Source organism: Pseudonaja textilis, chromosome 5 (genome assembly GCF_049901715.1).
Source record: "Pseudonaja textilis isolate UNSWEBS1 chromosome 5, rPseTex1.2, whole genome shotgun sequence".
NCBI classification, from domain to species: domain Eukaryota; kingdom Metazoa; phylum Chordata; class Lepidosauria; order Squamata; family Elapidae; genus Pseudonaja; species Pseudonaja textilis.
In genome coordinates, this window is record NC_141994.1 from 25,846,269 (window position 1) to 25,918,357 (window position 72,089).

At 42.3% G+C, this 72,089-nt stretch overlaps 1 long non-coding RNA gene across 1 annotated transcript; it reads left to right on the forward strand.

Moving 5' to 3' along the window:
• The first annotated feature begins 32,701 nt into the window (after nt 1-32,701).
• On the forward strand, nt 32,702-45,829 carry LOC148125566 (uncharacterized). Its single transcript, XR_015743999.1, has 3 exons — nt 32,702-32,843; nt 38,407-38,456; nt 45,510-45,829. It is a non-coding gene; the product is annotated as an uncharacterized LOC148125566 (long non-coding RNA).
• The last annotated feature ends 26,260 nt before the right edge of the window (nt 45,830-72,089 follow it).

The following is a 72,089-nucleotide window of genomic DNA, read 5'->3' on the forward strand; positions in this document are numbered from 1 at the left end:
GTATTTATTTACTTCATTTGTGTTTTTGTTCGTTTTGGTCTTTTAAATTTTGCTGGTCATTGACCAAATACTGACTGATTGATTAGTCAGTTTGAAAATAGAAGCTAAATCTATTTTTTAAATAAAATAAATAATAATAAAGCACAAAATATAAAAATCTGCAAATAGAAGTAGGAGAACTATGGCAGAAGAAAGCAAAGGTAGGACCAATACGGTAGTCATAAGCACCTTCGATGCATCTGGAGACAACTTGAATCCTGCCAGAATTGACACATTCACCATCAGTCAATTGCAAAAGGCAACTTGACTCAGAACAGTGTGCACCTGTGATGAAATCTTTAAACACCATCAATTAACCACATCTACCTATCCCAAAAATTAGATGAAAGTTCACTTGCAATTAAAAAAAAAATCCCTATTTTCCCCAGCAGATGTCAGCACAGGATACTATAATATAATATTGTGTTATATTGTAGTGAAGTGCATATGAATTGAATCAGGGGAGGGAATAGGTGGGGAAAAAATGAACCTGGGGTTGCTTTTGAGATCAAAAGTGAAATAAATGGCGGTATTTTATTTTTTCCTTTAGTCATCCAGGTTAGATGAGTGGATTTATGTGGAATATGGACTATATGAGAAAGAAAAACTGATTAGTAGATATTTTGATGTAAATAATCGATGTCATTATGGAAGATAGTATACTTTCTAATAACGATTGATATTATTTTATATATGTTTGTATATACATGATTTTAATGAGTTGTCCAAGTGACAACTCTTTGTTTATAGTTTAACACTTTGGACACCTAGAAAACACACTATTCAATATGGAAATGGAATTTGTGATACAAAACAATATAAAAATATTTAAAAATATGTTTTTCTTTTAGATTCTTGGCCAGTTAAACATTGTTAGAAACAGGGGGAGAAAACGTGGTTGAGACTCCCAGCTAGCAAGAAAATAAGAGATAACATGATTGCACAGGTTTTAAGAGCTGAACACCAACTTAACTTGAAAATAAATCATGTTACAAGGGATTTTTGTAGGCGATAGCAACGATGCCAAAAATAGTGCCTCTCAACAATTCTTTTCCTTTTTCCTTTTCTTTTTCCTTTCCTTTCCCCTTTCCTTTCCTTTCCTTTCCTTTCCTTTTTCCTTTCCTTTCCTTTCCTTCCTCCTTTCTTTTTTCCTTTCCTTTTCCCTTTCCTTTTCCCTTTCCCTTCCCTTCTTCTTTCCTTCCCTCCTTCTTGCCCATTGTTCAATCTTTCCTTTTTCCTTTCCTTTTTCCTTTCCTTTCCCTTTTCCTTTCCTTTTTCCTTTCCTTTCCCTTCCTTCCTTCCCTCCTTCTTGCCCATTGTTCAATCTTTCCTTTTTCCTTTTTCCTTTCCTTTTTCCTTTCCTTTTTCCTTTCCTTTTTCCTTTCTCCTTTCCTTTCCCCTTTCCTTCCCTTTCCTTCCCCAACTTTCTCCTTCCCTAAATTAGACAACTTACTCTGTTGAATAATTTTCTATATGTCCCACTAAAATCTTTTTAAAAAGCAAGTTGTCATCATCCTAGACTTCTGGTCTAGAGGACCGACTGCTCTATTCACCCAGGACCTGAACACACGTTATTGTGTGCCTGATTCTTATCTCGCCATTATGTCACCAGATGATGAAGCTAAAGCATTTAAGCAGCTAACATCTGGTGGGTCTGTTTTATTAGTGGACTCGGATGCAGAGTTCCTTATGAACGTGGCTGGTTAATTTGATTTCCTGGCTTAGTGTCTTAATGATTCAGCTGGCTATCTTATTTTAGGTTTATATAATTTGTATACAGGATACGTAAATCCAGGATATGAGAAGCTATAAATTTGCCCCAGGGAAACTCTTGAAAGAAAAGATTCTAAGGAAGAATAATGTGCAATAAAAGAGTTGAGGGAATAAAAGCTAAAGCTACCAAAATCAAAAGCAACCTTCTTGAGATGTTCTACAGAATCTTTTCTAAATTGGTGTCCCTCCGATTTAATCGACCTTGTTCTCCGGGGATTACAGAAATGAAAGTCTAATGTGTAGGAGGGAAGTTGGACAACAGGATGGCTACTGAAGAATGGTAAACAAAGAACTTGGAATTCTTAAATTACTACATACATGGGTACATGGATTAGACTGGATTTGCCAGGGTGCTAGAAGCATAGAATTTGGACAGCTTAAAGGTGGCAAATTTATAGCACAGAAGGTAGTCATTTGGAAAGGAATGGGGGAGGGAGGGAGGGGAGGGAGGGAAGGGGAGGAGGGAAGGTAGTCATCTGGAAAGGAAGTGAGGGAGAGAGGGAGGGAAAGAAGGAAGGAAGACAAAGAGAAGGTGGAAGGATGGATGGAAGGAAGGAAAGAAGGAAGGAACGGAAGAAAGAAAGAAGGAAGGGTGGAAAGAAGGGAGGAAAGAAGGAAGCCAATGGAAGGAGGAAGGAAGGAAAGAAGGAAGGAAAGAAAGAAGGGAGGAAAGAAGGAAGTCAAGGAGAAGGAGGAAGGAAGGATAAAATACTGCTCAAATATTTTATTTCCATTTTTAAGACCGTTTCACCCTCCTCTTAGAGATGTAGAATTCAGGGAAGCAAGAGCTACATATATCCTACCTGGGGAGCTTCCAGTTTACCTAACCTGCCAGTAAAAATGACCCTTTTTTCCTTTTCTATTTATCTATGTCTGTGCAAAGCTGAGAAAGGGGTACTTTGCAAAAATGTATTAGCATGACCCAAGTGCACCATTTTGAAGTGTGAAAGCATCCGTGTCCTCTAAAGCTCTGTCACAGCTGCTTTAATGCCACACTAAAGCCATCTATGGCTGTGTGTGTGTGTGTGCGTGTGTGCACGTGCACGCAACTTCAGCAATCATCCTGAGAAAAGCATTATCCAGGCACACATGTGCACACTGAAAGGGGTGAAAGCAGGGGTGGGATTCAAAAATCCCAGCAGCCAGTTCGCTGCCCGGTTGTTGGGTGGGCATGGCCTACCAGAATTTCTGAGAGGGCCGTTTTTCACCTTCCCAATGGTCCGGAGGCTTCCCTTGGGCCTCTGGGAGAACAAAAATGGCCTCCTCTGGGCTCTGGAGGCCCTCTGGAAGCCGGAAACAAGCCAGTTTCCAGACTTCCGGAAGGCCTGTTTTTCCCCCTCCCAGAGCCTCCGTGCAGACCCTGCTCTTACCTGCATCATGTGGAGACTCCTGAGAAGGGAGGAGTGGGGTGGGCAGGGCCAGCTGGTCAGTTGAAATACCGGTTCGGCGAACCAGAGGAAAACTTAACATCCGGTTCTCTCAAACCAGTCCAAACCAGTAGAATCACACCCTTGGGTGAAAGCCTTCAACACATTGGAGATTGTGATTATTTTCATGGTTTGGAGATGGCTGCTTCATTCATGTGACTAAACAGTAAAGCAGTCATTATACGGACTTAATATTTTATTCCTTCATCTGCAGTCTCTGTTTGGCATCTCTTATTTGAAACTACCTAATTCGAAAAACACCCAACAGCTGCTAAATTAATACAGAACACGATTCCTACATTGTTCCCAGACAGCAGCCGCAATGCAAGCCCGCATCTGTTAGCATACTGAATTCCATCTTCTGCCAAATATACACAACTCCAGTCTACAACAGTGAGGGAGAGAAAAAAAATCTACACCGTAGTTATATATATTCTAAAAACCATCAGCCCGAAAGCTGTGATAGCGGAGGAATGAATCGCTACCCCGTTTCCCCAAAACTCTGTGTTTTTTTCCCCAAGCTATTTGCATAATTGGTATAAAAATGAATATTTAAATTAAATTGGGAGCCAGCTTGGTCTAGTCATTAAGGCACCAGATTAGAAAGCAGGAGGCCATGAGTTCTAATCCTGCCTTAGCCATGAAAGCTGACTGGGTGACTTTGGGTCAATCACCAGGAGATGGTGAGTTCTAGTCCTACCTTAGGTATGAAAGCCGCCTGGATGACTTTGAGCCAAACACCAGGAGATGGTGAGTTCTGCTCGTGCCTTAGACATGAAAGCTGAGTGACTTTGGGCTGGTCATCCTCTCTCAGCTCAACGCACCTCAAAACCTATATCACACCAATATCTTCATAACAGATATTTTCTCTTTGCATCCTAGGACAGAAATAACTGCCACTAACTAGGATTGAACTTTCAACCTTACGTGTAGGAGGTGAGCATCTTTCACCACTAGGCCACCACGCTGCTCATTAAGCAATTTGTTTTAAAGGGATTACAGTGGATACTTTTTATTATCAAGGTAACCACCTGTTTTTCTTTGAATGGCACCATAAAGAAAGTAGTATCCAACCAGAGAGGGAAATCTTTATCTTGTCTCAAATAGAAATGGGGGAAAAAGAGATGCTAATTGGAGGATTTTGTTTTGTTTTGATTTGATTGGGAAAGTTATTAGTGGACAATTTGCTGCTGGCCTGATCTTTTCCAGATCCTGTGGATGTCGGTAGGAGTTCATCCTTGTGCAACTTTGGGATACGCATGAAAGAAAAATTTTCATTGACAACATGGGGAAAAAAATACATTCCTTGAAGGTTGCCTTAGCAACACAGATTTGAAAACACCGAGTTCTTAATCATCTTTCCAAAAGGTTTTTATGGGTGGGTTTCTTTTATCTGTTTGGACTTGGATAGAGACTTCCAGAAATTCCAAGGCTGGGCTACTGTCTGGGGGATGAATTTGGCAAGCCAACAACCAGGAGATTCCCAGACAGAAAGAACCATTACCGAAACATGTTTAGCTAATCCACCATCCAGATTGCCAGGTTCATGGATGAATAAAGATAGCAGGATTTGAAACTTCTCCAGCACAGATGCGGACTTCTTCTCACAATGAATGGCAAATTGTCTGTGTCATGCCCCTGTCAGAATCTGATTCAGAGGGGGAGGCTGAGCAGCTGACATGGAGTGGGAGTGTGGCTCCATTGGCTATGGAAGAAACTGGGAAAGGGCAAAGGGTAGAGCAGGAGAGAGGTAGAGCAAGGGAGAGGAAATTCAGAGGAAGATCCAGGTCCACCCTCTCTTCATCCTGGAGCACACAGGGAGGAACGGAGAAGGGAGCAACATGAGTTGAGTGGCTTACAGGGGAGGACAGGGCCCTGATTCCCTTCATTAGCTGCAGCTGAAAACACAGTGTTCAAAAGGGGAAGCTGCGCACAGCAAAGTTTTGGGGAGCAAATCATGAATTATGCACTATCATGGAGGCTTATCTGGGTTCCTGGCATCTTCCCAACTATGTGTGTTTTGCTGGCCTTTCAAGTCTGCAATTCCTTCTCCTGGCCTGTCAAGTTAATTACTGCAGTGTGGTTTGTATGAATTTTTATTTACAATTTGCATGTTATCTTGTTTTCGGACTGAATTTCCTCCACTTAAAGGCTGTTCCTGGGAGAGTTTTTTCTCCAGATGAAGGTAACCTGGACACTGGGGGCAAAGTTGGTGGTATTAAAAGGACTCTTCTTGCTTATTTGACTGTGTTGCCTTTGTGCCACCCCCCTTTGGATCTGGGTTTTTATGGCATAATGCTTGTCTGAGGGGTGCATCTACGAGCCTTCTGCCAAATGACCTTATTCCTGAATAAAAGAGTTATATGTCTAGGGAGCTGAGGGTTCTTGGTATGAAACATTCAGAGCAGAAGAGAAAGGGGAAAACAAATTATTGGACGAAGCCAGTGGAAAACTCTTCTTTTCTTTCTGCCAAAAAAACCCAACAACATGGGTGATTCCATGTGGTCACCTGGAGGTGAGCTCAGATCTAGGGAGATTTCATTTTAGGATTTGAAGACAACACTTCAACCAGTCAAGTGCCAAGTTCCAGCTGATACCAAAAGATCCAGGATGCAGAACTATCTGGATAACGACAAAACAAAATAGTTTGGGAGAAGGAAAAAGTGTCTTTCAACAAGAGGATAACCATTAACTTCAATGGAGAGTTATGTGGAGGGCACCTCCCTGTCCTTTGGCAAATGATACTAAAGGTTTAAAACACATCAGACTTTCCCAAAGGTGCTTTTTCAACTGGACTTTCAGTTTTTTTCTTTGAAGGAGTATAAATCCTTCCATTTCTCCACCATCCAGTCAGAGCAGAAGAAGCTTCTTGGATGAGAAATGAAATGTCTTCAAATAAAAACCAGATAAGTCCAGTTGCCTCTTGAAAAAAGCACTTTTTGGGGTAACTATGACCTGGATGACTGACAATCTCCATAGCTTTCCAATTGAAATCACATCTTGCTGAATGTCTATGGCAGAGATCTAGAAACTTGGCAATTTTAAGACCTGTGAACTTCAACTCCCAGATTTCTCCAGCCAGCATAGCTGGGAGTTGAAATCCACAAATCTTAAAGTTGCCAAGTTTGGAGAACCCTGATCTATGGAGATTCTCAGTCATCCAGGTCATGGTTGACCCAAATGTGCTTTTTCAATAGACAACAGGGATTTTCTGGTTTTTATTTGAAGGCGTTTTGCTTCTCATCCAAGAACCTTCTTCAGTTCTGACTCAGTGGTGGAGAATGGAAGGATTGATATGCCTTGAAGTCATCTGGTCATTAGCACTCTCTCTGAGTGTCGTTGACACCATTTGCCCTCAGGGTCACCTGAATAGTGCAAATGGGTATGGAACCTTCTTGGAACTGCTGAAAGGAGCTTGTTACAGGATAAAGGTTCAGAGCTCATTCCTGGTTGTTGTTTTTTAAACCTTGGCTGAATAAAGGAAGTGCGGAATGTGCACCTATCAACAAAGCTTTTCTCATTTGTGAAAGTGGAGCCTTCTTGGAACTGCTGGAAGGACTGTTGTAAATAGGAGATAGGAAGTGTCATATCCCTGCTTGCAGAAGACTGCAAGGAATATAAATCCTTCCACCCTTCACCATTCAATCAGAACTGAAGAACTTTTAGGATGAGAAGTGAAATGCCTTCAAGGAAAAACAAAGTCCAATTGCCTGTTGAAGAAGCACCTTTGGAGCTCATCTTGCTGAGTCTTCAATTGAAGGAAAGGACTATCTCCAGCAAGTTCACCACACTTCAATATGAGTCTCAGATAGTATACAATTCCATCACCGAATGTACTTTGACTTATTCCTGAAAATAAATCAGGTTGCAGGGAAAAACACATCTGTAGATGTAAGTCATTTGAATGGAAACTTTGGAGTTGATTTCATTCACCTTTGGTACTGTGATTCCTGCTTTCCCTCATTTCCACAATGAGGGGTCTTGGCAACAGCAGTGGAGACTTGCAGCTGGGACAAATTTTAGTTTTTGTTTTAAAGCACATATCCCAACTGATGTCATTGCTGAGCTGATGGCACTGGGCTTGAAGAAGAGGAGATAATGGAAATAAGGGTGGTGCCAACTGTCTTTTTTTAAATCAAAGCAACAGAGGTAGCACGATGGTGTGAAAATACAGGTATACATATACACCAATGAAAGAGAATATTTCTAGCTCAGGATTGAACTGTGGGGACCTTGGTGCTGTCTGAGCTTGGTTGTTTTCTTGCAGACATTTCATGACCCAACTAGGGAACATCCTCAGTGCTAGAAGATAGTGTGGTTTGCAGAGTGGAGGAGGAGAAGGGAGGAGGGGGGAAGGAAGAGGAGAAATGTGTAGCTTTTGGTGCTCTCTGAGCTTGGTTGTTGTCCTGCAGATGTTTCATTACCCAGCTAGGTAACATCATCAGTGCTAGAAGAGAATGGGGTGTGCAGGGAGGAGGAAGAGGAGGATGATCCTTGGGTTGGTGTCGTTTCTGGGATGGGGGTCCTTGATGTTCTCTAACCTTGGTTATTTTCTTGCAAATGTTATATTACCCAATTGGGTAACATCATCAATACTAGAATGGAGTAGGGTTTTAATTTATCAGTTCTTCAGATGATTCTGTGCTTTGTTTTCCAAACTACCAGAAGCCACTCAATGTGGAATCTAATTCTTCAGACCCAAATACGGAATACAGTCTGGCTAATTTGCGCCCAATCTCTGGGAAGGAAAAATGATCTCTTATATTGTCAGAAGTGAATTTAAAAAAAACATAAATTAGTCTGAAAAAAATCAGATAGGTTTTGCACAGAATTACTTTAAAGAGGAGAAAAGGCTTAGAAAGTTTAGGTTTCTAAATATCCAATTAAGTTACGTGGTGGTAAGGTAGGTAGTGATCCTGTACATTTCCCTGGAGAATTTTTGTATTAAGTTCAAAGTAAAATACCACTAAATGGATTGATACAGCTCAGAGGAAAGCACCTGAACTATGAAATCCTGTTAGTTGTGGTAGACACAATTTTCCACTAATATAGGAGAATAAAAGACACAAGAAAAAGAAGACATTTTCACATCACTTTTCCCTAAGGCAAAAGTATTCAAACTTGACAGCTTTAAAGACTTGTGGACTTCAACTCCCAGAATTCCTGAGCTAACATGACTGGAGGAAGAATTCTGGGAGTTGAAGTCCACAAGTCTTAAAGTTGTCAAGTTTGAAGGGCCCTGCCCTAAGGAGTCATATCTAAATCCGGAGAAAAAAAATAGTGACTTTGCTCTAAGTACTTAATTTCTATTTGAATCTTGGTGTCAAGGTCATGTTTTGCTGTCGCAATCATTGTCACTTCTCAGCTTGCCAACAAACCAGGGAGGAGGGAAGGATGAGGTGGAATGTGTTCTCCATATGTCAAGAAGCCGAGCTGTGAGAGCCAAGGACACTTCAACAGGTGTTTGCCAGAGTCCAACAATACAAAGACACTCAATTGGACCGTATGACCTGTTCTTATAGGGGGAGGAAAAATCCTATATTTTAATTATGTGGGATTTTAAAAAAATATTTATTTATTTTTATTGGTCAAGCATATATTAGATAACAGATATAAGCATAAACATGATTATGAATACATGAAATGGATATGACTAAAAGGAGACATTAGGACAGGGACGTAGGCATGTTGATGTGCTTATGCGTGCCCCCTTACAGACCTCTTAGGAATGGGGTGAGGTCAGCAGGTGACAGTCTGAGGTTAAAGTTTGGGGTTGGGGAAGAAACTATAGAGCCAGGTAGTGTATTCCAGACATTGACCACTCTGTTGCTGAAGTCATATTTCCTGCAATTGAGTTTGGTGCAGTTTACCTTGAGTTTGTATCTATTGTGTGCTTGTGTATTGTTGTGTTGAAGCTGAAGTAGTCATTGATGGGTAGGACATTGCAATGGATAATTTTATGTACCACGCTTAGATAGGACTGAAGGCGACATAGTTCTAAGTTGTGTAGGCCTAAAATTTCAAGTCTGGTGGCATAAGTGGAGGATATTTCTCGTGAAATATCTCTGACTCTCTCGATTGTATTAATGTCTGATACGTAATGCAGGTTCCAGACAGAAGAGCTGTATTCAAGAATTGGTCTGCCAAATGCTTTGCATGCTCTAGTTAGCAGTACAATATTACCGGAGAAAAAGCTACGCAGGATTTGCGCAGGAAATAGCTAGATCTCGTTTTGTCCTCATGGGTGCTGAAATGATGTACTCAATAAAGTCATGCATTTAGAGATTGGAACATCTCAACTGTGCTTGCTTCGGTTGGGTTCATCAGTTGGAATGTTGACACTTGGATTCACTCAAAGTTCCTGAAGTCTAAATCAGAACCTGGAGAGTCCCAAATTATTCAAGGCCCCGTTGAATCCTGGGCTGAGTTGATGAAGCATGGATGGATGTCAAAAGCAAGACTTGGCCTTCAAACTTTGCTAGGATAATTTAATTCCTAGGAAATCTACCCAAGAAATGCTCATGGTGACCAGTTGCAAGGAATCATAGTTCTACATGTTTCTTTCTTGGTCTAAAGCCAGAACTTCTTTTTTTTTTTTGAAAACAATGTTATTGTTTTTTTAAAAAACAAACAAAACAGATGAAACATAAAAACATCAGCTCTCTTCCATACATATATACAAGCAGCGTGTCGGTTGGTTCATCAGTTTTGTGCATTCATTTCGTAGTCTCAATTACAGTTACATTACATAATAACTCGTATTATCAATCCAAACTTATATATCCTCGTATCACTATTAGAAAATCATTTGACTATGATTTTATTCATTCATACTTTATGAGATAACTTTAATTTAGGTAGTTTATTCCATAACAAATCATATAATCTTACCAAATCTATCCTAAAAACACTTTATAGATATGATGTCAAATAACAAAAGAAAAAGAAAAAACAAAGATATTCCTTATTATCTAACATTCTGAATATTCTATTATTGTATTTTATCACCCAACCATTGATAGAAAAGCCAGAACTTCTGATCAACCTTTTTTTCCCATGCTCCTACAAATGTAGATATTAGATTTTCCTACCAAGTGTCCATCAGTTGAATCAGTAGTATCCAATCTGTGGTGCACAATATTCTTTTAGCAATGATACATTGCAATGAAGCATATATTCATCTTTGCTGTCCACAATCTTAGTTTGAATTCATAAGATTCAGAGTCAAGATCCAATTGCTCATCTTTTCCTGAAATTTTTGGCTTCTAAATCCCAGAGGCTAAATGTTCCAACGCCTACAAGACACACTGAGAACATTTTCAAAAGTAATTTACAAAGCCTTTTTTCCCTCCCAAAGTTAAAATAAGGACAGAGTATGGATGATTCATCCATATCATAATAATGATGCACAAAGCTTCAGGAGGCATATTGAAAAGAAAATTGCTCTTTCCGATGCTCTTATTCCAGAGCGTTGGAATAATGTTCCATTATTCTTTGATGCTCAGAATGTTCCTAGGTGTTCATCAATTGGGGGATTCAAAAATTTTTTTACTACCAGTTCTATGGGTGTGGCTTGGTGGGCATGGCAGGGGAAGGATACTGTAAAATCACCATTCCCAACCCACTCCTGGGGGGAGGTTACTGCAAAATCCCATTCCCTCCCCACCTCCCTAACCTGCTTTCCAGCTCTGTTCTCCTGTGCAGGGCACAGAGAAGAAGACCCAGCCAATCAGCTGGGACTCAATGGGAGGCGGAGAATAGATGGGGGCGGAGCCAGTCAGAGGTAGGATTTGCCGGTTCTCCAAACTACTCAAAAGTTCCTCTACTGGATCTCCAGAACTGGTCAGAACCTGCTGAAGACCACCTCTGGTGTTCATTCTCTATAATGAAGAGATATATGGCCATGCTACATGTCCTCCTATCTCATGTTTGTGATATAATTTATGTTCCTTACCATCAACATTTAATAACAGAATAACAGCATTGGAAGTGAACTTGGAGGTGTTCTACTCCAACCTCCTGCTTGGGAAGGAAATCCTATACCCCTGATGGAGAACCTATGGCACGTGTGCCACAGGTGGCACGCAGAACCATTTGTGCTGGCACCTGAGCGACAGGCACACTTACCTCACTGCGCATGCGCACGTCTCACAGCTGATTTTCGGCCAGTTTGAGGCCCTTTTCGGCCTCCCAAAGGCTTGAGGAAGGCTTCTGCAGGCTCAGCAGACCGAAAACTAGCCCCGTTTCGTCACTTCTGGTATTTTCGGAAAAACAGGAAGTGATGAAACTGGGCTAGATTTCAACCTACAAAGCTTGTAGAAGCCTGCAGAAACCTTCCTCAAGCCTTTGGGGGCCGAAAATCGGCTGTGAGGCACAGGGCAGTTAAGGGCCCAGGCTGGGGGATTGCGCACGCATGCGTAGAAGATGTGGGAGGGGCACATTGCCTTCTGGGTGCTGGCATGCGAGGGCGAGCATGGAAGCACGCACACAATTTTTGGCACAGGACCCCAAAAAGGTTAGCCACCATTGCGCTATACCATTTCAGAGAAATGGTTGTCTACTCTTCTCTTAAAAACCTCCAGTGTTGGAGCAACCACAACTTTTGAAGGCAATCTGTTCCACTGGTTGATTGATTAACAGAACAGAATATTTAATTAATTAACAGAATTTACTATTTAATGAACCTTAAAGATCTTCTAATCTAGCTCTCTGCTCAAGCAGGAAACCCTCTACCCTTCCAGACAAATGGATGCCCAGGCTCTTCTTAAAAGCCTCCAGTGATGAAGCACCCACAACTTCTGATGGCAAGTCATTCCACTGGTTTTATTGCTCTCACTGTCAGGAAATTTCTCCTTACTAATAAATGGGAATATTTGTAGCCAAGGGTTGACCTGAGGGGTCCCTGGTGCTCTCTGAGCTTGCTTGCTTTTTTAACAGATGTTTCATTACCCAAACTGGGCAAGATCATGGTGATGTTATCTAGTTTGGATAATGAAACATCTGCAAGAAAACAAGCAAGCTCAGGGAGCACCAAGGATCCCTCAATTTCTCCTTAGTTTTAGGTTGGTTCTCTCCTTGATAAGTTTCCATCCATTGCTTTTTGTCCAGTCTTCTGCTGCTTTAGAAAATAGGTTGACCTCCTCTTCTTTGTGGCATCCCCTCAAATATTGGAACACTGCTATTCATATCTTTTGACTTTCCTATTTATGGAGAGTGAGAGAGAGAGAGAGAGAGGGGGTGACTGAGAGAGACAGAGAGAGACAGGCAGAGAAACAGAGAGACAAAGACAGACAGAGAGAGACAGTGACACACAGAGAGAGAGAGAGAGAGAGAGGACAGAGAGAGACAAGAGAGAGAGAGAGAGAGAGAGAGACAGGCAGAGAAACAGAGAGACAAAGACAGACAGAGAGAGACAGAGAGAGGGATGGGGAGGGAGGGAGACACACACAGAGAGAGAGAGAGAGACAGAGAGAGACAGAGAGAGAGAGAGAGAGAAGAGAGAGACAGGCAGAGAAACAGAGAGACAAAGACAGACAGAGAGAGAGGGAGAGGGAGGGAGGGAGAGAGAGAGAGACAGAGAGGGAAGAGAGAGGAAGAGCAGGAGAGTGGGGAAGGAAGCTATAAGATGCAAAGGTTCATAAAGTGGAAAATTGGCAAAAGGTTCTAGTGAGCTGATTATGGGAGGAGAGAGATGTGGTATGAGACCCACGGCCACACTGTGGAACCCTCTGTTCTCCAGGTGTTCATAACTCTGTTTTCTGCTAGGATGGGAAATAATTTTCAGTGGTTAAGAGCCGTCACAAAGCAGCAAGAAGCACAGTAGGTACATATGGAGTTGATTTGAGACCTCTGGATTCCACATGGTGGCCCACAAGTTTAAGGAAATCATTATCACTCTGCTGTCCAAAACCATGAACTATGTCCAATCTATATTATTCCGTTCCTCAGAATAAACTCCTGGATCTGGGAGGTCATTCTTTACATGGAGCATGAAACAATAGAAATGTGACACCACCGTTCTACAAGTTGTGGCTGATCCAAATTATTATTTTTAACTTCGAAGCAGACCAATCACCAATGTATGAGTAAGTCATGGTTATTAACAAAATATAATTTTTTGCTGAAGGTGGGTTCTCATTGAATAAGACTGCAAAGACTTCTTTGGCCATTTGCAAACAAGAAGGAATTTTTCTGCCCTATATTTTGGCATCCTTGAAAAAAATGAAATATTTCCATTAATGAATTATTTAGGGATATTATGCCCAGTAGCCAAAGCAGCTCTGCTATTTTCCTATTATCACCCACACTTTAGAAAATCTAGACCTCCAAAATAACCAGCGATAGTTAGAAAGCTCACTTCCATTCTCTAGAAATTAGACAACTTGTGTTTTTATAGTATATAATTTGGAACACGTTTTGAATTAAATTAATTAATTAAATTAACAAGAATAAGATTTTCAAACTCGGGAGATGTCTTGCTTGAAGAGGCACAGGGTGGAATGAAGTTTCTTTTCCACTATTATAGTTGCTTTTTTGTCAGTATATAAAAATTATGAGCTGGAACAGACATAACAACAAGTCAATCAGTGGGAACTGTTTGGTAATTAAGAAACAGCACCTGTTGTGAGCCATGCCAGATGGCTTGGAGACTGGACATGGGCTTAGGGTAACTGGTCTGTATAAATATAGAGCTTCTGTGGTTCTAGTGGTTTTGATTGCTTCTGCTTCTTGTTCTTGTATTTGCTACCATGTTTCTAGAGTTGCATGGGTATTGTATACATGCATCATGTTTTATATTATTGTATATAAACAAGTGTCTTCTATAAATGAATCCTGCTGAATTATTTACTTGTGTGCCCATTGGATAGCTGAAAACTCTGACATTTTTCTGCTTGACAGAATGACTAAAAAGAGAGATAAAAATCAGGAATGTTCTAAAAAAATACGTGATAAATGAAAGTTCAACTCTAGATCTTATAAATGTATTCATGAAGCTACTGTAGGCATTTAACTGATTTAAAGGGCACCTCAATTGCCAAGGCAACTCTTGGTGATATTCAATAAATTAATTAAAAACAAAACAAGACAACCAATAAATCTACCATAAATAGAACATCATCGAAGACAAAGTCAGGAGGAAACAACATAACTATGAAAGTGTTATAATGCCAAGTATCAAAAGCACACTTATTCATTCTAACACTGTTGGAATCAATACAACTTTATTTGTAGGCACAGTTAGGCACAATTTTTGCCTTACAATCCCAACTGTTCTACAGCTCTAATCTGTGGTAAGTTTTGCGCAGATCTTCTGCACCATAAAACTAATCTATAAAGGGAGATCAGGTCTATTTCTACAAAATTAGGAAAAATAATAATAATTATGCCTAGGTTGAGTTTATTCAAGACAAAATCATGTAATAAGTAAAAAGACTGTAGAGATTCTCAGTCCTCCGGTTCATGGTTGCCCCAAAGGTGGTTTTTCAAGAGGCAACTGGATTTTCTTGTTTTTTCTTTGGAAGATGTTTTGTTTCTCATCTAAGAAGCTTCTTCAGTTCTGATTGGATAATGGGAAGGGAAGGATTGATACTCATTGCAGACAGCTGGTCATTTGCATCCTTTTAGAGAGTCATTGAGGCCACTTGGAGGTTTATCTGTGTCCTCAGGATCACCTGAGTGGTGCAAATGAGTATGGATTGAGGACACAGCTAAACCACCAAGTGGCCTCAACGACTCTCTTAAAGGATGCAAATTACCAGCTGTCTGCAAGGAATATAAATCCTCCAATCCCCCACTATCCTGTCAGAGCTGAAGAAGCTTCTTGAATGAGCAGCTTCAAAAGAAAAAACAAGTCCAGCTGTCTCCTGAAAAAAAAGCACCTTTGGGACATGTAATAAGTACCATTCTTCCCCCACCCCAAGTGAAATCAGCCTCCCATTTAGATGTATTTATGTTTTAGTGTTTATTGTTGTTGTTTTAAAAGCCACATTTGAGGAACTGACAGCAGTGAGACATCGTTTCCAATGAGCACATCACGCTAAGCCAAAATGGAAACCTTTTTAGAAGAAGCCACATTAGCCATTCCATTAAGGATCTCATTGAGTGTGTGTGTGTGTGTGTGTGTGTGTGTTGTGCTTAATAGCTCATCTTCCTTGCCTCAGATTCCCCCTGTGCACTATTTTCCCTGACACAAGCACACACCCGTACAAATATGCTGGAAAGCGCTAAGAACACCAACTCTACTGAGACTCTGACTCAGCCTGAGGGCCGACAATGAGTCAGTCGAAGTCTAGCTAGGTACCACACCAGACAATAAGCAGGACTTTGTGGGTAGAAGCCTTTGGGTGACCCTTTCTCCTTCATCGTGGGGGGCGGAGGGGGCATTCCTCTGGTGCTGTGCAGGGGGAGGAGAACATGAAAATAACGCACAACCTGGCATCCAAGAGATGTAATTGACGCTGACGTCTCAGAGGTCGGCAAGAATTATCTAGCCATCCCTTGGAGACTACGTTGTCCTAATGCTAAGCAGACCTCATGAAGGGGTCTCTCCTTTTCTCCTGGGGGGTGTCAGGCCTGGGACCTTGAAATGTTGCTGAACTTTTCCCCATAGAGTGGCCCAGTAGAGTTGGAACATGCCTAGCCAGATGGCCTGGACTGGGCCTTAGAGCATTTCTTTCTTTCTTTGGAGAAGACTCAACTGCCTGCTCAGCAACAAAATTTCTAATCCCAATTCGTGGTCGTAATTTGAGGATTACCTGTGATTGTTTAAATTAGAAAAGGGAAAATCACAGAGAGTATGCATGAACCCTGCCTGTAATCTGTAATTTGAAGAAATCAAGCTTTCTTTCTTTCTTTCTTTCCTTCCTTCCTGTCTGTCTGTCTGTCTGTCTGTCTATTATTTTCTTTCTGTCCTCCCTCCCTCCTGCCATCTGTCTGTCTCTCTGTCTATCTGTCTATTATCTTTCTTTCTTTCTCCTTCCTTCTTTTCTTTCTTTCTTTCTTTCTTTCTTTCTTTCTTTCTTTCTTTCTTTCTTTCTTTCTTTCTTTCTTTCTTTCTCTTTCCTTCCTGTCTTTCTTTCTTTTCTTTCTTTCTGTTTATCTCTCTTTCTTTCTTTTTCTTTCTATTCTTTCTTTCCTCCCTCCCTCCTGCCATCTATCTGTCTATCTTTCTTCCTTCCTTCCTTCCTTCCTTCCTTCCTTCCTTCCTTCCTTCCTTCCTTCCTTCCTTCCTCCCTCCCTCCCTCCCTCCCTCCCTCCCTCTTTCTTTCTTTCTTTCTTTCTTTCTTTCTTTCTTTCTTTCTTTCTTTCTTTCTTTCTTTCTTTTTCCTTCCTTCCTGTCTTTCTTCCTCTTTCTTTCTCGCTCTTTCTTTTTCTTCCTTCCTTCCTTCTTTCCTCTTTCCCTCTCCTTTTCTCTACCTCCTCCTCCATTATACCAAAGGCATTTTTCTTTTCTTTTCATGGTTTTATCCTTTCTATTAACAGTGTCTCTTTCTCTTCCTTCTCTCCACGCCTACAATGATAGCCCAGCATTTTCCCTTAAAATTATACAATCATTTTATCTAGGGTTACTGACAGCTGGGCTGCCAAAATCTTGAAGGTCACTAGCGGGCAGCAGAGAGAGAAAGAAAATAATAACCTTTGGCTGCCCTCTAGTGATCTTTTGAGGTTTTGCAGCTCAACTCTTCCATGAAAAACCCACTTCATATTTCTTCTTACCTAGTGTTGGAAGTTAAAATCCACCCCCTCCTAGAAAAATGACATTTTTTAGGAATATTTGTCCTAAAAGAGAAGTAGAGAGAGGCAGAAACTCAGCCATCCCTCCCACCTTTGTCAATGGGCCATTAAGGCCTGGGCCAGTCTATTCTACATAACAAAGATCTACCTCCTTCAGGCAGAACCATAATAGGAATCCCAAAGCCCTTTCATTACATCATCATCCAGCAAGGCTCAACCAAGCCTGGGTCTCAGGATAGCCAACAGAGTTGCCCTGCCTAGCCCCAAGGGAGTCTAACCAATCAGAATACAAGTTCAAAATTCAAAGCCCAACAGAGGACATAAAACCCAGAGATTCTCAGCATCTCTTCCCTTTTCTTCACCCAAGAGCTCCAAGTCATGTGATTCTGTCCACCATTAAACCATCTTTCCAATCAGTCACCATGTTTCCAGTGTCTTTCTTCCCCAGTTGGAACAGAACCCAGAAGGATATTTTCATCCAACACGAGTATAGCATCCAGATCAGAAAAATAGACAAAACAACAAATAAAACATGCTGGAAACATTGAACATTTTGCACCAAAAGGCTGCTTAATTTGTTTGGTTCTTTTTGTGCCTTGTGACATCCTACTTACCTTCTGAGGCTAAACCAGAGGTGCATTTTATAGTGGACTCCCTACCGTGAATTAACAGAAACCGATAGTATGCAATTAACGCTTCTAAGATCAATGATATTTCGAGTGTGACTGTTACAGCTCGAAATCAAACCTTTAAGAGAAGTAATTTCCTTCTGCAAACCTCCTCGCTGCTTTTTGTCAGGGAAGAAGACACCCACGTGCAGTCCCGGGAGGGGAAGGAAATCCACAAGGTTGTTCAGCATGAAAAATGTCAGGTCTCTAAGTCCTGAGCTATAAATAAAAGAGGAGACATGGTTATTGTCTTAGTAAAGAATCTCGAATGAAAATGCTATTGTTCACTTCTGTTAGGAAGCCATCCCACCGTCTGATCAGATGCAAGGAAAGGATCACACTGCTAAACCTCCCAACTTGCCTTGAGGCCAGATCAGATATTAAGGAAGCAGTCCAGCCTTAATGAATGTTTATGAATAATGAATTGCCTTCCTATTATCTAACTTGGGGAAAGTCATAAATAAAGGACATCACGGAGCTTGAATGGGGTGCAATTTATCCGAAAGTTGGACCGCTATGAAGTCATAAAACACGCTAAACATCAGAGCAATCGGTTGAGGGACTTTTTCCCTTATATTCTTTTGAAATCTGGAATCACGAGGTAGGTTCTTGAGGGACAGTTAGAGGTAGTCTTGGACTTATGACCTTGATGGAACCTGCCTATCCTGGTCATAAGTCACGATGGTCATAACTTGGATCAGATACATGAACAAAGTGTGTAGAGAAGAGCAACAAAGATGATTAGGGGATTGGAAGATAAAGCATGTGAAGAACAGTTGCAGGAACTGGGTATGTCTAGTTTAGTGAAAAGAAGGACTGGGGGGAGCATGGTAGCAACGTTGCAGTATTTGAGGGGCTGCCACAAAGAAGAGGAAGTCCAGCTCTTCTCCAAAGCACCAGAAGGCAGGGCAAGAAGCAATGGGTGAAAACTAATCAAGGAGAAAAGCAACCTGGAATTAAGGAGAATTTTTTCAATGAGAAAAACAGAGTTGGAAGGGATCTTGGAGATCTTCTAGTCTAACCTCCTTGCTCAGGAAGGAGACCCTATACCATTTCAGACAAATGGCTGTCCAATCTCTTTTTAAAATCCTCCAGTGATGGAGCACCCACAACTTCTGCAGAAAAGCCGTTCCACTGATTCATGGTTCTCCCTGTCCGGAAATTTCTCCTTAGTTCTAGGTTGGTTCTCTCCTTGATTAATTTCCATCCATTGTTTCTTATCTTGGCTCCAGGTGCTTTGGGAAATAAGTTGATCCCCTCTTCTTTGTGTCAGCTTCTTTATGTTACCCCTAGTTCTTCTTCTCTTGATAGTGAAAAGATAGTGAGAAGAATCAGATTGTCTCCAGAAACTGTGGGTGCTCCAACTCAACTGGAGGTTTTTCAAGAAGGGATTGGACATCCATTTATCTGCAATGGTATATAGATTCTCCTGCTTGAGCACAGAGGTGGACTAGAAGACTTCCAAGATCCATTCCAACTCTGTTATTTGGTTAACTTTATTTTATGAGCTTTTTTTTTTTTTTTTTGCAGCAGCAGCAGCAGCAGACATTAAATGAATCAATGGGCCAGGCTTTCTGAAAACAAGAAGTAATTGCCGGTTTTCAGCAAGACCATTGTGTCAACCCGTAAAACATTCCTGGCCTGCTCTCGAGTTGCCATAGGCAGGAGGGGGGTGGAAATTAATGGAGCAGAATGGCAGCCACAATATTCATCGGACAGACTGTTAGGATATTCAGAACCAAATATGCCCCGGGACAGTCATTCTAATTTTGACTGATCACTAAGCACCGGTCATAAGTCAAAGATTTCTTCCTTCTTTAGAAGAGGATTGTCTGATGACCCAGGGCATGGCACAAAAGCAACAAAGTCACAAAAGTAGGTAAAGTCCCTTTAATACCTCCAGCTTGGCCCCCAATGACCAGTTATCATCGGCTGGAGAAAAAATCCTCCCAAAAACAGTTTTTAAAGGAAGAAATTCAATCCGAACCCAAGGTACATATAAATTATAAATAAAAACCAACCCAAACCATGCTGCAGCACTTAATGAGACAGGACAGGATAAAGAATTGCAAACTTCATAAGATAATGAAACACACACAGATGGGAGGACACCAAAACCCAGATAAGTCTTGACAAACAAAGATAATGCACACTTTGCTTCCAGCAACTTTCTGTATGCAAACACCTTCTTTATCCTGTTTTCCCAGTTGCAGCTAATGAAGGGAATCAGGGCCTTTTTCTCCCCCATAACCCATGTTGCTCCCTTATCCGTTCCTCCCTGCGTGCCCTAGGATGAAAAGGGGGTGGGCCTAGGTCTTCCTCTGAATGCCCAGCCAGACTGTGCCCTTCCCCAGTTTCCTCCACAGCCACTGGAGCCACACTCCCACTCTCTGTCAGCTGTTCGACCTCCCCCTTGGAATCAGATTCCAACAGGGGCATGACATACTGCATCTCAACCACTTGAGATGTTCATATCTTGCAAAAAATCTGTACTTGGGTTTACCTGTTTCCATCTTTAGACCTATAATTCTAAATCCTTTCACTTCCAAATTCTGAAAGACTTCTTGGTGTTTTTTTTTACTCTGAATTATTTTTAGAGTGACTCATGAGACTTGTAATCATTGTCTCATTCATTGGAAAAGAAACAAAGAGTTACTTATTGTCAGCCAATCTTATTAAACAGGGATGAAGCCAACATTCTAATAGCTGTTTTGGCAAGCGGGTTACACCAAACCATTATGTGATTCATGCAGATAAACTGGGCTTTCTCAGAAAGCAACAGGCAGAGAGAAATCTAATTATCTGATCATTAAAACCGAACCTGACCTGGGATAGTGGTTCCCTCTTGATTATTTTTTTAATTATTGTCACAATTGGAGATAATAGAAGGTCTTCTTGTATTCACGGGCCAAAATAGTTGATGGGACCCAGCTGAGGTCTTAGGGCAAACGAGACCAAGCAAGATTTTTCACAAGGATGGAATAAGTCAAGTGTTGTAGATCAAGTAAATAGAGGCTAGACCAGAGCATAACAAGAACGGCTTTATTCAACTGAATAAAGGGCTGTCGCGTCTGCCAATTAACTAGCAGACATGCCCAGCGAACAGCGGCTGGCTCAACCCCGCAGCTGGCTTTTATAGCCGGCTGTCGAAGGGAGCCAACCAATGGGAGCTGCAAACGCCCCCGCAACAGGAACGGACTTGGTTGGGGACTTCAGCCAGTCCCAAGGACATAACACCCCTTCCCCCCAGATGCGAACATGTATAGTCTTTTAGATACGCCGGTGGTTTGTGCTGGCGCCTGGAGCGACGTAACTCAGGCGAGTCACTGTGAGGCACAGAGTTCGGGGAGCCTGGACTGGTGGGTGTCGGAGAGCGGGTTTGCTCAGGAACCTGATCAGGCACCTGCGAACAGTCTCTGCCTTCGGGTTGGATCGTTACATAGTCTCTGTCCAACAACCCGGTGGCTTCGCTGGTCAGCAACGTTGGAGACTCTGGCGGGCAGTCCCGGTCTACTGCCCGTTCCCTCAGTTCGGATGGTGGTGACAGGTCTCTCTGACGGTCCCCGATTGGGCTCTGGTGGGGCAATTGGAGATTGACCGGAGTCCATGGTTCTGCATTGGCGTGACCGCTCCGTCGCTTCCTTATCTGGTCCAGGTGCCTCCACCAAACGCGACCGTCTCCCAACTGGACCCGAAAAGACCTCGGACCGGTGATGGCCACGATCTTCCCCGGCACCCACAGTGGATCCCCGGCGTAGTTTCTGACAAACACTGGGTCCTGCAAAACAAAATCTCTGACCAAACTGTCAGAACCTAGAGGGGTGTCAGGGCAATAGTGGGGGTGTAGCCTGTCCAACACAGTTCTTAGGCGTCTACCCATTAGGAGTTCGGCCGGGGACTTGTTTGTGACCGTACAGGGAGTCGTGTGTTGGCTCAAGAGAAAACGGGAGAGTCTAGAATGCCAGTCTTCTTGGTTGAACCTGGCCAACGCCTCTTTCGTTGTCCTAACAGCTCTCTCTGCCAACCCATTGCTGGCAGGGTGAAAAGGGGTCGTGAGGATGTGTCGGATGCCCAGGTTGGTGACATACCGGCTGAACTCCGCTGATGTAAATTGGGGGCCATTGTCTGAAACCAGGGTGTCCGGTAGACTGTGTGTCACAAATAAACGGGTCAGGGCTTTGGCAACCACTTGAGTGGTGGTCGTGGGAAGTAGGGCCACATTGATCCACTTGGAATATGAATCCACGATCACCAAGAAAGTCTTGCCGTGCATTGGTCCGGCCAAGTCAATGTGAAGCCGTGACCAAGGTGCGTTGGTACTCTCCCATTTAGTTGGTGTGGTGATTGGCGGTGATGGCCTAGATTCCTGACAGGGTCGGCAAGAGCTTACCCACTTGACGATCTCGTCATCCATGCCAGGCCACCAGACGTAACTTCGAGCCAACGCTTTCATCCGGATGATACCCGGGTGGCCCTCGTGCAGCGTTTTTAGGACGGATGTGCGAAGCAAGGTTGGAATGACGACTCTGGTACCCCACAACAGGCAACCCTGTAAACTAGAAAGCTCCTGCTGGCGAGTTTTAAATGGTGTGAATTCGGTTGCAAAGTTAGTGACCGGCCACCCCCTCCTTACCCAGTCCAGAACCTGGGCGATTGTTTTGTCTTTCTTCGAGTGAGTGGCGATGTCGTCAGCGGTGACAGGTAGGTTGAGCTCGCTGACATCGAAGATGGCATGGACAGGGGCCGGGTCCTCAACAGGGGCTGGCAGAGGGCAGCGGCTGAGGGCATCGGCGTGGCTTAGGGTTTTTCCTGGGTGGTGGACGAGTTTGTACGAATAAGCCACCAGGAACAAAGTCCATCTCGTCATCCTGGGTGACAATACTTGGGGGGTTTGTTTGTCCCCGGACAGAAGTCCCAAAAGTGGCTTATGGTCTGTGATGAGCTCAAATTTGTGACCAAAAAGGAATTCGTGAAATTTTTTTACCGCAGCAACTGCGGCTAGGGCCTCCTTATCAATTTGGCTGTAATTACGCTCGGTTGTTGAAAAGGTTCTGGAAAAGAAGGCGATTGGTGCCTCGGAGCCGTTGGGTAGTCTGTGGCTTAAGACAGCTCCAATCCCGAAGGGGGATGCATCTGCGGCTAAGACTAAAGGAAGGCGTTGGTCGAATTGTATTAGGACAGCGTCTGAGGTGAGCAGAGATTTGACTGCTTTAAAAGCATAATCTTCTTTGGGTCCCCAGTGCCACGGTGTATTTTTGTCTAGAAGTCTGTGCAAGGGTTCAGCTACTGACGCTTTGTGGGGTAGGAACGATGCGTAGAAATTTAATAAGCCCAGGAAAGCTTGTAATTCAGATTTTGTAGATGGAGTGGGTGCCCTCGTGGATTGCTTTGACTTTGGTTTGTTCTATCAAAAATGAACATCATCCTTATCCACTATTGTCTTTGCCTGAAAAACAAACTGAATTCCTGATTACTCAACAGAACAAGCTCAGTTTTTTAAAAAATACTTTATCTCCGCGGCTGAAAGCAATAGTTACAATTAATAAACAGAACATCTTTCAGACACTTAAAAATAAAAATACACATCAAACAAATGGCACAATTTCAGATAGACATGGGAATTCCCTTTGCTGGCTAGGGAATTCTGGGAGTTGACGTCCACCCATATCTTAAAAGTTGAGAAATGTTGTTGATGTTGGAAAAGAGAAGGCACAGTTGGGGAGGTGGAGTTAAGCAGGTCATCAGCTTAGAGTCATTACGCTGCGACAAACAGTTTAAGTCCAACAGCCTTTGAATTGCTTTGATTCTTATCTGGCACCAATTTAGTAGTGAACTTTAGTTGACTAGATTCTTGTGTTGAGCAATAAATTCTGAGCAATGAGGCTTGATCAATAAATCTTCTGAATTGAAACAACCTATGATCCTGATTCTTCGGGCCTAATGGTCTTTCAGTCAATTCCTACTGAATCCATATAATATGTTTTCACTAGCAAGAACAATAAAGCCATGTGAAAACTATTGCTAATCAGAGTCAAGGATACTTGTTTTGATGTGCAAATTGACTTCACATAAAGTAGCCATCCTTCCTTCCTTCCTTCCTTCTTTCTCTCTCTCTTTTCTTTCTTTCTCTCTTTCTTCCTCCATCCCTCCTTTCTCTTTCTTTCTTATTTTCTTTCTCTCCCCCTCCCCCTTCCTTCCTTCCTTCCTTCCTTCCTTCCTTCCTTCCTTTTTTTCTTTCTCTCCCCCTCCCTTCCTGCTTTCCTGCCTTCCTCCTCCTCCTCCTCTTCCTCCTTCTCCCTTCTGAATGTTGAAATCTTTTTATGGCACTGAAAACTGGCCTTCCAACCTGAATAAAGCTCAGATATGATTTTGTAAATCCCTGGAAAAGCTCGATACAATTCTTGGTTTCCTTAACCAATCTCAAAATGCCAGGAAAAGGTCCATCTCCTGATGTCATTTATTGGGGGAAGGGATCTATGTTTCTCTTCCTACCTAGCAAATTTGGCAGGTTGCTCTATTCAGTCATCAGTATCAAACACATTTAAAGTAATTCCCCCACTTCCTGCTTTAAATGTCAAATGTTAATGGATTAATGGAACTGGGTATGTCTGTTTTAATGAAAAGAAGGACCAGGGTTGACATGATAGCAGTGTTCCAATATCTCAGGGGTTGCCACAAAGAAGAGGCAGTCAAGCTATTTTCCAAAGCGCCTGAAGGCAGGACAAGAAGCAACCGATGGAAACTAACCAAGGAGAGAAGCAACCTAGAACTAAGGAGAAATTTCCTGACAGTTAGAACAATTAACCAGTGGAACAACTTGCCTTCAGAAGTTGTGGGTGCTCCAAAACTGGAAGTTTTTAAAAAGCTATTGTATTAATGGGTGTATGAAGTAAAACTTTTGTACTTGTCCACAAAGTCACAACAATGTGTTCTGTCGCTTACGTCTTTTCCACCATGGAAGTTTACACCACAGATGTCCCCAAAGGAAAAAAAAAAATTCCCAAAACATCCACATGTGTTTTTGATGTATCTCTTGAGGAAAAGTAGAAGCAATTACTGGTTTCCTGTTGTGGAATTAATACACAATGACTCCCAAAAATAGGCTGTTCTTTACAAGGGGAGCTGCTGCACTGCAGATTTTGAACTGTCACTGCAGAGCTCTGAACTGCAGAGCTCTGAACTGTCAAAGGAAAGATCATTGGTGACTTGTGAAAACATCCAGAACTTGAATGATCTGGAAGGCCTTCACATATTCATTTCTGGGACATTTCTACAGGTTTACAGGATGATGAGAAGAAGAAGAAGAAGAAGAAGAAGAAGAAGAAGAAGAAGAAGAAGAAGAAGAAGAAGAAGAAGAAGAAGAAGAAGAAGAAGAAGAAGAAGAAGAAGAAGAAGAAGAAGAAGAAGAAGAAGAAGAAGAAGAAGAAGAAGAAGAAGAAGAAGAAGAAGAAGAAGAAGAAGAAGAAGAAGAAGAAGAAGAAGAAGAAGAAGAAGAAGAATTACTGAAGGCATGCAGGACTTACTTGTATCGGGACTTACAAATTGAAGTTGAGCGACTTTGGAAAAAGAAATCGTGTGTTAGCCCAATTGTAATTGGAGCCCTTGGAGCAATACCTAAAGGGCTGCCTCTCTATTTGGAAATTCTGAATTTATCAGACTTGAATACCCTGATTCTACAAAAAAAAACACCCTACTTGGAACAGCTTATATCCTCCGACGCTACCTGAGCAATTCCTAGGTCTTAGGTTAGTACTCAAGCTGTTGAGCTACCAACCAGTCCCAAAGACTGTGAATCTCACTAAATATAAATATAAATAATATAAATATAATAATAATAATAATAATAATAATAATAATAATAATAATAATAATAATAATACTTAGTTGATACTTGGTTGTTACCTAGGTTGCTGGCAGCAACCTGTATCAACCATCAGAGCCAGTCAATGATAGTTGTGATACATTTTTAAAAGTTCAGTTGACTGAGTTTCATGTTTAATGAATGAAAGTTTTATAATACTAATAATAAAAACAACAACAACAACAATAATTCAGCAATATGAAGAAATCACTGAGGAAGAGGAATGTTTCGTTCTTTCATATCTCATGTGAAAATTTTCCAATGCAGGAACAGAATGTATCTATATATATGCAAGACTACCAATTTGTCTGTTTGTCCGTCTGTCCCTCTGCCTCTGCCTCTCTCCCTCTCTCTCACTCTCTCTCACTCTCTCTCTCACTCTCTCTCTCACTCTCTCCCTTTCTCTCTTTCTCTGTCTCTCTCAGAGATTTCTTTCTTCACACAACATCTAAAAACGCCATCCATGTTTCCACACCTTGAACTTAACTGGAACATTTCAAAAAGAATACTTGAGTGATAGATTAAAAACAATCTTGGTCTGATCATGGAACTAGTATCTTGTCTTTGATTGGTTATTGTATTGTATTGCATTCTGTTCTATTCTATTATTGGATTTCATTGCATTGCATTGCATTTTGTTGTATTGCGTTATATTGTATTGTATTCTGTTCTATTCTGTTATTGCATTGCACTGTGTCACACTGTGTTGCATTGCATTGCATTGTACTGTACTGTATTATATTGTGTTCTGTTCTGTTATTGCATTGTGTTGCATTGCGTTGTATTGCATTGCATTGTGTTGTGTTGTATTGTATTGTACAAATTTATACATTGGCCCATTCACTGTGATGACCCAGGGCATGGCACAAAGGCAACACAGTCAAATAAGCAAGTCAAATAAGCAAGAAGTCCCTTTATTATCTCCAACTTTGCCTCCAGTGTCCAGGTTTCCTTTGGCTGGAGAAAAACTGTCCCAGGAACAGCCTTTAACTGAAGAAAATTCAGTCAAAAACAAGGTACATACAGACTGTAACTAAAAATCCAAATAAACCAAGCTGCAGTAATTAACTTAACAAAGCAGGAGAGGGACTTGCAGACTTGAAAGCATGGCAAAACTCACACAGTTGGGAAGATGCTAGGAATACCAATAAGCCTCAACAATATCAGATAAATTTATGATTTGCTTCCAACAGCTTGCTGTGCGCAGCTTCCCTTTTTAATGTTGTGTTCCCAGCTGCAGCTAATGAAGGGAATCAGGGCCCTTTCCTCCCCTGTAAGCCATGCAACCCACCTTGCTCTCTCCTCCATTCCTTCCTGCGTGCCCTCAGATGAAGAGGGGGTGGGCCTGGGTCTTCCTCTGAACTCCCTCTCCCTTGTTCTACCTCTTCCCTGCTCTGCCCAGCCAGACTTTGCCCTCCCCCAGTTTCCTCCACAGCCAACGGAGCCACACTCCCTTGCTCCCTGACCTCCCTGACGGCTGTTCACCTTCCTCCTCTACTCCTATGAGTCAGATTCTGACAGGGGCATGACATTCACTATCTAAATGAGTCTGGCCAAAATTGCCAAAAGCCAAGGGCAACTGGTAACATTGAAAACAAATATTTCAAAAGTGTTCACAATCACACTGTACCCTATCTTATTCAGTGAATGCTGCATGTTGTTCATCTGCCATCTAACGAGAGAATGATCCCACAAAATCAATGGCATTTTCCAAATTTTTACTTTAGGATTGTTACAAAGAGCCAGCACAACATAATGGCTGAGATGGAGTTTCGAGAAAAATATCTCCACTCTCTGTTTTAGCAAGAAACTGATGGATAACCTGATTTACTGTGATGTAATTTGAGCTAAGAAAACTCAGGATATCTGAACCTAATTAAATTAAGTTTTGGAAGAGGAAGGGGAAGAAGGGGAGGGGAGAGGGGAAGGAAGGAAGGAAGGAAGGAAGGAAGGAAGGAAGGAAGGAAGGAAGGAAGGAAGGAAGGAAGGAAGGAAGGAAGGAAGGAAGGAAGGACATGAACAAAGAAGAAATGGAAGGACTTGAACGAGTGAGGGAGAGAGAGGGAGGGAGGGTGTGAGAAGGAGGAAGGATGAATGGAAGGAAGGAAAGAAATACAGAAATAAAGAAGGACAGGAAGGAAGGACATGAATGAGGGAGAGAGGGAGGGAGGGTGGGAGGAAGGAAGGAAGGAAAAAAGAAAGATAGGAACAAAGAAGGGCAGGCAGGAAGGACATGAATGAGGGAAGGAGGGAGGGTGGGGGGAAAGTATATTCTTTATACAAAGAAGAGAATATGTAGATTTTCCTCCCCTAATTTATGTATCTGTATTGCTTCTTGGGCATGAAAAAGCATCTTGCACAAGAGAGAGAAAACAAAATAAGCATGAAATCTTCACAAAGTAACATATTCATTCTCTCCAATAAAATCTGAATGTCTTGGGTGACACGTCTGCTTTAAAAATAAAAATAAAAACAGGATACGGAGACTACTAAGGTACAGAGGTCTAAACATACTTACCTGGGTTTTATTAATTTGAATAGACTGGGACACGGACTATTTTCTTATTTCAGCAGGAGAGCCATATTTCCCCAATAAGAACATGGCATCAAAGAGAACGTGGGGAAGAGAGTCGGCTGAAGGATATTGCTCCTGAGTGTTCCCCAGGTATCTGCTTGAGATGGCATGAAATCTACCCCGAAAATCTCTGGCTGGCTGCAAGGAAAATAAATCATTTCTGCTTCGATTTCATCTGCAGAAGGAGAAGGGTTTGATCCCCCAACCCGTCAGTCTTAATTCTCTCTTGCTTTGCTTTGCATTTTATTAATAAAGCTCGCCCTCTTTTCTTTCGTTTGGGATCTCTGAACAAGAACCGTAGATCAATATTGAAATAAGGGACATTTCGGGGGACAACATCTGCATTTAATTCAACCACACTTGGGAGGGAGAATCAGGATCAGCAGGTTCAAAAGTGCTCCGAAGTGTAATTTCTCACAGGGCCAGAAGTGCATAGAATAATAGAGCTGGAAGGGACTTTGGAGGTTTTCTAGTCCATCCCCCTCTGCTCAAGCAGGAGACCCTGAACCATTTGAGATAAACAGTGGTCTGAAATGGTACAGGGAAGCATGAAAATAATGGCTTAAACATTCCCAGAGAGCTCCACTTGATTATGATCCAGACAGTGCCTGCTTTCTCAATGGGATCACCAAATAAAAAATAGTCGAATCTGTAAAGGGAAGAGAAAGATTACATTAACCCATTAATACAATGTAAAGTGGGGAGGAGGAGAAGGAGGAGGAGGCTAATATTTGGAATAGACTCTCCTGCTCAAGCAGGGGGTTAGATTAGATGACCTCCCAGCTCCCTTCCAACTGTGTTATTTGAGGAGGAGGGGGAGAGGGAGAGGGAGGGAGGGGGAGGAGGAGGAGAAGGAGGAAGAGGAGGAAAAGGGGAGGAATAGAAGGAGGAGGGGGAGGAAAAGAAGAAGAAGAGGAGGAGAAGGAGGAAGAGGAGGAGGAGAGGAGGAGGTTAGAGCAGTATCCAAAATGCAATCAACAATCTGATCAGGTTTAAATATTTGGTGCGTTCTCTACAAGCTCTGTATACTTATTTTTAGGCCTGCAAAACAAACCAGCCACACAACTTGCATCCTCTATTCCAGATCTGGATCTGGTTTGACCATCTGACAGCGAGATACTGGCCTCATTTCATCTGCCAGGTCTTTTAGAGCCATGATTAAGATGGCTTAAAAAAAAAAAATCTCCACGGCATTGGCAGCCTTGTAAGATAGAGCCTCTATCTTGCTCTGTAGCAGTACAGAGCCGGGACGTTGACAATGGAGGATCCATAACAGCAGCTAAATTACTGAGCCTGGCTTAAAGAGAATCAGAAAGAAAGAAAGAAAATTAGAAGCTGGGATCTCTGGTATTTGTCAACGCCTGGATGTTGTCAACTCGTATTGTACTATAGGAGTTGCTAGGTTTGGGTCTCTATTTACCACATACGGCTCCTTTGCTTCCAGATATGTTTGTTTCAGAAAGTTTCTGGATTTGGGGGCGGGGGGATTTTTCAGAGGATCCAGACCATAAATAGGCAATTTATCTCTCTAACATCTGTCTTCCAGGAAGGACAGAGACTGTCTCTTCTTATCACAGCACCCAGGCTGGTGGGATTAAGCATCAGTTTCAACTTGTAACTAAACATAATAATCCAATTCCAGGCCTTCAGCCTTGTGACTCCAAATTCCACTCTTAAAAGTTACACTAGAAGGGTATTTGGAAACTTGCAAAGGTAAAGTTAAAAGGAGTCTTCTTGGGATTTGATCAGTCCTCTCAAAATTCTTCGAAGGCTTTGACTGAGACCTCCAAATGTACCTTCCTATGTTTGGGTGTTTTCAGAATTTAACAGATTGCAGATTAACAGAGTTGGGAGGGACTTGGAAGTCATCTAATCCAGAGGTCCCCAACCACTGGGCCCTGGACCGATACCGGTCCGTGGCTCATTTTCTACTGGGCCGCCAGTTTGCTAGGCGCCGCCATCTTGTTTCGATGAGAAAGTGCTTCCGGGTGAGCTTTTCCAGTTGGAAAGCGGCGTTTGGGTCCTGAAGGAATCCTCGCACCTTAGTTTCATCGAAGGGGGGGGGGGTGGCTTCGAACGAAGAGCCGTCCTGATGGCGGAGGAGATTAAGAAAGCACAAAAAAGGTACAAAGGAGGAGTTGAAGGTGGAGGGGAGAAGTGGGGGACGGCTGGCTGGCCGGTCGCTCAGCTCGCCTTGCCTTGTTCATGCGTGCTGATGCCGGTACCAGGCCGTGGATCATTTTGTGATGCCGGTACCGGGCCGTGACACAAAAAAGTTGGGGGCCACTGATCTGATCCAACCCCGAGGGCCAAGCAGGAGACCCTATACCATTTTTGACCGATGGCAGTCCAGTCTCTTCTTGAAAACCTCCAGGGATGAAACTTCCACAACTTCCGAAGGCAACTTCTGTTCCGTTGGTTGATTGTTCTCACTGTCAGGAAAATTTCTCCTTATTTCCAGGTTGACTCTCTCCTTGATCAGTTTCCATCCATTATTCTGTTCTCCTGTGCAGGGCAACCAAAGAAGACCCAGCCGATCAGCTGGGACTCAATGGGAGGCAGAGAAGAGATGGGGGCAGGGCCAGACAGAAGTGGTATTCTGAACTACTCAAAATTTCCTCTACCGGTTCTTCAAAACTGGTCTAAACTGGCAGAATACTACCTCTGGCTGAACAGTGTGACATATATACAATCGTTTGACTGCTCCCTGAAATTTTAAGCATGCAGTAGACAAAGCCAAAACGCCAATAAACATGGGCCTCCCATCTGCATATAATTAATTTCCCTTTCATTTTTAAGGCCAATGCACAAGGATTGTTCCCGAAGAGCAAAGCAGCTTGCCAAATATTACCATTTGCTAGACCAGAGGCCCATAAGGTGGATAGCTCTGCTGGATAGTTCTTCTCATCCTTTGGAAATCTGGAAGGCAGATTTTTTTTTCTCACCCTGCAACTTAATTACAAACATTAAGAGGGCACAACTGGGAAGCAGACTTTCTCCTTGGCTGTATGTCCAACAGTTCCCCAAGCCATAAAAAAGGGTATGATTTTTGGCAAGGAAGGCCTAAACTAAATAAATAAATAAAGGGTAAGACGGGAAGACTAGAAATAATTTGGAAAGCAGTCAGGAAGGGTTTAACAAGTGTCCTGAGTTCTGTTTGATGTTTGGAACTAGATGAAGAGGGCAGGGTTAGTTTATATAAATCGTGCTTGGAAATAGAGGTCACTTTGCGTGTTTGATGTTTTCCGAAGAGCCTTCTTTAAGATGGCACCAAACCAATAATCTTAGCAACTTATATATTTTTAAACTGTGTGTTTACTAGTTTTGTAGGTTGAGTTTGTCAGCCAACAGTGTGACATACTTTTTTACTGTCTCCAACAAAGAATGGGATCAGTCAAGTTACTTAAAGAACTCTGGATTATGAAACAGGTCCTATAAGATTACAAAATTAAATAAATAAATCTATCTATCCTATCTATCCTATCTATCTACCTACCTACCTACCTACCTACCTAGATTCTCCGTCATCCAGGTCATGGTTCTCCCAAAGTTGCTTTTTTTAGAGGCAATTGGACATTCTGGTTTTTCTTTGAGGACTTTTTGCTTCTCATCCAAGAAGCTTCTTTAGCTCTCCTGAAAAGAGTTGAAAAAGCTTCCTGGGTGAGAATTGAAATGTCTTCAATGAATGTCCAGTTGCCTCTTCAAAAAGCAACTTTGGTATCTCTGTCTTTTTCTCTCTCTCCCTCCATCTCCAACTCCTTATCTATCTATCTATCTATCTATCTATCTATCTATCTATCTATCTATCTATCTCTTATCTATCTATCTATCTATCTATCTATCTATCTATCTATCTATCTATCTACCTATCTATCTATATCTATATCTATCTATCCATCCATCCATCTATATATATCTCTATCATCTATCTATCTATCTATCTATCTATCTATCTATCTACCTACCTACCTACCTACCTATCTATATCTCATCCATCTATATATCTCTCTATCATTTGTCTGTCTATCTAATCTATCTAGTCTCCAAGATAATCTAGGAGCATCTGACCAACCACATTTCTGAGCCCAGAAGCATGGGAAAACATTCCTATTTTGAACCCATATTTCACTGGTTGCAGCTGAAAATAAAGTATTGAATTACAGATCTCGGACTGTCTAATAATGTTCTTTATAAGCCTATCTCTTCCTGAACCAGTGAAGCACACTCTAAAAATCCAAAATCATCTTATAAGCACAAACAGACCAGTGAGCTATCTTGAAAATTCCTAAGACATTTTATTTTCCCACTGGAATGCTGTCCTCCAGCTTATCTGGGTTGGAAATGTCTTGGATTGTTCTTGTGATGTATTTCTTAAAGAAAAATTGATTCTCGTGTCAAGCCTTCTATTATGACTCCAGAACTGCTACATTAAGATGGCATGAACCCAAGGTTAGCATGCACTGCACTCCCTATAAAACACTACAACATATTTCTGAGTCATTTCTTATCCACATTTTTCAGTTGTTTTGCCAGAATCTGGCTTTCTTGGCAGAACTATGTAGACAGCTGGAGCAGCTGGAAATGTTTCAGAAACTGATAGAGAAGTGCCTGAGCCATAGGAATAACAAACCAGCTCCATTTCAAGAAAGCCAGTAAGCAGAATGTATGCAGGAGCAACAAATGGTTGCTTTGAGTGTTGAAAAAGTGTGTGTCCACACAAGAGGCTCGCTTGAGGATTTTTTCTGCCTTCACACCGCCAATAGCAGGTGAGTATCCCACTGACTGAATAATAAATACCGAGGGTTAAACATCTACACTGAAAGGAAAATGGAACACAATTGCTAAGTTATTCTCTAGCAAGATCCAAGGACATCTGGACTTGAATCTGTACTTTGTACACTTTCCAAGCAAGCTTAGAAAAAAACTGATGTTTGTACACAGAAGGCTACACCAGTTTTGCGTTGTAGGCAAAATAAAAATACACCACCAGAAAGAGAAATAATAAGGGAAAATATTGGCCTGTGTAGAACTTGATAGACTAACTTTAGAACTGAAAAATAAGGGGGAATCAGAATACTGCGATACCTTGAATAAGTTTTATAAATGGTTACAAAAGAGAGGGGAAAGTTGGAACAAAAAATAGTTAGAATGAAATGGAGCTAGAATGTGAATACTGTACAAATAATATGAATGTTAATGGTTTAGCAATATCTATATCTATCTGTCTATCTATCTATCTATCTATCTATCTATCTATCTATCTATCTATTTTCTTAAGTTTTCGCGAGTATTTATAGACGAACACTATACAGAAGCCTGATGATGGCAGATGAGATTCTGCCAAAACATTGCTCAGGTATTTTCCCACGTCATTATAGTTGTGCTTTTAAAGTTATAGCAATGTTTCGGCAGAATCTCATCTGCCATCATCACCCTTCTCTATTGTGTTCATCTGTGAGTCAGGCTTTCACAGCCATTTCTGTTTTAAATTTAGTGCTCGCCTACTACTATGCCAGAATGTTTTTTTCTTCATACTGATTGGTTGGGAGTCTTGGTCTGTATTTTTTGGTCTTGGAGTTTGCTGTGTTCTGCTTGATTGGTGTTTCTAATATCTTCTGTCTGTTTTGTGGCTTTTTTTGTCTTGATTGGCTCACAACATTGTGTTTCCTGTATTGGAGGCTTTTAGTGTGGCTTGGCCCCAAGTAAATGGACGGCTATCATTTATTAGGAAGCTAGGTTTCATCTGGGTGCCCGCTTGAGGTGTGTTTGAGCTGGAGGTATCAGAGGTACTTTAAGATGTGTGGACTGAGGAATTTTGGGAGTTGTCATCCTCACATCTTAAAGTGGCCAAGGTTCACTGGTCTAGATTACAAAGAGTTCCAAACCGGTTCATCAAATCTGCCTTCCAGAATCTGTTGAGGTTTTTGAGAATGTTGGTTGAAAGACTATTGAAAATATGCATCTTGTTTTGTTTCCTTCATTTCAAGGGATAGGGAGTGTTGGAATTCATTGCTGAAATGTATTTCTATGCAACAACTATTCAGCCAGTAGATGGCAGTGTCTACAAGTTTGGATCTATGGTATACTGTATACTCTATGTTCTTTTGTTCTAAATAGAGTTTCCTGATAACAATTAAATAGTTGAACAGTAAAGCACATGGTGATTGTGCTCTTTGTTTATTTTGTGGTGCTGCATATAAACAAAATTTCAAGCAGGGAGGTTCTGTATTTATGCAGAACACTGCTACATTTCTGTGAACAACCAATAACACCATGAACATTTTTGTTGCTGTTGAAAAAGACCTTGGAGACTGGACTAAGAGATGTTGCCAAGAGAACATTCAGATAACAGAGAGTAGCCCAGAGCTAGATAATGAGGGTGGCAAGAGGTTCAAAAGAGACCCTCTCTAATTTATTTGGCTGCAAAGATGATAGTGGGAGAATTGTGCTTTCAGACTTGCAAGATTCTATTAACGTAGCTTTATAGTAAACTAGTATTAGCTTATGTGATTGTGGCTCCTATCTATGAATCTGACTGCAATTCACAACAGGATCCATTATCTTGACTTAGCAATGTTCCTAAAGGCTGCAGGTACCAAAAAGATCCATAAGGTTGGCTCCTTTGAGTATCTGGTGGTCATCTGGATTTTTGCTGGATAATAACAGAATAAATAACAAAGTTGGAAGGGATCTTAGAGGTCTTCTAGTCCAACCCCCTGTACTATTTCAGACAAGTGGCTGTCCAGTCTTCTCTTAAAAAAAATTCCAGTGTTGGAGTGCCCTCAACTTTTGAAGACAAACTGTCCCATCGTTTAACTGTTCTCACTGTCAGGAAATTTCTCCTTAGTTCTAGGTTGCTTCTCTCATTGATCAATCCAACCAATCGCTAAGTCACCTAATCTTCTTGATTAATTCAACTAATGGAATTATATTTTATCCTCCTTTGGTGTGCCTATAGCACGGGCAGGGACATCTACTGGAAATTCCGAGTAGGAAAGCTTTGTTTCTTTAATTTGGTTCCCCCCCCCCGTCCTCCTTTTCACCCAACATCCTTATTGATGTTTTCATTGTCCCCATGGACTGTGCCCTCTTCAAGGCATCAACCTGCTGCTATTGACTTTGTAATGTTGTAAGGTGCCATATATGGAATAAATTTCCCTTGGACAATGCAGCAGCTGGAATAATAATAATAACAATAATAAAGGGGGAGTAACCAGGTGGCTGTTATCTGTTATCCGTTCAGGCATATGGCAATTATTACAAGCTAATGGCTTATCAATTGAACATCTGCTGCAATATGTCCAAGTCAGACCTGCGAAGGGCCTATTAAAGCATCAACTTGTCTCCCAACAAGGGAGGAGATCGGTTCCAGACAACCGAGCAGATCTTAGATTAATGTGCTGGTGGTGGGATGCGTAGACATTGCGAACCACAGTCTAGGGGACTCCTTACAGGCCCTGTCCATGAAGGAGCTTCCATATTGTCTGGGGAGAACAGCAGGATATTTGTTTTACGTCCATCTTCATTAGCCTCCTCAGGGCCCTTGTTTTCTTTGGTGTCTGTTTTCGTAAAGCCGGCAGACACTCCTGTGAGCAGTGACTCTGCGAAGAGCAAAGGCAAACACGGTTTCTGTGCTTTCCCAAATCCAAAAGTCTGTGTGCGAGAAGGAAAAGATGGAGAAAAGAAAGATGAATTGAAATTTGTCAGACTGGGATATTTTTTTTTCCTAAAAAAGTACAGTGGCTCTTCGGAAAGATACAAGAATTTAAGAGAGGCACTGCAGACAAAGAAAAGCATCTTACGCTAAATCCTTCCTTCCTTCCTTCCTTCCTTCCTTCCTTCCTTCCTTCCTTCCTTCCTTCCTTCTTTCCTTCTTTCCTTCTATCAATCTGTTCTGATTGGTACATTGGACCTGATTGCATGATTCAGAATGAAGTTCTCCCAACATTGTATTCTTTCAACCAACCAATCAATGAAAAAAAAAAAGTCATTTCATATTTGGGACAGATGCCAGCATTTGAGACACAGAAGGGGTTACTGTTTTTTTTTTTTATTAAACTATCACACATTCCCAAATACTATTCTTTTAAGATGAGCCCTGAGCCACACGCAAACTTTTCTTTAATGCCATTATTGTCTTCTTACACTCTCTGACATATTTATCGATTAATGTAAATAATATAAAGCTTGCACTCACTCAGGATTTTTAAGATCACATCTGGTTTCATCTTTCAAGAGACAATACCCTGTTTCCCTGAAAATAAGACCCAACTGGAAAATAAGCCCTAGCATGATTTTTCATGATGCTCTATCCTGAAATATAAGCCCTATCCTGAAAATAAGCCCCAATGCATCTTTTGGAGCAAAAATTAATATAAGACCTGGTCTTATTTTGGGGGAAATACGGTAGAAATGAAAACTTTTCTTCTCTATTGTATGAATAAGTTGTCTTCGAATGGTGGGTTAGTCCTCATTTTGTCGATCCTTTTCATCCCAGTATCATAGAAATTAGGTGTTTCAAACTAGGCCCCTAAATCTTCAGCTTCAGGACAGTATGTACAGTGTTGATGAAAGACAGAATTTTGGCAAGCTAAAGAACCTATTGTAGCTCATGTTCTCTTCATTAGTAAATGCAGCAAACTTCTATTGGAAACAGACGTGTGTGTGTGTGTGTGTGTGTGTGTGTGTTTCTTCTGCTTTCCAGATCTCTGCTGTGCAACAGGGAGTTGATTTGCCATCCTTTTGCAAATCAACATACTCAATTTGTCTGGTTACTTTGCAAATTTTGGACAATTTTCGCCCAAAAACATTGCCAGAGCTAAATGGCATACATGTGTCTCTAAAAGGACATGAATTGGGGTGAATCAAATAATTTTTCAATTTTCTGAGTTTAGAATAATTTGCATGTTGAAAAAGTCAGTGGTTCTTTGTCTTCCGGAGAGAATGATCTCTGACAAATATTCGACAATGGATAGCATTTTAAATGTACCATTTTTCTATATAAAGACCTAGTTTAGTCTACTGGTTAAAGATGATACACTAGAAACTGGAAACCACACATTCTAGTCTTCCCTTCAACCAACTGGGGTGATTTAGGGTTAATCACTCTCTTTCATCTCTAGGAAGAAGAGCCAAACATTTCTGAAAACATTATGAAGAAAATTGCATGAATCTAGGAATCACAATAAACAATGGTCCTGAGGATGGTACCTGACAGTCTCAGAACAATTCAGAAATGGGTTTTCAAGAAAAGATTGAACCATTTGCTCAGGATGGTATAAGGGCTTGGACAGGGAATTAGACTAGAAGACCTCCAAGGTCTCATCCATCCCTATGATTCTAAGGTTTAAAGGCATGACTCAGCTGCTGATCCTAATTGCAATATGTGAATAGTTTTACTTTTGACATTTGCTTACATGTAGAGTGCTGCATGGGTTGATAGATGGACCATATTCACTGTGTGCTCTTTTGAAAATGTTCTGAGGATAACATGGCCCAGGTAGCTCCATGAAGGTGAGAGTAAGCTCACACAATCCTGCTATAACCTACATTGCCTCTCAATGATTGGAGATGTTTGGAAGTCTCATGCAAAGCTGATTTCCAAAATCTGTTGTTCATCCATGCCTTGGGATTGCCAAAGGATCTTCAGACTGAAGCTGAGGGATCCAGAGGCATAAAATCCAGCTGGCAATCATTGAGGCAGACTGACCTTCTTGCAGAAACTTTCCTGTAACTCTGATGTTCAGATCAAAGACCAGTTTCTGCTCAGCTTTGTGCTTGCTTAAAATTGCACAAAGTGTCAAATTGGGTTACTGAGGTTTTCTAAACAGATTGGGAGGGGGTGCAGAGGTAATTTTTGTACATGCCACAAAACCTCTCAAATAATCCAAATAATCTCTTTTAGTGCAATGAAATTTCACAATTTCTTCCAACCTTCTGGCTCAATTTGAATGCTGCTACCCCCAAAGGTTGATCGAATTGCAGCTAGATTGGTCTCCTGGAATCAACCCCAGGAAGTAAAATATGTGTAACAATCAGAATCACACCTCGGGTTTATTGTTTGGCAGAGATTGCCAAAATAGCCATCTACCCCTTGGTGCCACCAGAGTTGCCATGAAGGTAATAGAAGGTCATACAGATGTCCAACTTTCCCCTAACTGGGTTTTGAAAGACTCTGTAATGAAACACAGTGGATTGCTTAAAAAGGAGAAGCTGGAACCATTTAGAATGTTGGTCTATGCTGGTAAAGAGGTGACCCCATTCACTTTTTCAAGAAAAACAAGAGACAGAAACGTATTTTACTTCTGATTTTCTTCCTTTCACTTGAAGGTTCTTTATTCACACAAAAAGACCAGAGGACTGTGCATGGGAAGCCAGAGGTGAGTGTATTAATTTCATCTTGTAAATGTTTGAGCCAAGTTTTGTCAATAGCAGGAACCTATTGTTATGTCCCTGGAACTTGCCAAAGTCCCCACCCAGGTCCGTTCATGCTGCGGGGGCGTTTGCTGCCCCTCATTGGCTGGCCGCCCTCGACAGCTGGCTATAAAAGCCAGCTGCAGGGTCCGGCCAGCCGCTGATCGCTGGGAGCCTGCTCCAGGCAGAGCTAACACGTTCAGTCCTTTATTGCTACAATAAAGTCTTGTTGCATCCATGCCCTGGTCTAGCCTCTCATTGCTCAACTACAACACTGGCGACGAGGATGGGATGGCTACCAGAGGCAATTCACAACAGCTGAAATCACTAAAACCGCTGAGCCGCAGCCGCGCCGCCGGAGAGCTCGGTCAGCAAAAGCGAAAGTAATAAGCATCTGTAGCCGCTTGTTAGCAAGCTACAGAGGAAAGTGAAGCGCTGCGAGCCGCAGCCGCTCAATACAAAAGAGCGCGAAATTCAAACGGCTGTCGTTTGAATTTCAAGCCGGAATACAGCGCGTGCTGTTATTCGAGTCACTGACACTCTACGCAGGCGCGAAATTCAAAGCGCTATCAGAGGTGGTAAGCCATCACCGCCTACGTTCTCCAGGAGCGCAAAAATCAAAACGCTGCCAACAGCCGTTGCAGCTAGCCACAATTGCAGCCCAGAGAGAGAGCAGAGAGGTTCTGTGGAGCCTCTCCAGAGCTGTAGTCACTAGCCTGACAAGAACACAAGTGCCATTTGTTGTCCCAGAGAGATTTCTCAACAGCATAACGCGCAGGAGTCCTCATCATGAACTCCAACCCAGCCTTCCCACCGTTCAAGCCGGAAGAAGAAAAATGGGAGTCATACAAGAATCGTTTTAACCACTATATCGACGCTATCGGTCTGGCTGATGCTGGGGAGCACAGAAAAAGGTCATTCTTCCTCAGTTATTGCGGAGCCATCGTTTTTGATACCGCCACAGCACTCGTCGCTCCACGTGAGTTAAAGAATGTTCCCTGGGCAGAATTGCTAGAGATTCTCACCAATCATTACTCCCCCAGACCATCGCAAATCACGAGGCGTTTCACCTTCCGGATGAGGAAGCAAGAGGAAAAAAGAAACCGTCAACCAATATATGGCCGCCTTGAGGACTGCAGCCCTCCACTGCGGGTTCGGGAACTATCTTGATGACATGCTCCTCGACCAGCTCGTCTGCAGGGTCAAAGACCTTCACCTCCAAAGGCGACTACTCGCCAAGAAGGACCTCAACTTATCCCAGGCCGTCGAGGAAGCCTTGGCAGCAGAGCTGGCAACCCAGTCAGCCACTGAAATTCAAGGTCCCGTTCCCAAACAAAGCTGCGCCACAGTTCATTCAGAAGAGGTAGTCAACGAAGACGACCCTAACGATCAAACAGACATCCACCGCCTCACCCACGCCAAACAACCACAGGCAGGGGTCAGGCAAGAAACCAACAGCGCACCCAAACACATCATCCTGTGCCTATCCTGTGGCGGACCTCACTCGAGAGCTACGTGCAAATTCAAGGGTGCCATCTGCAACCATTGTCACAAAAAAGGCCACATCGCTAGAGTCTGCCAGGCCGCACACAACTCAGCACAAAAGGTTCCTTCCTTTTCCCATTCTGGGCCTCAAAGGCAAGTACTAAATTGTCACACTTGCTACCATGCTAACCACACCTGTCACTCTATTAGTAAAATAACACTTTCCATTTTATTAGAAGGTAAACCTTGTCGTATGGAGGTTGACACGGGTCAGCGCTCTCAATCATCTCTTGGAGCACCCTCAAGAAAATCCAGCCCAGACTATCCAGAAACCAGCTCCAGAAGTGCCAGATCTCCTTGAGGGATTATCAGGAAAAGACATTCCAGTGCTCGGCAAAGGCAAGTTCCTTGTTAATTTTAAAGCTTTTAAAGGCCACCTGCCTCTAGTGGTAGTTAACAGCAACCTCCCCAGTCTTCTGGGGCTTGATTGGTTCCCCTACCTCGGCCTAGGGTTAACAGGAGTCCATGCTGTCTCAGCTTCTGACACTGACTCCTTATTTACTGACTACTCAGACGTATTCAGCAATGAGTTAGGGTGTTATAATGGTACCCCATCTCGTTTGCAGTTGACCCCAAGCGGTTCCAGTCCGGCTGAAACCGCGTAGAGTCCCATTCGCCATTCGGCCTAAACTGGACGCAGAGCTCGATAAATTATTAAAACAAGGGGTCATTGAGCTGACAGACTTCGCCAAATGGGAGACGCCAATTGTCACACCCCTTAAAAAGGATGGCAGCCTGAGAATTTGTTCAGATTACAAAACAACAATCAACCGCTTTCTACAAGTTAGCGCGTACCCAGTCCCGGTCATTCAACATTTATTGCATACCTTTGAGCCTGGCAACATTTTTGCCAAATTGGACATGTCACAAGCGTATCAGCAGTTCCCTGTTGACAACCAAACAGCCGAACTGCAGACCATTGTGACCCACAGGGGTGCCTTCCGGTGCAAGCGTCTCCAGTTTGGCGTAAGTGTTGCCCCAGGCATCTTCCAATCCCTCATGGAGCATATACTACAGGGCCTCCCTGGCGTAGTACCCTATTTCGACGACATATTGGTCTCGGCCAGGGACAGACCCCAACTTTTCCAGAGAGTCAGAGCAGTGTTAGACAGGTTCAGACAGCATGGCCTCAAATTAAAAAAGGAAAAATGTGCAATTGCCACTAGACAGGTGGACTTTCTGGGCTATAGAATTGACGCCTCAGGCATCCACCCCCTAGAGTCCAAGGTCAAGGCAATTCATGAGGCACCCACGCCAACCACTAAAGCCGAGCTACAAGCCTTTTTGGATTATTGAACTTTTATGCATCATTTCTACCTCACAAAGCATCAGTAGCAGAACCTCTACACAGGCTCTTAGATAAAAAAGCACCTTGGCACTGGGGACACAAGGAAGACACCGCTTTTCGCGCAGTCAAATCACTGCTCACATCTGACGCAGTCCTTATTCAATTTGACCCACACCTTCCACTGGTACTAGCCGCGGATGCATCCCCTTTTGGGATTGGCGCCGTATTAAGCCATAGACTACCCAACGGCTCTGAGGCACCGATCGCCTTCTTCTCCAGAACGCTCTCAGCAACAGAGCATAACTATAGTCAGATAGACAAGGAGGCTTTAGCCGCAGTGGCCGCGGTTAAGAAATTTCATGAATTCCTATTTGGCCACAACTTTGAGCTAATCACGGACCACAAGCCTCTCCTGGGTCTTCTTTCCGGAGACAAGCAGACTCCCCAAGTGTTGTCTCCCAGAATGATGAGGTGGACTTTATTCCTGGCGGCTTATTCGTACAAGCTCATCCACCGCCCAGGAAAACGTTAAGTCACGCAGACGCCCTCAGCCGCTGCCCCCTGCCAGCTCCAGCAGAAGACCCGGCCCGGTCCACGCCATCTTCGATGTCACCGAGCTCGACCTTCCTGTCACCGCTCTCGACATCGCCACCAAATCCAAGATGGACAAAACCATCGCCCAGGTACTGGACTGGGTGAGGAGGGGGTGGCCGGGCTCTAACCTCGCAGCCGAATTCACACCTTTTAAGACCCGTCAACAGGAACTGTCTAGCATACAGGGCTGCCTGTTGTGGGGCACCGGGTTGTTATTCCGGCCTCACCGCACACCAGTCTTAGAGGCACTACACGAGGGCCACCCGGGCATCGTCCGGATGAAGGCGTTGGCACGGAGCTACGTCTGGTGGCCTGGCTTGGACGACGACATCGTCAAGTGGGTAAGCTCATGCCAACCCTGCCAGGAATCCAGACCTTCCCCTCCAGTCACCACCCCCACAAAGTGGGAGCGCCAACGCGCCTTGGTCAAGGCTACACATTGACTTAGCGGGTCCTATACACGGCAAAAACTTCTTGGTGGTCGTAGATTCATACTCAAAATGGATCGACGTGGCCCTACTATCCACGACCACCACGCTAGCAGTTACCAAGGCTCTAACTCGCCTATTCATAACACACGGTCTACCAGATACTATAGTTTTGGATAACGGCCCCCAGTTTGCCTCAACAGAATTTAGCCGTTTCGCCACAAATCTTGGCATCCGACATATCTTCACGGCCCCCTTCCATCCTGCCAGCAACGGACTGGCAGAACGAGCCGTTAGATCCACAAAAGAAGCGTTGGCCAGATTCAGCAATGAAGATTGGCATCACAGACTCTCCCGTTTCTTGCTTAGTCAACACTCAACCCCTTGCATGGTCACCAACAAATCCCCTGCTGAACTTCTAATGGGTAGACGCCTAAGAACTGTGTTGGATAGGCTCCACCCTCACTATTGCCCTGACACCCCTCTCGCTTCAATGACGGGGGTCAGAGATTTTGTCTTGCAGGAACATGTATTTGCGAGGAACTATGCTGGAGACCCACTGTGGATTCCAGGAGTGGTAGTAGCTATCACCAGCCCCCGGTCGTACCGAGTCCAGCTGGAAGACGGCCGCATCTGGAGAAGACACCTGGACCAGCTAAGGAAGCGACAGGGTACCTTCGCCAGCGTCGGATCGTGGGCTCAGGTCGACCCTCAGGTGCTACACCAAGCTCCCGTCGTAGACCATGCCAGAGCCTCTACACCACCACCATCCGGACCAGGGGAGTTGGCAGTAGACCGGGACTGCCCGATGGGTCCGCCACCGGCACCAGTAGACGGGGCCATGACATCGCCAACCAGAAGCACTACACCGGTGCCTGTGCAACCCTCAGAGCGAGGCTGCACCCCATCACCAACCCCACCGGGTTCCTTGAACTCTGAGACACTTGGTAACTCACCGGAGTTACGACGCTTGGGGCGCCAGCACAGACCGCCCGCTTATTTAAGTGACTATGCGTGTTCGCATCTGGGGGGAAGGGGTGTTATGTCCCTGGAATTTGCCAAAGTCCCCACCCAGGTCCGTTCATGCTGCGGGGGCGTTTGCTGCCCCTCATTGGCTGGCCGCCCTCGACAGCCGGCTATAAAAGCCAGCTGCAGGGTCCGGCCAGCCGCTGATCGCTGGGAGCCTGCTCCAGGCAGAGCTAACACGTTCAGTCCTTTATTGCTACAATAAAGTCTTGTTGCATCCATGCCCTGGTCTAGCCTCTCATTGCTCAACTACAACACCTATCTTCTGTTGTGGCCCACCGGCGGCTGGTGGAGCCGGCAGCAGATCTGGACAGTAGCGAGGAGGTTTGAGAAAAATCCAAGCCATTTCTGGAGGCTGAGGAAGGCTCGGATGAAGGCTCTGTGTCAGAGGCAGAGGTCAGGGCAGGCTGGCAGCCCTCAGCTGCCTTCGGGCTCGGATAGCAGAGAGGCAGGGAAGCTTCTGGAACCAGTTCCCAGCCTGCACATGCACAGAGCTGCCAAAAGGAAGGCACAATTAAGAACTCAGGGTCAACATGGGAGTAAGGCCACAGGTGGATGATGAATGGCCCCTCCCATCAGGATTAAAAAAGGAGCAAAAGGGAAGGGGGCTTTTGCAGGAAACAACTTGCTCATTCGTTTGTTTGTTCATTCCAGCCTCGTGCAGATTTATCTGTATAACTCAGCCCTTCCTTGTTAGCACTGAGTGTGGAACTATTTACCGGGCAGCGTTCCAGGATTGATAAGGTCTGAACTAATTAGCATACCTTTGCAAGACTGTTTGGCAAGCCATTTGCCAAGCTGTAAATTCATATTAATGTAATAAAAGAGGTTTTGCTGAGACTCAGAATTGACTTTTTGGGGAGGCCTAGAACAGAACATGTTCCAAAACAAAATAAAGCTTAGAGATTCCCTTCTGACAAATGAAAAAATTGCACTGCCTAACTAACTAATGTATCTGAGACAAATTGGACAATATGGTCCAACATGATGAGGAGTTTCTTCTGTTCTTAAAATTAACATATCGGGGGTTATGTTTTTTAGCAAAACCTTCTGTCCAACACAATATTTGTTTATTGTTTCCAGGGAGGAGCAATGCAATTGCCAGTTGTATCCTTGCTCCGATTTTTTCTTTCTGCACCACAGGGTTTATCTTCCCATTCTGGGTGACAGGGATTTATGGCATGATAGCACCTCTCATTTCTCTCTTTCATGGTTATTTGGAAACTGCAACCAAAGTGGATTTTTACTTCCTTAAGCAGGAAGATCATGTTCTCACAACACACCTAAATGGGTATAAATTGTGAAAGACTCCACATCACTGTCATGCTAATATGGGTCATTTGTGAAAGACAACATCAATTGGAAAATGATGCCAGTATTCGTGTATGGTCATGAAAGAAAGAGGAGGAACTGTGGGGTCCTTGGTGCTTTCTGAGCTTGGTGGTGTTCTTGCAGATGTTTCATGACCCAACTAGACAATATCACCAGTGCTACAACAAGGGAGGGAGGTTTGCAGAGAGGAGGAGGAGAAAGAAGAAGAGGAGAAGGAGATAGACAGAAGGAGAAGGGAAATATATACAGGAGGAAGAGGAGGAGGGGGAGGAGGAGGAGGGGGTGGTTTGCAGAGAGGAGGAGGAGAGAAGGAGAAGGGAAATATAGACAAGAGAAGGAGAAGAGGAGGTTTCAAGAGAGGAGGAGGAGGAGATAGACAGAAGGAGAAGGGGAATATAGACAAGAGAAGGAGAAGAGGAGGTTTCAAGAGAGGAGGAGGAGGAGATAGACAGAAGGAGAAGGGGAATATAGTCAGAAGGATAAGAGGAGAAGGAGAAAGAGAAAGAGAATATAGACAGGAGAAGGAGAAGAGTTAGCACTGTCCAAGAGAAGGTTGTTGCATTCAGGCCTTCTTTGCTGGGTTATCCCATCTATCTTCAAAGGGAAGACCATGGATAAAATGCTCTCTCTATTTCTGGACATGGTTAGGATTGTCCTTTTTGTGTTAGGAGTGACTTCATTTAGTCACCCGGGGATTTTCCCCCCACCCTCTTTACACAGCTGAATTTCTTTAGTGGTGGCACACAGGGGGATGAATCCAAATAGCAAGACCGAGAAAAGTAATGGTTTCTTTATATTTCTCCCAGCTCTTCCCTTCCTCCCCTTATCGCAGGAAAAAAAACAACCCCCTAGACCAAAGAGATGGCTGTAGTTTTCAGATGACAAATCGAGTTGATGGAACAGGAGGGTGCTGCAAGAAAAATAAACAGCATGTCAAGCTGCCTCTTGGATTCAGACCCTATCCCTGCAAAAAAAAAAAAAAAGCATGCTCAGTTATAGATCACGGAGTAAACACAGGACTACTTTCCTGGTAGAGAAACAAACAGAAAGAAGACCTAAAGCGGAGTAAAAGAATAAACAGAAAACAGTTCCAAGACCAGGCCACCACGTGTCTCTTTTCAGCCTACCTTCCAAAATAATAATAATAAAAAACTTCAGTATGTCTGGGTGCCCTAGGCAATACTTTTTAAAAAAAAAATTAAAAATAAACTTTATTAAACTTAATAGATATATACATAGTACAAAACATTTCGTTAAAAAAAAAACAAAAAAAAACCATAATCAGTAAACATAAAACATATACATTTCTAATTGCTTAGATGGTGTGTTCTTTTCAAACACTTATTTCTTGTATCTGGTGTTATACTCCTATTATAACCTCTTTATATTTTCCCTTCCCTATCTACTTACTCGCTGCTTTCTATCCTTTATCCAATTATACCAGTTTTCCCAAACTGTATAATATTTTGAGTCTTCCTTATCTTTTAACTTTTGGGTGAGTTAATCCATTTCAGTGCAGTCATAGACTTTCTGGATTATCAAGTTATCCATTGGCATCTAATCACCCTTCCAACATTGTGCTAGTGCTATTCTTGCTGCAGTAATTATATGTAAAATTAAATATTTCATTTCTTTTGCGTGTTCACCTTTTATTGTTCCCAATAAAAAATTTCAGCCTTGAGTTCTAATTGAATGTTTGTGATTTCTCTTATCCATATTCGTATTTTTTCCCAATACTTTTTACTCTTTGGACAAAGCCACCAAGCATGGAAGAAGGTACTCCTTGTTTGTTTACATTTCCAACAGAGTAGACTTAAATTTGGATACATATCAGTCAATCTCAAAGGTGCCAGATACCACCGATAGCACATTTTATATTGATTCTCTTTTTAGACCGCCGATTTCATTAATTTATAATTTTGGATCAAAATTCTTTCCCAGTCTTCCAGATTGATATTGTGTCCTACATTTCTTGCCCAGGCTATCATTGGACCCTTAACTATTTCCTCTGCCAATTCATATTCTAATAAATAGTTATACATTTTTGAAATTGCTTTTTCGTCTGTTCCCTCTAAAAGTTTATCTAACTGGTTTGGCTTTACATCTATTCCATGTTCTTCTACATCTTTTTTATATCTTGTTTTAAGCTGTAAATCTGGCCATCAATCTATCTTCACCCCTTGGTCCCTGAGTTCTTGGTTTGTTTTTAATATTCCTTGAGAATCTAAGACATCATAGTATTTGATCCTTCTTCCAGTTTCTAATGCATGGGGGTGTATCAATGCCTCCATGATGGATACCCACTCTGGAATTGTCATATAATGTCTATGTTTAATTTTTCACCAGATTCTCATTAGTGAGTTTTTAATCACATGTCTATTAAAGTAGGTACAGGTCTTGTTTCCTGGGTTCCACATGAAGGCATGCCACCCAACCAGCATATCATGCCCTTCTAAGGTTAGTATTCTTTTGTTCCTTAAGTTGACCCAATCTTTAATCCACATTAAGGCTGCTGTTTTATAATATATTTCCCAAGCAGGGAGTTCAAATCCACGTCTGCATCTATTATCTTCTAGTGTACTCAATTTTATCCTCAGTCTTTTTCCTTTGGTCTGGATGTATATTGTTGCTCATTGTTTTTTTCATTCTTTCAGCCATTATATTCATAAATATTTTATAATCAGCATTCAATAAAGAGATTGGTCTGTAATTTTTTTATCTGTGTGCTATCTGCACCCTCCTTTGGTATTAGTGCAATATATACTTCTCTTCATGATATCGGTAGCCTTGCCCCCGCTAGTACTTCACTATAAATTTCTAAAAGTATTGGGTCAAATATTTATCCTAGAGTTTTATAATCTTCTCCTGGTAAACCATCTGTTTCAGGGTTTTTGTTATTTTGTTGCTTTCGGATAGCCTCTTTTAATTCCTCCCCAGTGATCTCTTCATTTAACCTTTCCCTTTCTTCTTCTGTTAGAACTGGAATATTTTCTTCCACTAAGTAATGTTTTATTTTCTCCTCCCTAATTTCCTCTTGCTTGTAAAGTTCCCTAAAAATTCCAATACTATTTCTTTTTTCTTTTCCACATTATTTTATACCTTTTCCTCTTTGTCTTGTAGCTACTGAATCCATCTTTTTTCTTTTTTCTTCCTTAATCTATAGGCAAGCCACCTTCCCGGCTTGTTTGCACTTTAGAAATAATTCTGTTTTACCAATTTCAAAGCTCTTAAATTTGGCTTGTGTCACTTGCACTGCGCACAACACAAGTAGTGAGGGGAGGGGGAAAGGGCGGAGGGGGGAACTTGCCCCATTCACCCCACAAACCTGGGCTTCTTCTTTCCACTTCTTTCTTCCTCTGCTTTTGGCTGCATACAAGGAAAGCAGCAGAAGTCTTTCTTTCTCTCCCCCAAACTCCACCAGAAATGAGTCTTTGGGGCCCTGCAAGGCCTCCTGCTCCAAGAGGCTGTGCCAGTAAAGACTCATGTCTGGCAGAGTTTGGAGGAGAGAAAAAAAGACTTCTGCTGCTTCTGCTGCTTTCCTTGCATGAAGCCAAAAGTTTCTCTCTGTCTCTCTCTGTGTCTCTCTCTCTCTAGAGAGAGAGAGAGAGGTGTGTGTGTGTGTGTGTGTGTAATCTATCTATCTCTCCCCCTGAGAAGGGTGCTGAAAAGCAGGTTAGGAATGTGGCTGCCTTGGAGGGGGTCTGTGTGTGTGAGGGACCTCTTTGTGTGTGTGTGTGTGTGAGAGAGAGAGAGAGAGAGAGAGAGAAAGACAGACAGACAGACAGAGACAGAGAGAGAACATCGTCAGCCCTCTGAGGTTAGATCAGATTGATCTCTCTCTCTCTCTCTCTCTCTCCCCCCCCAACCCCACCAACATCAGCAAGCCACCGTCAGTCAAATTTATATTAGTGGTCCACGGGATTTACAATTATGAGTTTGGTGGTCCCTGAGGTCCAAAAGGTTGGCGACCCCTGGACTAGATGACTTCCAAGGTTTCTTCCCAGGCATGGGATCCTGTGTTAATGTGAATGGATCTGCAGAGTTGTAAAAAAGAAATGTGTCACGTCAATTGCAACAGAGGTAATGAATGGACAATTAATGGTAGGACTGCGTGCAAAATAAGAAATGTGTTCTGTTATTGCTTCATCTCTGAGCTTGGGACAACACAACCTTAGTTCATGCCATCAGAATGATTAAGTTGATTGTGTTTCATGAGAACAAAAACGGCTCAGGAATCTGTTTGTAAGCTGGAAGCAAACAGTCTCACAGGACATGATTTATGGGTTCAGGGTTGGGGTTGGAGCTGCAAATGTTTTGCATATTCCTACTACTGCCGTGTATTAGAGCAATGACAACTTCTAACAGATTTGGCTGAATGTGAAAAAACAACAGGCCACATCTGGCTACTCCTCGGATGGGGAGAACGAGGAAACCCTGTGCAATGTTGCAAAGCAAGGAACGTGGCTGTGTCCACAGTCACTCAAGGGAAGCTTTCCTTCCACTACTACAGTGTAAACGGTTCCAGCTGCAAGGTGAACCCTTTGCAATAGAGACCACAAGCCAACAGATGGCAGCAAGGAAGTTCCAGGAACTCTGGTTGATTCTGCATTTTTGGTTGACGGGAAGAGCTTAACCGGTATAGCCTGAGAACAGATTTCAGAACAGCAGAGTTGGAAGGGATTTTGGAGGTCTTCTAGTCCAACCCTCTGCTCAAGCAAGAGACCCTTATACTGTTTCAGACAAAAGACTATCCAAGCTCTTCTTAAAAACCTCCAGTGATGGAGCATCCACACCTTCTGAAGGCAAGTCGATTAATGGTTCTCACCACCATAAAATTCCTCCTTAGTTCTAGGTTGCTTGTCTCCTTGATGAGTTTCCACCCATGGCTTCTTGTCCTGCCTTCAGGTGCTTTGGAGAATAAGTTGACCCCCTCTTTTCTGTGGCAGCCCCTGAGATATTGGAAGGCTGCTATCATGTCACCCCGGTCCTTCTCTTCATTAGACATAACTAGCACAACCATTCATCTTATACTTTTAACCTCCAGTCTCCTAATCATCTTGAATTCAGGGTACAGACTCCAAACAGAACTGGTAAAATGCCTAAAAATGCTGCCTCTCTTACCTGAAGATTGTCTTCAGTGGTGAAAAGAAATCAAAATCAGAACCCCTTTCTTTCTTTCTTTCTTTCTTTCTTTCTTTCTTTCTTTCTTTCTTTCTTTCTTTCTTTCTTTCTTTCTTCTTTCTTCCTTTCTTTCTTTCTTCCTTCCTTCCTTCCTTCCTTCCTTCCTTCCTCCCTCCCTCCCTCCCTCCCTCCCTCCCTTCCTTTCCCTCTTATTCCCTTTCTCATTCTCCTTCCTGGTGGCACATTGGTTAGAATGCAATATTGCAGGCTAATTCTGCTCCCTGCCAGGAGTTCAATCCTGACCAGTTCAAGGTTGACTCAGCCTTCAATCTTTCCGAGGTTGGTAAAATGAGGACCCAGATTGTTGGAGGCAATAGGCTGATTCTGAAAACTGCTTAGAGAAGGTTGTGAAGCACTATGAAGCGGTATATAAGTGTTATTCCTTTCTTCCATCCTTCTGTCCTTCCATCCTTCCTTCTGTCCTTCCTCTCTTATTCCCTTTCTCATTCTCCTTCCTGATGGCACAGTGGTTAGAGTGTAGTATTGGATGCTAACTCTGCATTCCACTGCCAGGAGTTCTATTCTGACCAGCCCGAGGTTGATTTAGCCTTCCATCTTTTCTAGGTCAGTAAAATGAAGTCCCGGATTGATGGGGGCAATATGCTGAGACTCTAAACTGCTTAGAGAGGGCTGTAAAGCTCAATGGGGCAATATATAAGTCTATGTGCTACCGCTATTTTCCTTGTTTCTTTTCCTCTTGCTGATGGGAGACCATGCTTGCTGTGAAAACTAGGAACAATTCCTCACCACAAATATGGGAACTAAATCAACCATCACCAGGGATGGGATTCAGTCAGTTCAGAGCAGTTCGAGTGAACTGGATGTTAAATTTATATCTGGTTCACTGAACCGGTAGTTGAACCAACCGGCTGGCCTTGCCCATCCTGCCCTGCCCCTCCCAGGTGTCTCTACGTGGCCCTTTTAAGATACAGGTAAGTGCATGGAGGGTCTGGAAGGCCAAAAAATGTCCTTCCCAGAAGTCCAGAAATGGGCCTATTTCTGGCTTCTGGAGGGCCTCCAGACCCCAGGGAAGGCCATTTTCACCCTCCCAGAGGCCCAAGGGAAGCCTCCAAACTCTGGGGAAGGCAAAAACGGCCCTCCTGCAAGTTCCGCTAAGCCACACCCACCATGGCCACACCCACCCAGAAATCAGGCAGTGAGCTGGTTGCTGGGATTTTTGAATCCAACCCCTTTGAATCCTCATCTGAATGGGAAGAGACATACTGATGGAAGAAAACCATTTTTTGACACTTTTCTGAATCCAGTCAATAAATATGTTGGGGTGAAAGAAAGCAGTATTTCAATGGTTTGGAACCCTAACCTTTATCTCTCCTAAAGCAATAAATATTGCAAGCGCTCCCTGGCTAATGCCTTAAAAAAGGAAAATTGTGGGTTTGTAATTGTAGATGTGATAAAGGTTCACGTTGGTCCAGCTTAGTTTTCTTCACATGATTTCATTTCATTTCCTTTTCTTTTTTTTTTAAATCAACCAATCCTCCCTTGATTCTTCAATCCAAATTATGCAATGAGCTTTCCAGGAATGTAGATGATTTAACAATACATTTACGTACTAAATGAGTTCTTAGAATCGGTGACTTCCTATGGGCCTTTGGGTTGGGCCTTTCTAACAACTTACTTCTCGTTCTCCTACGTTGAGGGCTTAATTATTCGTATTTTTCCCCCTACCTCCAGATTGGCTATTTCTAAATATTTACTTTGTAGATAGATTTGTATACAAACAAGAAAGCTTCTACCATGGAGTTTATTAGGTTGGCTTCAAAGATGCATGAATCACCGAAGCTGTGAATAATCTGTTGTATAAACTGGGGTCATCATATGGAAAAAAATACCTGTTTGGGAAGTCCAATTGTACATAATTTGGGCTGTTACATATCACAGTATTTGGTTCATTGGCTTCCAGAAAGAAAGAGTTTTCCATTTCCCAGACTATTCTATTCTATTCTATTCTATTCTATTCTATTCTATTCTATTCTATTCTATTCTATTCTGCTCGGCTCTGCTCTACTCTAACTCTACTCTACTCTATATTCTATTCTATTCTATTCTATTCTACTATCAATTGAAGGTTTTATCAGTCACTCAGAAAATAACGGGGAAATAGGAAACTTTACAGAATACAGAATAATAGAGTTGGAAGGGACCTTGGAGGTCTTCTAGTCCAACTCCTCCTCAAGGAGAAGACCATATAACCCCACCCCACCCCTCACCACAGGCTAACATGTCTGTCCGGCCAGAAGATGAATAATCGTCTGTCATATCTATTCATCTCCATCCACTGACTTTTATTTCCCAGAGCTAGAGTGGGGCTTTGCTAGCAGTGGTGGCTCTTCCATCCCAAGGACCGGCCCGTAGATTTCCACTGCTCTCCTCTCCTCTGCCTTCTAGGCATCCACATGTCAGGCACTGGATCCAGCTGTTCCTCCTCTTCCTCATCAGCCACCTCCAGACCTGGGGGCTGTTTACTCTCCCTCTGAGGGCTGATGGACAGCCCAGGCTGTGCCTCCCTCCCGCCCCTTCTCTCTTTTTGACAGCTCCATTCCCTCTTCCCCCTCGGAGCTCTCAGGTTGTCTTGATGCTGGCCATGACTCCCACATTGCCTCCTCCTCCTCCTCTGAATCAGCTGGAGGGGCCAGCAGCCAACATGCTACACCACCAGTGTTGAATTTAATCAGGTCCTCAAAGCCACCACCACGCATGACTTGCCTTTCCTATGTGCTAATTTTTAGCAGAGCCGTATGGTGTAATGAGGAGAAGAATGATGAATGCACTGACAGACAGCTTCCTGTTCTAAATAACTTTATGAACCTCTCAAGGCCCTGCCCCTCCCCTCTCTCCCTTCTTTTGCATCTGGTGGCTGGTGATTAATGCGGGATAATCAAATGAGAAATCATTCAGACAGCCAAAGGTCTGGTGACCACAACATGGTCCACTGCCTGTGACTGAGATTAGGAGCCTGGATGTGTAAATCACAACCGATGCTAATCAACTCCAGATGTATGGATTCTGATAGGTCACTTGGAAGAAGATGTTTGCAGAGATTAGCCAGCAACTAAGTGGTTGGGGGAAAACAATGAAATTCAATTTTGTCTTCGGGTTGAAAAAAGATCTAAGGAAGGCTAGACAAATTTGGAATAAGCTTACAACAGACAATGAATTGTTGATTTATCATGCTCACTGTGGAGCATTGCTATTCTAGAGTTAAGTTCCACTGATTAATTGTTCTCACTGTCAGGAAATTTCTCCTTAACTTCAGGTTGCTTCTCTCCTTGATTAGTTTCCATCCATGGCTTCTTCTCCTGCCCTCAGGGGCTTTCAAAAATCAGTGGATCCCCTTTTCTTTGTGACAGCCCCTCATTGCTATCATATCCAGTGGTGGGATTCCAATTTTTTAATACCAGTTCTATGGCCGTGGCTTGGTGGGCATGGCAGGGGAAAATCTCCATTCCCATCCCACTCCAGAGGGAAGGTTATTGCAAAATCCCCATTCCCTCCCCACCCCACTAACCTGCTTTCCAGCTCCTTTCTCCTATGCAGGGCAACCAAAGGAGATCCAGCCAATCTGCTGAGACTCAATGGAAGGCAGAGAAGAGATGGGGGCGGGGCCAGTCAGAGGTGGGATATGCCAGTTCTTCAAACTACTCAAAATTTCTGCTACCAGTTCTCCAAAACTGGTCAGAACCTGCTGGTCATGTTTCCCTTAGTCACAAGATGTGGTTTTATTTTCCATTTAATCTTTTCATTTGCTTGTTTGTTTTTGCTTACATTTTAAATTTGACAGAAAGAAGTTCCTGGATTAACTCGCATCCGTTAGTGGACATTGGCTGTTCTAAACATTGAAGAGGCCAGCATTCAACATTTTAAGCACTGCTCAGATCATTGTGAGGCCTAAAAAGAAATGCACTTCTCAAATGTACTTCTTTTCTTTCTCTCTCTCTTGTTGCTGTGATAATTTGCAACAGGACTTCAGGCACCCATTCTCTGCAAAATCGGATAGTGATTGAAGTCACACAAGATCATGTTCCCAGAAGCTTCCAATCTCCAGACCGAAAACAAGAGGTGGTATCCAGCAGGTTCTGAGCAGTTCAGGAGAACTGGTAGTGGAAATTTTGAGTAGTTCAGAGAACCAGCAAATCCCACCTCTGACTGGCCTCACCCCCATCTCTTCTCTGCCTCCCATTGAGTCCCAGCTGATCGGCTGGGTCTTCTTTGGTTGCCCTGCACAGGAGAACGGGGCTGGAAAGCAGGTTAGTGGGGTAGGGAGGGAATGGGGATTTTGCAGTATCCTTCCCCTGCCACGCCCACCAAGCCACTCCCACAGAGCGGGTAGTAAAAAAAATGTGAACCCACCACTGACTGAAAAGCGTTTGAGTGGAAACTTCTCTAGACCTTGGAACCATGATCTCATAAGCTTTCAGGATTCAGGAGCCACATTCAGAAAATAGGAGTGAAAGCTCGTCTATCTTACTTACCTTATTATCCAGGTGAATGGATAAAGCCAGGTACAGTTGCAGGAACTGAGTTTTTCTAACCTAATGAAAAGAAAGAGCAGGGGCGACATGATAGCAATATTCCAACATATGAGGGGCTGCCACAAAAGGAAGAGGAAGATCAACCTATTTCCCAAAGCATCTGAAGGCAGGACAAGAAGCGATGGAGGAAAACTGAAGAAAGAGAAGCAACCTGGAACTCAGGAAAAATTTCCTGACATATAGAACAATTAATCAGTGCCTTCAGAAGTTGTATGTGATCCATCACTGGAGGTTTTTAAGGTCCCTTCCAACTCTGTTATTCTATTCTATTCTGTTCTGTTCTACTCCACTCCACTCTACTACTCCACTCAACTCCATTCTTTCTATTCTTTCTATTCTTGGTTTTCCGTTTTCTGTTATTTTGTATATTCTGTTCTATTCAGAAGGAACTTTGTGTGGTTAGGCTATAAAATTATGGCTGCAAATTGCTTCCCATTTATCCATGTAATACACCATTTTTGAATCTGCCAGGACACCAGAAAGTCAGAAAAAGTAGGAAATGAATTCCTTCCCTTATAGTATTAATTTTTCTTTTAAAAATGTGGATTTTTTTTCATTTAAATAAATACTTCTTAAATAAATACTTCTTCTTTAAATACGTCTTCTTTTTAAAAAACACACATATTTGTAAATGCAGATTTATTTCATCCAGTTGTGCTCCACGCATTTCAATTTCATATCAAACCATTTCCCATAGGGATTCACGGAGAATTGAATTCCTGAAGCATTTCAATCCTGACTTGCATCAAACTGTCACTCTTTTCTTCTAGAATGTGCATCCAAATGTTACAGCCGTGTGATTTTATATAATAAAACCCATCTCAACTCAGTATCATGAGAAAATATTGTCTTTGGGTTCAAATGACTCTTCCTCCAGATCCCTTTATAACTTTGCAACTTGTCAGCTGAGCTGACTTTTAAGTGAGCTAATGCCAGATGAGCTGGGCAGAAATTACTAAGAAAAACAACCCCAAACATTTCATTGTGACTTTTCTTTCTTTCTTTCTTTCTTTCTTTCTTTCTTTCTTTCTTTCTTTCTTTCTTTCTTTCTTTCTTTCTTTCTTTCTTTCTTTCTTTTCTTTCTTTCTTCCTCCTTTTTCTTTCTTTCTTCCTCTTTCTCTCTCTCTCTTTTTCTCTCTCTCTTTCTTTTTCTTTCTCTTTCTTTCTTTCTTTCTTTCTTTCTTTCTTTCTTTCTTTCTTTCTTTCTTTCTTTCTTTCTTTCTTTCTTTCTTTCTTTCTTTCTTTCTTTCTTTCTTTCTTTCTCTCCTCTCTCTTTCTCTTTCTTCCTGTTTTTCTTTATTTCATTATAATCATTCCTGCAAAGGATCTCTTACTCATGGAGCTAAATTCTTACCTAATTTTTCATCTCTGCGCTAATGTTTAGTTCAAAACTTAGAATTTGTTTAATATTCAGAGTTTGCTTTCTCAAAATATTGCAGTGCTGTTGCGCTGGTCTTTTTTTTTTTTTTTTACATACGTTAGGGAAAAGTTTGCAAACTGTTTTAAAGTAAAGTCTATAAAAATGGATTATGTTAGGGAAAGTAGCTACAAAACCTGTGTATCTAAAGCAAGCCAAAATTGATAAATGTGGAGTATTATCCTCCCATGTATACACATATGTTAACCTTTTCTTTCAAAAAAAAAAATCAAGGCTGACAAACCAAATTACATATTCCCCCAAAAATGTGAAAACAAAACTGAAAGATTTTTAATGTCATGATTCTATATATGAGGAGAGGTGGGTGAAGGTGTCAGTGTTTTGGCTCATTTGTTGGTTTCTCTCTGAATCTTTAAATTCATCCCAATCTGTTTCTCTACCTGTTACTGAAGCTAAAATAGAAAGCACAAAATGTATACAGATTGTCAGATTTGTTGCTAACATTAAATTTCCAGAACAGAAGGAAATACCTTCCAAAATGGAAATTGACCCATTATATCCCTGTACTGTCTACTCTACAGAGATTCTCAGTCATCCAGGTCATGGTTGTCCCAAAGGTGCTTTTTAAAAAAACAATTGGATTTTCTTTTTTGTTCCTTGAGGACATTTCACTTCCCACCCAAGAAGCTTCTTCAGTTCTAACTGAATGGTAGAAGGTAGAAGGATTTATATTCCTTTGCAGCCACCTGGTTGTTAGTATTCTGTGATGACCCAGGGTGGGATACAAAACAAACAGTCACAGAAAACAGGTGAAGCCCCTTTTTATTCCTTTACTTTGCTTCAAGCTCCAAATATTCTTGATGGAAGACAAAAAATTCCCACACAAACAGTTACAAGAAGAAGGAAAAAAGCAACACAAACCAGGCAAGATAAGGGCTGGAGGATGTCCACAGATAACACACACTGGGAAGGCTCCAAACTCAGAGAAGAACCATAAGGTAGAGATATTTCCACTCTTTGTTTCCAACGCTCGCTCATATGCATGTTCGTCCTCTTATTCAGTTGTCACAGCTGCAGCCCATGAAGAGGATCAAGGCCCTCTCCTCCTGAGTAGACTCTCCCTTATCCTCTCCTCCCTGCGTGCCCTAGGATGGAGAGGGGATGGGCCTGGGTCCTCCTTTGACTGCCCAGCCGGCCTCTGCCCTTCCCCAGCCTCCTCCACAACCTCCGGAGCCACACTTCCACTCCCTGTTGGCTGTTCCTCCTCTCCCTTTGAGTCAGTCTCCACCAAGGGCATGACATATTCTTTCTGAGAGTTGTTAAGGCCAGGGGTGGGATTCAAAAATCCCAGCAATCAGTTTGCTGCCCAGTTGATGGGTGGGCATGGCCATGGTGGGTGTGGCCTAGTCAGCCTCCTGCACCACTGTGGGAGGGGCATTTTTGCCCTCCCTGGGCTCCAGAGGTTTCCTTGTGCCTCCGGGAAGGCAAAAACATCCTCCCTGGGCTCCGGAGGCTCTCTGGAAGCCAGAAACGGGCCCATTTCAGGCCTTTCTGAACTTCAGGGAGGCCCATTTTTCAGCCTTACCAAGCCTCTGCACATGCTCTGCACCTACCTGCATCCAAAACTGGCAGCTTTGGGACTCCTGCGAGGAGTGGGGCAGGGTGGGTGGGGCCAACCAGAAGTGGGATTTGGGGGTTTGCCAAACTGCACAGAATCTTAGCATGGGGCTCTCCCGAACCCCTGCAAATCTCCAACAATCAGACAATCAGTGGACCAAACAGAGGTATTGCCTCGTTGCGAATTTTGGAAATGTTCATGATTCCTGCACATTTTGCTTTGTTTTCCTGTCAGATCAAACTAAGCCTATTCTTTATAATTTCTCCCTTCCAGATAATAGCCAGTTTTGATCCACCAACACATAAATTAAATCCCAACTGAGTTACTCGATGGGATAAAAATGATGTTGATAGCAAAAGACACAGAATTGATTTTATTTCATTTTTGCTGCTTTATTTGACTACAGGATGGATCTGCGTTAGAAGCTGTCCTCTGAATGTCCCACCTTTTGGAAAAAAAAATACAATTAAATTTACTGTTGTTCGATTTTTGTGTTCCGGGGTGATTTTCTAAAATTCTCTTACAGCTGAGATTGCCTTGAGTTTAAAAGGGAGATATTCCCAGGCACAGGAGCTACAAGATAGCTTTGTACTTTAAAGTATTTTATAGTAAAACAAAAGAAAAAAAATCTATCCCTGTGGGTGAACTGTTTGATTGAAGTGTATCAAAATTAGTCTGTAGTTGAAATCTTTCCAAGATATGGAATTCCCAATCCACCTTTTCCCTCCTTGGTTAAATCAGACGAATGGATAGAGCAGTGATATTGAATTAGGAACTGTCAATTTTATATAAACAGTGGACAGCTTTCCATTAAGGTCCTTGCCTTCAGAAGAACAGCTGCTATCTACACAAGTCTACATGAAGGGGGGGAAAAATCTGTATTTTTTTTTCTTTTTTAGAGATGGGCGAACTCCCTCCAACTCGTATCAATCTGGCCGAGAAATAAACCAATCTGTTTTCCTACAAAAAATCAAGGAATAGTTTTAGTCTTCTGAGACAACCCGAATTAACCTCCCAACCACCGTGAAAAATTAGAACTCATTCTTTCTCCCATATATCATCTAAAACTCACCTACCTCAAAGCTTTCTATATATTTTGCTTTAGATTTCACCTGGCTTGTTCTGTTATCGGGAAGAGAAAGGAGGAGGTACAGATGTATGTCTCATCATTAGAAGAAAGTCTATCTTGACGTTCTACCTTGACAGAAGACATTCTTGTATGCACTCTATATAAACAATATCCTGCCCACTCCTAGGAATGGTCTATGGTTTCCCCAGTTTTCCTTCTACTAGTATAAAGGGTCTTCAAATTTGTCAAGTTTAAGCCTTGTGGACTTCAACCCCCAGAATTCCTGAACTAACATGACTGGAGGAGGAATTCTGATAATTGAAGTCCACAAGTCTTAAAGCTGTCAAGTTTGAAGACCCTGTACTAATATCTCAGTTGTTCCTAGCACTACACTCTTCCGGACAGAGAACCATGATGTCATTCCTGGGATCTGTTGGAGCCCTTCTACCAGTTTAGGAATCACAGCCCCCAAGTGCTCCTACCACCATTGAGACTACTTTGGCCTAGACTTCCACATCCTCTCTAACTGCTCCCTCAGTCCCTGGTCCTTCTCCAGTTTCTCCTAATTCTTCTTTCTGATGTTACTGTCACTTAGCATGGCTACATCCAACTCTGTTGTTCTGTTCTGTTCTGTTCTGTTCTGATTGGCTAGTACCTGCCTGTCTGCCTGGATGGGGATCCCTCTGGTGGGATCTCCCATCGGATTTGAGAGAGTCTAGCACATATACTGTGCAGATGTTCCTGCACACAAAGGTAGTTACAACTATGGTTGAAGAGCCTCTGGGGCCTCTCTGCATAGACTACACTATATCTACTCATCCATCCATCTGTCTAAATCTATTGTCACAAAGACACTATTCTCCAAAGCACCTGAGGATAGGACAAGAAGCAATGGGTGGAAACTAATCAAGGAAAGAAGCAACCTTAGAACTAAGGAGAGATTTCCTGGCAGTGAGAACAATTAATCAGTGGAACACCTTGCCTCCAGAAGTTGTGGATGCTCCAACACTGGAAGTTTTTAAGAAGAGATTGTCCAAAATGGTATAGGGTTTCCTGCCTAACCAGGGGGTTGGACTAGAAGTCCTCCAAGATCTTTTTCAACCACTGTTATTCTTTATTTTATTTTTTATTTATTTGTTTGTCGAGCATGTATTAGGCAACAAATATAAGTATAAACATGGTTATTAATACATGAAATGGATACGAATAAAAGGTATTCATATCTATGTTTATGACATTATGTATAGGTGTCCATTTTGCAAATATAATTATGGATAGAATATCCTATTCTTTCTATCTATCTATCTATCTGTCTGTCTGTCTGTCTGTCTGTCTGTCTGTCTGTCTATCTATTTCTGTCTATCTATCATGTTCAGTATCTATCTATCTATCTATCTATCTATCTATCTATCATCTATCTATCTAAATATCTATCTCTGCTTATCTATCATGTTCAGTATCTATCTATCATCTATCTATCATCTATCTATCTATCATCTATCTATCTATCTAAATATCTATCTCTGCTTATCTATCATGTTCAGTATCTATCTATCTATCTATCTATCTATCTATCTATCTAATCTGTCTATCTATCTATCCATTTATCTATCTACACGCGTGCGCACACACGCACACACACACACACACACAATCTAATAGACTTGCTATCACTTGGCCTAGCTCCATCTATTACCACCACTGCCTTACTGGTCCTTGTCAACCAATACCATAGCTCAGTGGAGATATCTATTTGTCTGGATATGTGCATTCTACATCCCTTTATGACATTGATTAAAAGCTCGATGAACTGAATGGCTTTTCTCCAAATCTCTGGCTGAGAACACACAGCCTCAAGGAAAAAAAAACAAAAACCAAACACCAATGTATACTCTTGAGTCTAGAGTCTAGAGTCTTTGTTTAGAAGGGAGAACCATCGCAGAGCAGCAAAAGGCCAAAAACGGCAGAGCTTTTCCAGATGTCCGGTAGCGTCTGGAAACAGAACTATTTTTAGGCATCATGTTTCAAGCAGTTATCAACAAGGCGTATCTGATCCGTGTGGGTCATGAAGATGCTACTGGCCAACATGAACTATCCTTAGCTGCTGCAGCTAAGTCACTCTCTGGAATTTGGTGCATGCGTGCACCCACTGGAAAAGCTGGGTGGTAGAAAACATCAGGCCTTTGTTAAGAAACGATTGCCAGCATTGGAACTGACTGGAAGTATGTCTGGCGTGGGGACTGGTTTTGTGGGTGGCGATTCTTCTGCTGAGACTCTGGTGGAGAAAGTTGGAAGATGTCTTGTTTTAAAAATAAGACATTTGGGAGAGTGGATTGTTGATTTTGGTTTGCTTTGTTGATTTTGGTTTGCTTTGTTGATTTTGGGTCAGAGAGGCTCAAAACTGCAAAACGTGGAGTTGGAGGGCTACAGTCAATCAGAAGAGAGCTGGAAGGGACCTTGGAGGTCTTCTAGTCCAACCCCTTGCTCAAGCAGGAGACCCTAGACCAGTGGTGGTGTGCTACCAGTTTGGCCCGGTTTTGCCAAGTGGGTATCGGCGATGAGCCCACCCACCTGCCTGGGCTCCCATTCTCATAGTCTTCTGCCTTTGAAGCATAGCTGCTTTGCGCGGCACAGCAAAGTGCCACATGGCAGCTGCTGAAGCCGGGAGTGTGTAGGTTTGCAGGAAGTGAGTTGGAACGCCTCTGTGCCTGCACAAAATGCGTGCTTGGTATGCACATGCATGCAAAGTGTGTGCACACACACAAAGCGCGCCCACCAAGCCACGCCCACCAAACCGGGGGTAAAAGTTTTTGAGACAAGTGGTGGTCCTGTCTCTTCTTACAAACCTCCAGCATTGGAGCTCCCACAACTCCTGCAGGAAAGCTATTCCATTGGATAATTGTCCTCACTGTTTGGAAGTTTCTTCTTAATTCCAGGTTGGTTCCAGTGGTGGAATTCAATTTTTTTTTTTACTACCGGTTCCGTGGCTTGGTGGTTGTGGCATGGCAAGGATATTGCAAAATCCACATTCCCTCCCCACCTCACCAACCTGCTTTCCAGCTCCGTTCTCCTGTGCAGGGCAACCAAAGAAGACCCAGCCGATCAGCTGGGACTCGATGGGAGGCAGAGAATAGATGGGGTTGGCGGGGCCAGTCAGAGATGGGATTTGCTAATTCTCCAAATTAACCAAAATTTCTGCTACCAGTTCTCCAGAACCAGTCAGGACCTGCTGAATAAAATCTCTGCTTGGTCCTCTCCTTGTTTAGTTTCCATCCATTGCTTCTTGTCTTTCCTTCTGGTGCTTTGGGAAATAGGTTGATCCCTTCTTCTTTTTGGCAGCCCCTCAAATGCTAGGACCCTGCAAAGTAGAATAGCGTGAGAAATTGCCTAAAACTGAAAGAGGGAGGAATAACAGAGTTGGAAGGAGATCTTGGAAGTTTTCTAGTCTAACCTCCTGCAGGAGGAGAAGAACGAGGAGAGAGAGGAGGGAGGAGGAGGAGGAGGAGGAGGAGGAGGAGGAGGAGGAGGAGGAGGAGGAGGAGGAGGAGGAGGAGGAGGAGGAGGAGGAGGAGGAGGAGGAGGAGGAAGGGGGCAATCAACCGATGGAACAGAAGTTGCCTTCAGAAGTTGTGGGAGCTTCATTACTGGAAGCTGTCAAGAAGAGACTGGACTGCCATCTGTCAGAAATGGTGTAGGGTGTTTGGGCAGGGGGTTGGACTAGATGACCTACAAGGTCCCTTCCAACTCTGTTAATCTGTTAGAGGAGGAGGAGGAGGAGGAGGAGGAAGAGAAGGGAGAAGAAAGAAAGAAAGAAAGAAAGAAAGAAAGAAAGAAAGAAAGAAAGAAAGAAAGAAAGAAAGAAAGAAAGAAAGAAAGAAAGAAAGAAAGAAAGAAAGGGAAGAAATAAATAAAGAGAAGAAGAAAAAAGAAGAAAAGGGGAGGAAAGAAAGAAGGGAGGAAGGGAGGAAGGAAGAAAGGAAGGAAGGAAGGTAGGTAGGTAGGTAGGTCACAATGAAATGTTTGGGGTTGTTTTTCTTAGTAATTTCTGCCCAGCTCATCTGGCATTAACTCACTTAAAAGTCAGCTCAGCTGACAAGTTGCAAAGTTATAAAGGGATCTGGAGGAAGAGTCATTTGAACCCAAAGACAATATTTTCTCATGATACTGAGTTGAGATGGGTTTTATTATATAAAATCACACGGCTGTAACATTTAGAGGAAGGGAGGAAGGAAGAAAGAAAAGAAGGAAGGAAGGAAGAAAGAAAGAAAGAAAGAATGAAAGAAAAGAGAGAAAGAAAGAAAAAAGAAAGAAGAGAGAGAAAGAGAAAGAAAGAAAGAGAGAGAAAAGAAAGAAAAAAGAGAGAGAGAAAGAGAAAGAAAGAAAGAGAGAGAGAATGAAAAAGAAGGAAGGAAGAGAGAAGAAAGGAAGGAAGGAAGGAAGGAAGGAAGGAAGGAAGGAAGGAAGGAAGGAAGGAAGGAAGGAAAAAGAAAGAGAGAGAAGAAAGAAGAAAGAAAAAGAAAGAAAGGAAGGAAGGAAGGAAGAGAGAGAAAGAAAAAGAAAAAAAGAGAGATAAAGGAAAGGAAGGAAGAGAGACAAAGAAGGAAGGAAGGAAGGAAGAAAGGGTTCCTGATTTTTATTTCTTTTCACCATTCAAGAAACAATTGTCCAGTAAGAGAGGCAGCATTTTTAGGTATTTTACCTGTTTTGAATCTGTACCCTGAATTTTTGTATATATCTCCAGTGCCACTGAAGGGTAACACTTGATATAGTAGATGAACCGAGATGTGGTCCACAAATGCTTACTTTAAAATAAATCTGTTAGATGTCAGACTGCCAGGCTTTTGAAAAAATAACATGGCGTTTCTTTTCCTTGTCATTCCCTGTTTCCTTTTCTTTCCTCCCAGCATTCTCTCTACTTTATTTATTCTACTTTAATTCACCATGAATTTATTTTTTTGTTCCTGTTGGGATTTTTTCCCCCCGGCATTCCCTCACGATCAAAATGATTAAAGGCAAGGCAAGGAAGAATGGATGGAAACTCATCAAGGAGAGAAGCAACGTGGAACCAAGGAAAAATGTCCTGACATTGAGAAAAATTAATCAGTGGAACAACTTGCCTCCAACTTCCCTCTCCTTCCTTCCTTCCTTCCTTCCTTCCTTCCTTCCTTCCTTCCTTCCTTCCTTCTTTCTTCCTCCCTTCCTCCCTTCCTCCCTTCCTCTTCCTTCCTTCCTTCCCTCCTTCCTTCCTTCCTTCCTTCCTTCCCCTTCCTTCCTTCCTTCCTTCCTTCCTTCCTTCCCTCTTCCTTCCTTCCTTCCTTCCTTGCCTCCTCCCTTTCCTTCCTTCTTTCCTCTTCCTCCTCCTCCTTCCTTCCTTCCTTCCTTCCTTCCTTCCTTCCTTCCTTCCTTCCTTCCTTCCTTCCCTCTCCTTCCTTCCTTCCTTTCCTTCCTTCCTTCCTTCCTTCCTTCCTTCCTTCCTTCCTTCCCCTTCCTTCCTTCCTTCCTTCCTTCCCTCTTCCTTCCTTCCTTCCTTCCTTTCTTCCTTCCCTCTTCCTTCCTTCCTTCCTTGCCTCCTCCTTTCTTCCTTCTTTCCCTCTTCCTCCCCTCTCCTTCCTTCCTTCCCTCTTCCTTTCATCCTTCCTTCCTTTCTCCCTCCCTTCCTTGTCCATTACTGTAGGTTTTCAAGAAGAGATTGGACACATGTCTGAAATGGCATAGGGGGTCTCCTGCTTGAGCAGGGGGTTGGATTAGAAGACCTCCAAGGGTCCCTTCCAACTCCTATTATCCTGTTAATAGTTTGAGAATAATCCAGTGTCCATCTGTGCTTCACTACATTCAGCACTTGGTTCCCACTCAAACCCACTTCACTACAATCAGGGGACATCTCCCTCCTTCGATGGCCACAGTCCAGCACATGGGTGGGATTGGTGATTTGGTGATTTGGTGAGTCACACGTTGTGTCTGATTCCTCTGTTGGAATCGCCTAGAGGCCTCCATGAGCAATAATGCTGAAGATCCATGGCGCCGTGAAGCAGAAACCATGGGAAATGAGTAATAGTGCAATCTATAGGATGCTCAGCCCTCTCACAGGGGCTTCAAAATAATATAAAAATAATAAGAGAATAAGAATTGGATGGGACCTTGGAGGTCAATAACAACTTTGAATCTACTTGTCCATGAACTTTAAAGGAGGGGAAGGAGAAGGAGAAGGAGAAGGAGGAGAAGAAGAAGAAGAAGAAGAAGAAGAAGAAGAAGAAGAAGAAGAAGAAGAAGAAGAAGAAGAAGAAGAAGAAGAAGAAGAAGAAGAAGAAGAAGAAGAAGAAGAAGAAGAAGAAGAAGAGGAGGAGGAGGAGGAGGAGGAGGAGGAGGAGGAGGAGGAGGAGGAGGAGAACTCTTGACTATCCGTAGCTTGCAGGTGGCCTTCAAGGGCAGCCCCACCAAGAATGAATTGTAGATAGTTCAGAGTAGGCATGTTTTCTTTAAAGCACCAAAGGAACCCTTCTTACTGAAACTCCAACTTTCCTCCTCATTCTTGGTTGTGTCTGAGCCATTTTGCAATATGCCGTCCATTGTGACTCGCCCCCTACTCACCACAGCGATGGCGTTCAGTCAATGAGACGTTGCCTAAAACCTGTTTGAATGGGAAAGGGTTAAGGCATGTGAAACCTCCCTTAAGTATCCAGTACCTTTGAATCACAATCATCCATCCTGTTCAGTGGGTTTTTAGGCCTAAAAATGGAATTTCAGTTCTGGGATCACTCTGCCTTGGTCTTCCTGTTTTGAGAAGTCTAAAGTTAAAAGTTAAATGTTCCTGAAACAGAATTTTGAACTCTTTACTCAGAGTCAGGAAAACCATATTTTCAATGTCAATTTATTTCCCAAAGCACCAGAAGGAGAGACAAGAAAGAATGGATGGAAACTAATCAAGGAGAGAAGCAACCTGAAATTAAGGAGAAATTTTCTAACAATTAACCAGTGGAACTTCTTGCCTCCAGAAGTTGTGGGTGCTTCATCATTGGAGGTTTTTAAGAAGAGACTGGACAATGAAATGGTATAGGGTCTCCTTCTTAAGCAGGGGGTTGAACTAGATGACCTCCAAGGTCCCTTCCAGCTCTATTCTGATTGATTGAAGGTTTCTTTTCATGCTTGAACAAAATAGGAACAAAATACTGCAAGTACAGAAGAAAAACATCCTGAACATTCTCACCACCCAAAGTAAGATTTAAATGCTTGCAAAAGGAATGTTTAAGCAGTTTATCTAAATATATTTAAGTAATCTTCAAGAAAGAGAGAGAATTTTTAAAAATTAATGTTCAATAGTTCTACCCAACAAGGTATTTATATAGATGGAGGTCATTTATTCGGAATTACTTTGTTGATAGGTAAAATATTGAGGAAAAGCAATCTGAATAAAATGATCATTAAGCAAAGGATATTTCAAGTTTCTTTGTTATTGTATAAATTTGTCATCAGTGCTATTTCCCTCATTGTGAATACCATTTATGGAAAGAAAAATATACTTCCATCTTCCCTTATTTTACCAAATTTGGCATGTAATCATTAATAGTGAAACAATTTCTTATGTTGCATAGCTTAGGAAAATAATTATCTGCACTAGAATTATTAACTAAAGGTAGATAAATATTGTCTTCTAATTTCCTTTTTTGTAAAAAATGAACCAAAATGTTTTACTAGATGGATATCACCACCAGAGATGTTAATATGTGCCAGTTTAATTATAATCCTCCCATGCAGTCTAGAAAGATTTATAAGCATGAAATTTGAAGAAAGTATATTAGGTCTGTGAACAATTACCATAACTTTTTGATAAGTCATCAGAATGGATCGAAAGAAAATGTATACAAAAAAGAAAGATTTTTAACATCTAAAATGACTCACTGTTGAATTTCCTCTTTTCTGATGCTTTTTTAAAAAGTCCCTGAAGAAGTTTTTCTGCATTTGATAAAACTGCATTTTTAGGACGTTCTTCTAATTTTCAAGGAAGTGATTAAGCATCAGGTTCTTCCAATGTAATTACAAATACATTAATCTTCTTGATGGCGTAAAATCTCATAAACTTTGGAAACTATGGTTCCTATGCACTATCCAAGATCTACAAGTTCTATGCAAGATCTAAAGATCTGGCCACAGTTTTACTTCTATCAAGTTTTTCCCAAGTGTATGTAGAACTTCTACACCTGATTTACTCCAGCCATATCATGCGTGCAAATTAATTGGAGAATATCTTATGAATATCTTCATAAATGACTTAAATGAGGGAATAGAAGGGAACTTATCAAATTTGCAGATGATACTAAGCTTGCAGGAATAGCTAACACCCTAGCCTAGAAGATAAGCTCAAGATCCAGATGGATCATGACAGACTTGAACCCTGGGCACTATCTAACAAAGTGAAATTCAGTGTAGAGAAAAATAAAGTCTTACCCTTAGGCAAGAAAACCAAAAGTACACATATAGAATGGGAATAACCAGGCTTAACAGCAGTAACTGTGAGAGGGATCTTGGAGTCTTAGTGGACAACCAATTAAATATGAGTCAACAGTGTGCGGCGGCAATCAAACAAGCCAGTACAATCCTAAATTGGAGTAACAGAGGGATTTAATTAAAAAAAAGATGTTGAGACTCTAGAAAAAGTGCAGAAAAGAGCGACCAGGATGATTAGGGGACTGGAGGCTAAAACATATGAAGAATATAATAGAATAGAAGTCTTTATTGGCCAAGTGTGGCTGGACACACAAGGACTTTGTCTTGTGCAAATACTCTCAATATACATAAAAGAAAAGATGCATTCATCAAGAATCATAAGGTACAACACTTTATGATAGTCATGGGGAACAATAAGCAATCAAATCATACTAGGAAACAGTCAATACAAATCATAAAGATACAAGCGACAAGGTTACAGTCATACAGTCACAAGTGGGAGGAGGTGGGTGATAATAGTAATAGTAATGCAGACTTATTAAATAGTTGGACAGTGTTGAGGGAATTATTTGTTTAGCAGAGTGATGGCCTTCAGGGAAAAACTGTCCTTGTGTCTAGTTCTGGTGTGCAGTGCTCTATAGAGTCGTTTTGAGGGTAGGAGTTGAAACAGTTTATGTCCAGGATGTGAGGGGTCTGTAGATATTTCCACAGCTCTCTTTTTGACTCGTGCAGTATACAGGTCCTCCATGGAAGGCAGGTTGTTAGCATTGTTTTTTCTGCAGTCCTAATTACTCTCTGAAATCTGTGTCTGTCCTGTTGGGTTGCAGAACCAAACCAGACAGGTATAGAGGTGCAGATGACAGACTCAATAATTCCTCTGTAGAACTGGATCAGCAGCTCCTTGGACAGTTTGAGCTTTCGGAGTTGGCGCAGAAAGAACATTTTTTGTTGTGCTTTTTTGATGACGTTTTTGATGTTAGGTGTCTATTTTAAGTGTTTGAGTTCAGCTCGACCATTAATATTGATAGCAATCTTTTACATTTCTATTTAAAACATTTCCATCTTTTAAGAAACATTTCATTACCTAATAATGTCAGTTGTCATTCACTTTAATCACCTTTATTTCATATTTTACTCATTGCTATCTTTAAACAAAAAACAAAACAACAATTATTAAGAGTAGTCAATAAAATTATTCTTCTTATTCAAATTCATCCTGTCAACTGATATTAATTTCATTCAAAATCTTTCATGTTTCTTTTCAATTATATACTTTTTTTAAATCATTGAGAGCCTTATTCTGTTATCCTTTGTTTCATTTAATTACTAACAGTCTTAAAAAGCAAAGTAAACCCCGCAATCTAGAAAGCTTGCCCCAAAATGTATTCTTTCTGTATAAAAACTGATTATTGCACTAGATTGACTCAAAAACTCCCCTTTTTCTTTTTCTCTCTTTCTCTTGGGCTGTCATTCCAGAAAAAAAAAAACCTTGCTTCTTTTATGTGGAAATAAGCTAAAGCTGCATCCCAAATTGCATCATTTGGATCAACTTTACAACTGTGGATAACACCTGTCATTTGAACGTAACATTTTCAGCTGAAAACCCTTGGCTGAATATTTAAATTTGTATTTGCCACTGTGGAGCTCTTGAGGAATCTGTAAACGGTATTAAGTTTCTTCTTAATATAGTTATATAGTCTCATGTCATTTCCTCTTGAGACTGTATATCAAATTTAGTTTATACTATTTAGGTCAGTGGGTGGCATCCTCACAGAGATGAACAATGTTTTTTCTTTTCTTTTCTTTTTAAATATGACAAACACAAGAACTTAGAAATGTAACATTGATTCAGGCAGGTTTTTCATTTCATACTACAGGTAGTTCTTGATGGATGACCATTCATTTAGCAACTGTTTGAAGTTACAATGGTGCTAAAAAAAGTGGCTTATGATCCCATGGTCGCATGATCAAAGTTCAGGCCCATCAACACTGAGCTACAAACATTCCCTTCCATTGGTATGACACATGATCGTCAGATGCTTCAGAAAGCATGCAATTGTGAGAATTTTGCATTCAGGCAAATCTCATCCAAGGAATATTGATACTATTACCTGGTTGAGTAATAAAGCACCTGCAGAAAAAGAATCAAGGTCAGAGAGCACCCTCAAATCCTAAAAATGACTGTCTGTGGTCTGCTGTAATAGAGGTGGCGGCCACGAGATGGCATCAAAGACATATAGGAAACTCTCACTCGATCCTAAAATCCAACATAGAGGTCATTCAGGTTTTTGCAGTTATAATTATGTCCTATACTGCAAAGTTGAGTGGAATTCCTTCCTTCTTTCCTTCCTTCCTTCCTTCCTTCCTTCCTTCCTTCCTTCCTTCCTTCTTCTTCCTTCCTCCTCCTCCTCCTCCTCCTCCTCCTCCTCCTCCTCCTCCTCCTCCTCCTCCTCCTCCTCCTCCTCCTCCTCCTCCTCCTCCTCTTCTTCTTCTTCTTCTTCTTCTTCTTCTTCTTCTTCTTCTTCTTCTTCTTCTTCTTCTTCTTCTTCTTCTTCTTCTTCTTCTTCTTCTTCTTCTTCTTCTTCTTCTTCTTCTTCTTCTTCTTCTCAGCCATATCCATCATCAGACATTGGCGATCATGTTGGGGATCATGTTTCCTTCCTTAAATTAGATGAAATAGCTGGAGGGGAAAGGAAATTATGTTTTAAACAAAGAGAAGCCAGAAAAACAAAATCAATTTTAAAAAGGTGGTTTTGCGGCCAATTTCTGCAGCTGCCCTTCAATTTGCAAACAGAATACAAGAATTCAAGAGTGACCACTGCTGCCAGCCACTACAATGTGTTCAATTCAGTTTGAATACATCAATGAAATTTCATTTTATGCATACTCTTTCTCATTCCCACAATCACCGATAACAGAGACTGCATAAATTAAAGTGCTAAACGGCTAGCTGGAGATGTTACAAAAAAGTCAACTAATTGGCCATGACTTCCCGCCTTTAAAAAAATGCACCCCTCATTTTATTTATTTATGTTACATTTATTTATGTATTAAACTTCCATGCTGTCCACCTCCCTTATAAAGCCAGTCTAGGCAGCTTATGGGTTATAAAAAGGCAAACAGGTAAATGAGGAAACTGTTAAAGCTACACAGCTTAAAATTTTTAAAACTAAAGAAAAGAACAGGACTAAGAGACAGATGGCATAAGGATGAGATCTTCTAACCTGTCAACCTCCTTCAGTGGTAAGTGTCCCCTGGGGCTCCAAGCAAACCAACAGAAAGGATGCTTTGATATCCTTCCAGGAGGCCAAAGGGACAGGAGAAATTCTTGTTTCCAGTGAAAGAGTGTTCCATAGAGATGGGGGCCGCAGCAGAAAAGGCTCTTCTCCAAGACCCTGCCCACTGGAATTTCTTAGTGGGTGGGGTCCATAGGTAGCCTCTTCCGCTAGTGCAAGTACGGTGGGCTAGTCCCATTGGAGCAGTGGTGGTATTCTACCTGGTTCAGCCTGGTTCAGCCAAGCAGATAGCGGCGATGAGCAGCGGAGACTGAACCGGTTCTCTCTGTCACTCTGCTGTTGAGCCCACCCACCCATCTGGGCTCCCATACTCACCTTTATTCCCTGCTTTTGAAGTGCTGCTGCTTTGCACAGCACAGCAGAGTACCACGCGGCAGCTGCTGAAGCAACCGGGAGAGTGCAGGCTTGCAGGAGGTCAGTTGGAACGCCCCTGCACCTGTGCAAAGTGTGCATTTGGCACACATATGCATGCAAAGTGTGTGCACATGTGCAAATTTCCCACTAAGCTACGCTCACCGAAACAGGGATAAAAATCTCTGAATCCCACCACTGCATTGGAGGGAGGCAGAAGTGGTATGCTGCTGGTTTGCACCGGTTCTAGCGATCTGGTAGTGCCAGTCAACAGTTGGTCCCACCCACCTGCCCCCATCGTTTCCTGTCCTATATTTCCTTTGTTTGCAGCTCAGCTGACCGGCATGGCAGAGTAGATTGCCATGCCTCAGCTGTTTCACTCTCCAGCGCTGAAGGTAAGGTAAGTTTTCATGCTTAAAATTCCATTTTATAGAATGCTCCATGCATGCACAAAGTGCACGCCTACAGAATCAGTAGTAAAATATTTTGAATTCCACCACTGGAGGGAGGGACAACTTCTCAGGTACTCTCATTTTAGCAACATCGGTAGCATTTAGACTTATATACCTCCCCATCATATTTTACAGAACTCTCTAGTGCAGGGTTGTCAAACTAGCTGCCCATGGGCGAGATGTGCCATGTACAGGCCATGCCCACCTCAGCTTCATGAAGTGGGAGAAAACATTGTGAAACATCATGTGACAGCAACATGACACCACAAGTTTGACACCTGTTGTCTAGCGGATTTAAAAAGTAGAAGCATGATTTGCATACAATAACAATAACAGTAACAGTAACAGTAGCACTTCCTAGGTTCTTGGTTAGGACTCGAGCTGTTGAGCTACCAATTAGACCCAAAAGCTCTGAATCTCACTAAAGATTAAACAATAACAATAACAATAACATAACACTTTACTGTCGTTGTATGAATATACACAGTATGCACATACAACGAAATTCATATAACACCCAGAGACCAGACCCAACGCACATACACATATGACAATCCCCAAACATACCCCACCCACCAAGGTTCCCGACCTCCTAAAAACACACAAGCATCCACACAACAGACGAAGTAATACTGTCCAACAGCTCACTGATGCTGCCAACAATCTGGATCCTCATTTTACCCACCTTAGAAGGATGTAATTTTGAGTCCATCTTAAATCCCGTCAGGATCGAACTCCAAGCTGTGGACAGAGTTTGCCTGCAATACTTCACTTTAATCACCAGGGCTCTTTCACAAGGTAGGGAAGTCTTTCAAAGTTTTGTTGTGGCCATCTTGATTTATTTTTTTTACACCCACCAGATGATGGGTACCCAAAAAGATAACATTAGCTCTAATTTCACAGCAAGCAAAGGCTTCAGGTATTCACCAAAGCATCTCAGGGCAGGATAAGAAGCAACAGGTGGAAACTTAAACAAGGAGAGAAGCAACTAAGGAGAAATTTCCTGACAGTGAGAACAATTAATCAGTGGAACAACTTGACTCCCAAAG